The 72,089-nt window shown below is 38.6% G+C and overlaps 3 protein-coding genes across 4 annotated transcripts; 1 reads left to right on the top strand and 2 right to left on the bottom strand.

The window, feature by feature from the left end:
* Positions 1 to 36,856: 36,856 nt before the first annotated feature.
* LOC133873611 (14 kDa zinc-binding protein) lies at positions 36,857 to 52,502 on the top strand. Its single transcript, XM_062311340.1, has 5 exons — positions 36,857 to 37,013; positions 37,991 to 38,048; positions 50,786 to 50,875; positions 51,988 to 52,105; positions 52,212 to 52,502. The coding sequence occupies exons 1-5, from the start codon at positions 36,901 to 36,903 to the stop codon at positions 52,277 to 52,279; spliced, it is 447 nt and encodes a 148-aa protein (XP_062167324.1). The 5' UTR covers positions 36,857 to 36,900; the 3' UTR covers positions 52,280 to 52,502.
* A 600-nt stretch (positions 52,503 to 53,102) lies between these two features.
* LOC133873610 (protein PHYTOCHROME KINASE SUBSTRATE 4) lies at positions 53,103 to 54,560 on the bottom strand. Its single transcript, XM_062311339.1, has one exon. The coding sequence runs from the start codon at positions 54,483 to 54,485 to the stop codon at positions 53,199 to 53,201; it is 1,287 nt and encodes a 428-aa protein (XP_062167323.1). The 5' UTR covers positions 54,486 to 54,560; the 3' UTR covers positions 53,103 to 53,198.
* Positions 54,561 to 65,361: 10,801 nt separating this feature from the next.
* On the bottom strand, positions 65,362 to 70,910 carry LOC133872959 (myb family transcription factor PHL7-like). 2 transcript variants are annotated; one of them, XM_062310647.1, is made up of 7 exons: positions 70,342 to 70,910; positions 69,963 to 70,211; positions 67,299 to 67,375; positions 67,136 to 67,184; positions 66,976 to 67,033; positions 66,791 to 66,860; positions 65,362 to 65,905 (listed from the first exon to the last, which is right to left on the bottom strand). In XM_062310647.1, the coding sequence occupies exons 2-7, from the start codon at positions 70,180 to 70,182 to the stop codon at positions 65,498 to 65,500; spliced, it is 882 nt and encodes a 293-aa protein (XP_062166631.1). In that variant the 5' UTR covers positions 70,183 to 70,211; positions 70,342 to 70,910; the 3' UTR covers positions 65,362 to 65,497. The 2 variants fall into 2 exon arrangements, with proteins under 2 accessions (XP_062166631.1, XP_062166632.1); XM_062310648.1 differs by lacking the exon at positions 70,342 to 70,910 and having other exon boundaries at positions 69,959 to 70,145.
* Between the last annotated feature and the right edge of the window lie 1,179 nt (positions 70,911 to 72,089).

Here is a 72,089-nt window from a genome sequence, read left to right as displayed (position 1 = left end):
TGTAGAGGATTTGCTGGCCCAGAATGCTGTGCTCTTAGCCGCACGAACTCCGCCGCCGTTCAATCATGATGTACACGAAGGGTCAGGAGAGAGAGACGGGCGGAACGAGAATCAAGATGGGCGGAACGAGAATCACGATGGGCGGAACGAGAATCACGATGGGCGGAATGAGAATCACGATGGGCGGAACGAGAATCACGAAGAGAGAGCCGGGCGGAACGAGAATCATGGAGAGAGCTGTACGGAACGAAATTCATGGAGAGCCCATCAATCCGGTCCCACCCACGGAGGCAGAAAAGAGGTTGCAGAGGATGGTCCAGGATCTGGGCGCAAAATATGACGTGCTGTCAAGGACGATTGACCAGAAGCGTGATGGGAAGGAGTCCCTTGTGGACAACCTCTTCCAGCACAAGGAGTCCATATTCACCGAAGAAGTGTCCAACTGCGACTTACCTGGAAGATTCAAGGTACCTGACATTCCTGTCTTCTCAGGCAGCGAAGATCCAGTGGAGCATTTGGACAATTTCTGGTCCCATGTCTCCCTGCACAAGACACCAGACGCTGTGGCGTGCCGAGCTTTTCCTCTCACCTTGTCAGGAAAGGCCCGAGACTGGCTCAGGAATCTCTCACCAAGGTCGATTGATTGCTTTGACACCCTTGGAAGAAAATTCCTGGCCCAGTTTGTATCCGGGAGAGCTAGAAGAAAACCCCGAGGGTACTTACTCTCTGTACAGCAGGGACCGAATGAGTCTCTAAAAGACTATCTGTGGAGGTTCAACCAGGAGAAGCTGGACACAGAGAGTGCACCAGACGACTTCATTTACGGTGCAATTTTTCAAGGCTTAAAAAAAGATGGACCTCTGATGGCAGAATTGGCGTTGAAACCGCCGAGAGATCTTCAAACCTTTATGGTGAAGATGGACAGGTACATCAACCAGGAAGAGACGCTCCGAGCCCTTCTCAGTAATTCCCAGCAACAACAACAGCCGTCCACCAAGAAGCCTAAGAAAAAGAAGAACCCTGAGCCCATACAGGATGCTGGTCCTGCAGAGTATAAGAAGGTGAAGAAAAATTTTGGAGATTATAAGTGGACACCGTTGAACACTTCCATCACCGAGGTGCTCATGGAACTCAAGAAAGATCCGAATTACCAGAGACCGAGACCCATTCAAGGAAATCCCCCTCCGCACCTGGCTCACAAGTACTTTGCCTTCCACGACTCACGCGGTCATCTGACCGAGCAGTGTGTTTCGTTGAGGCAGTTGATCGAGAAATTCATTGAGAATGGGAAGCTGGTCCGATTCCTCGTGAATGAGAGGAATCATCAGGAGCGAGATCACTATCCGAGGCCTAGGAGAGAAGAAGATCGGGATAATAGAAGAAACTATCAGCCGAGACAAGATGAAAGAAGAGAAAGAAGCCGAGAGCCAGCACCTCGGCCTCGGAGGGATGAAAGAAGGGAAAGAAGTAGAACAGGCCTCGGGGGGCACAGCAAGGCAATATCCCTATCATTCATACCATCTCGGGAGGATTCGGAGGAGGAGGTGAGTCCAACTCGGCTCGGAAAGCGTATGCCAAACAGCTCGATGATTTCGAAGTTTACTCGGTCCAGAAGCCCGCAAAGTCTCGGAAATATAACCCTCTGGTTATAGGGTTTTCTGATGATGATTATGCTGGAGTCTCGCTTTCGCACACAGACGCCCTTGTGGTCACCTTGACCATAGCAAACTATCAGACCCGGCGGATTCTCATTGACACTGGGAGCTCGGCTGATATTCTTTTTAAATCAGCTTTCGTCACATGGGTGTTCCATCAGAAAAGTTGGTTCCAGTCTCGTGCCAGCTACAGGGTTTTGCTGGAGAGAAGGTGTTGCCCCTCGGTTCTATCGATTTACCTGTGACAGCCGGGACTTATCCAAGGCAAAAAGTCATTATGGTGAAATTCCTTATAGTTGATAAGGTCTCGGCCTACAATGCAATTATAGGACGTACGGCTCTCAACGACTTCAAAGCGGTGACTTCAACACCACATCTCAGCATGAAGTTTCCAACAGAAGAAGGAGTTGGAGAGGTAAAAGGAGACCAGAAGGAAGCTAGGAGATGCTACAATATGTCCTTGAAAGATACCCCGAGGCAGCACGGTCGGGGGGAGAAAACCAAGGAGGATGGAAAATAGCAATCACCGTTGGGGGAGCCTGTGGAAGCCTTGGAGGAGTTCGAGATAGGCAACTCGGGAAAGAAAGTTCGAATAGGCTCACAACTCCCTCAACCCATGAAGGAAGATCTGGTGGCGTTCTTGAGGCGCAACAAATATGTATTTGCCTGGAGCCATGAAGATATGCCGGGGATTGATCCCTCGATTATTGTCTATAAGCTGAATGTGGACCCAAATTATCGCCCTGTGAAGCAGAGAAGAAGAGCTTTTGCAGCTGAACGAAACATGACTGTTGCTGAAGAAGTAGAGAAATTGCTGAAAGCTGGATTCATCCGAGAAGTGGATTATCCCGAGTGGCTTGCCAATGTAGTGCTGGTGAAGAAGTCTAATGGGAAGTGGAGGATGTGCGTAGATTTCACCGACCTGAATAAAGCATGTCCGAAGGATAGCTTTCCCCTGCCTCGGATTGATTTATTGGTGGATTCGACGGCCGGGCATGAGCTTTTAAGCTTCATGGATGCCTTCTCGGGGTACAATCAGATCTGCATGGAAGAAACAGACCAGGAGAAAACTGCTTTCATCACAGATCGAGGACTTTACTGCTATAAGATGATGCCCTTCGGATTGAAGAATGCTGGAGCCACATATCAACGACTGGTGAACCGGATGTTTCAAAGTCAAATTGGCCGAAACGTTGAGGCATACGTAGATGACCTGCTGGTTAAGAGTGTTCGGGCAAACAGACACATAGAAGACCTCCGAGAAACTTTTCGGACTCTAAGAAAATACAACATGAAGCTCAACCCCGTGAAGTGTGCCTTCGGAGTTTCTTCAGGCAAGTTTCTGGGGTTTATGGTGTCACAAAGAGGCATTGAAGCTAATCCAGAGAAGGTCAGAGCTGTCCTCGAGATGGAAGCCCCGAGAACGACAAAGCAACTCCAACGGCTGACAGGAAGGATTGCGGCCTTGAACCGTTTCATATCACGGTCGTCAGATAAGTGTCTTCCCTTTTTTAAAATTTTACGAAAAGCATTTATATGGAGTGAGGAGTGTGAGGAAGCTTTTCAGAAGTTGAAGGAATATCTGGCCAGCCCACCACTATTGAGCCGCCCAACCGAAGGGGAGATTCTTTATCTCTATTTGGCAGTCTCTCCCTCAGCAGTAAGCTCGGCGCTGGTCCGAGAAGATTCAGGGGTTCAGAGACCGGTTTACTTTACAAGTAAAGCACTACATGGTGCGGAGGGGAGGTATCCTCGGATCGAGAAGTTGGCGTTCGCCTTGATCATTTCAGCCAGAAGATTGAGGCCATACTTTCAGGCTCACGCTATCAGAGTTTTAATCGAGTATCCGATGAAGAAGGTGTTGCAAAAACCAGACCTCTCGGGAAGATTAGTCAACTGGGTGGTGGAACTCGGACAATTTGATATCGAGTTTCATCCTCGGACGGCTATCAAAGGACAGGTTCTAGCAGATTTCTTGGCAGAATTCTGCAACATTCCTGAAGCAGAAGAACTTCCCAAGGAGTCAACCTGGGTTGTGTTCGTAGATGGCTCTTCTACACAGATCAGAAGCGGAGTTGGGGTTCTCCTCAGGAATCCCGAAGGGCAAGAGTTCGGTTTTGCTGTGAAACTGGACTTCGTTACGACGAACAATGAGGCTGAGTACGAAGCGGTGATAGCAGGTTTGGCATTATCCCGAGAGATGGGGGCAACCAATGTCGAAATCCGGAGTGACTCCCAGGTGGTCGTAGGCCAAGTCCAAGGGCAATTCGAAGCACAAGAAGATAGAATGGCGAAGTATTTGGAAGAAGTACGGCGATTCCAGTCCTATTTCGAAAGATTCGTCATCACAAAAATACCTCGGGAGGAAAACGTTCGAGCCGATGAATTCTCAAAGGTCGCATCGGGAACAGAGGAAGAGATGGAAGCATCAGGGAGGCAAATTATTGTTCTGACCGAGCCTTCGATAGCCCCGAGGACCAAGGTTATGGAAGTAGACTCAGCACCAGAGGAGCCAGAGTGGGCGAAGGACATTATCCGGTTCCTTAGACAGGGGTTGTTGCCCGAAGATAAGGTTGCATCTCGGAGGGTAAAGATACAAGCAGCACGGTTTTGCCTTCTCGGGGAGACACTGTACAAAAGAGGATATTCCGAACCCCTTCTCAAATGCCTTTCCAAAGCCGAGTCGAATTATGTCCTCAGGGAAATTCATGAAGGTGTGTGCGGAGACCACTCAGGAGGAAGGATGCTGGCACAAAAAACCATCCGAGCGGGTTACTATTGGCCCACAATCAAGAAAGACTCAGCTATTCTTGTCAAAACCTGCGACAAATGTCAGAGATTCGCAAGAATCATGAAAGCAAGTCCCGAGAAGCTCACCCCCCTCACTTCTCCGTGGCCATTTGCGAAATGGGGGGTGGATATAGTTGGTCCAATGCCGGTAGGAAAAGGTGGACGAAAGTTCTTGATTGTAGCTGTAGACTACTTTACTAAATGGGCGGAAGCAGAAGCGTTGGCAGCTATAACTACAGCGAATGCCATAACCTTCCTCTGGAAGTCGGTGGTGTGCCGGTTCGGGATTCCTCATGCTTTCATCACAGATAATGGGAAGCAGTTTGACTGTGAACCATTTCGGAAGTGGTGTTCGGAGCTCCATACTAATTTGTTGGATTGATTTTTGAAATTTTGGGTTTGTTTTGGACTTGAAACCAAATGGGTGCGAGTCAATCCTATTGCTAATTTTTAGTTTGGGTTGGGTGATTCTCAGTTTTGTGGGTAGCCGTGTGGAAGAAATTTTTGGAAGAATCGAGTGGGTGTAGAAAATTCTGAAAATATTTTGCTTGAAGGTTTTTGACAAGTTTCTATTTGGAAATTCTGAGGTTGAATTCATAAGCTTGGCTTAATATCTATTGCTTTTGTTAATATTGAGAGAGTGGTGAGATATGTTGTTACATACATAGGGTCTTACTATAAATATCTGAAATGTTTGAGGTATCTAGGATGGAAATTCTCCACAAATTTAGTTGTCTATAGCTGAATATCAATGGTTTAGTTTATTCACATAGCAAGGCTATTTAAGCTCCTAAGATTTTGGAATCTTTATGTGCTCATTGGATTTAAATTAAATGATGTTGCCATAAACTTTAATGAGTTGGCTTTCGGATTATGAATTAGGTGAGTCAAGAGAGTTGCTTTTTTCTTTTTTTTTGTGGGGGGGGGGGGGGGGGGATTTTCTGTGGATAGGCCGAATGAGTTAGATATATGCAGTAAATTTGGATAGAGATTTTGTATTTTTATACAATACAATTTGGAGATTTATGGTTACATGTTATGTAGAATATGTATAGGATACCTTAGTTAAGTTTTAGACCTTAAAATTTCAGAATATTCATTTAAGTTTCTTCTTGCAAATTATTTAGGCAGAAGGTCGACCCCAACGCTATTGGCAAATTCAGGTAAGGAGATACAACATCAAAAAACCCCTCTCAACAAGATTTTATTACAAATCTTTTGAAAAAAGTGTTGGGGAATTTTACGAAGCATTTACTTACGTGATTTTTAATAATTTCAATGTCAAGCTTTTATTACTCATATGTTATTATTCAAGAATTTTGTGCATAAATTACAGTTATGATTAAGAGCATTTCAAAGTTATGGTTTATGCATAATTAAAGTTTTGAATAAGAGCATTTCAAAGTTATGATTATTAATAGAGCATTCCAAAGTTTATGATTTATACTTGAATACAGTATGAAATGAAAATAACATCTAAAGTTTAAAATCTGCACATGACTATAGTTATGAAAACGGTTCTTACAGTTTTAAAAGTATAGTGTACAGCTATAGCAGAGCCTATAGAATTACAAAAAACGTTCATGTGCAGTAATTGTTTAACCCCGAGGCACTACTATAGTTACGATACGTATCGGTATGGCCTATATGGGTGGATAGCAGGGCAAGCACACCGAAAGGCTGTGTGTGCTATCAGTCGAATGGCTTTCACCTAGGGAAGTTCCTAACCCGATGGCTCCTTTTGATGACAAGATGAGTCTATAGTCGTCCATTGGGACCAGCCAATGTGCTCCGCTCACGGTTAACAGCGGTGTAGAGTCTAAAAGGGGGAAAACTACAGTATAGTTTTAAAGAAAAAGAATCAAAAGAAGTTGTTAGAACATTTATAAAATTATTATACCACTATACATGTTCCTCATTCATTTATTTATGGGAAAATTATAGTTTAGCCCCCCAAATTACCACCTGTTTTGCGGATAGCCCCCTAAACTACCAACACTCCGACTCCGACCTACCAAACTACCAAAGTCTTTGAAAAAGGCCCCATTTGGCGAAATATCTCCATATTGCCCCTGCCACGTGTCATTTTTTTAATTAAAAAATAAAAAAAATTCAAAACTAAAAAAACAAAATTATTTATTTATTTATTTATTATTATTTTTTTAAAAAAAAGAAGAAAATATGGGTTTTTGGGGAGGGGGGTGGCTCGCAGGCCACCCCGGCCCCTGGGGGTGGCTCGGCAACCACCCCTGGAGCCCTAAGGGTGTCTTTTCGGGCCACCCCAAATGGATTTCAGGGTGGCCTGAGAGCCACCCCTAGGGCTCCAGGGGTGGCGCGCGGCCACCCCTGGGGCTGGGGGTGGCCGGGCGCCACCTCCCGAGCCCTAGGGGTGGCTTACGGGCCACCTCGAAATCCATTTGGGGTGGCCCAAAAGCTACCCCTAGGGCTCCAAGGGTGGCACGCAGCCACCCCCTGGGGCGGAGGGTGGCCGCGCAGCTACCCCCAGTGGCAAGGGGTGGTTGCGCGCCACCTCTCGAGCCCTAGGGGTGGCTTACGGGCCACCCCGAAATCCATTTGGGGTGGCCTGAAAGCCACTCCTAGGGCTCCAGGGGTGGCGCGCGGCCACCCCTAGGGGCCGGGGTGGCCTGCGAGCCACCCCCCTCCCCAAGGGGGTGGTTATCGGCAGCCACCCCAAAAACCCATATTTTCTAACTTTTTTTTAAAAAAAAATAATAATAATAATAAAATTAAGTTTTTTTTTTTTTAACTTTTTTTTTTAATTGAAAAATGACACGTGGCAAGGGTAATATGGGGATATTTCGCCAAATTGGGCCTTTTTCAAAGGCTTTGGTAGTTTTGTAGGCCGGAGTCGGAGTGTTGATAGTTTAGGGGGCTATCCGCAAAACGTGTGGTAATTTGGGGGGCTAAACTATAATTTTCCCTTTATTTATCATTCTTGTTGAAACAGATAATCATGATATATAAATTATTCTTACTTTAATTGTTCATTATGTTATTTCACATAAACTGTTATTACGCATGACTAAAGATTATGGCATGAAGATTTTTACAGCATGTTTTTATTTCCCCTGGTGTTGTGATTTCCTTACTGAGCTGTCGAACTCACCCATTTCCTTAAAAACCTTTCAGATGGCCTGATTCTTTTAAGTGGAAGGCAGAAAACCTCCTTGAAGCGATAGAGCATAGATCGGATTGATCATTTTGTATGAAGTACAGTGGCAGCACCTTGGTTGGTTCCCTAGCATAGTATCTACATAGTAGAATTATGTTAATCAATCCTTCTATTAGTGTTGTATCCTAGAAATACATATGAATATATTTATTAATAACTTCTATATTTTTATGTATAGCTCAAGTTCATGTTCCCTTTATATCCCAAAACGAGGGCATGACATTGGTTGTCCATAAATTCCCTTTCGCACAAAATTTGCATAAAAGAATTGGGGGGTAACTGTTAGGGAAAATATCAGCCTCCTCAGCTACTCAAGCCCATTAAAATTATTTGGGCCCAGTTGGCCCACCCAACTGGGCTAACCGACCCGAATACTCTACAACATCCGAGATCGTGAATATCTTAGAACCACCCAGGATTCAAGGATACGAATCACAAGTATCTCGCTCCGAAACGTAGGATCGAAGCCGCTGCAAAGAGGTAATGGATCTCGACAGATCCGTACACCCGAGTCATTTGGCTGCGGATCCCGAAAGATCCGTACACTCGAGGTCACATTGCCTTCAACTGCAAATCCTTAGAAATTCGGGATTTGCAAAGCAGTCTAACTACATCAGAACCTCATAAAAACATAATTCAGGTATTATCGGACACTTTGTCTCCTCAAAATTACTCTGAACATTCTCTCTCAAATTGTCTACTAACTTAGGCATCGGAGCGGAATTGTCGGCATCCCCCGACGCAGTTCCCATTTTGCAGATCCCATGAGAAGGAGAAATCAGACAAATCGTGAAGTGACACATCACTAATCGGAAAACTGCATCAACAGTTCTAAAAGAAAAAAATATGGTATGTTTGGTAAAAGATTTTATAGTGGAATTTTTTATTGAATAATAGTAAGAAGCGATTGATGTGATATATAGTAGAAAAAAAAGTTTGTAATTTTTTATAAGAAAAAGTGAAAAAATGATGTTTTTTAATATATTTTTTGGTTAAATAGTACTGAATAATTCTACAAGTCTCTCTTGTGACCTCTTGAGAGTCCCTCTAATAATAAGGTGACTTTTAAAATTATCATTTGATCAAATTTTAATAATGATCGATCACAAGATTAATGATGATTTTAAAAAGCTAACATTATTGATGTTATATAAAAAATAAAAATGTTTTTAATTTGACTTTTTTAGAGAAATGAGAATAGTTTGCCAAAACGATGCCTATTACAAATTTTAACTAGCCTTTAAAATACTCTGTCCATTGAGCTCACTTATTCTACATGATTTTTTTTTTGCATTTCGTTACTGTTGCTCGCTACCTTTGGTGAGCTATTGTATCCACACCAATTTTTTCACCCATTTTATATTTTCTATGTACACTCTCACTCACTCACTCACTCACCCACTCACTCATTCTTTATATCCCTCGCAATCTCTTTCTCTCTGTTGTGCTTATCAAGCCTCTAGTCATTGAACCTTTCTAAGGCCTAATTAAGCTCAAACCAAAACAATCACAAAAGGCCTTGGGACCAAACAATCGCGTTGACATAGGAGCCAAAATGGACAAGGACAGTGTAACGTCCCGAAAATTCAATTAACTGGTAATTAAATTTCCCAACACCTCCCAGACCTATTTCCCGAAGAAATAAGGCCTCGTTTGGTACGCATAATGGGTATTCTATTAGGAAAATAAATAGTTATTACTAGGAATGGAGAATGGTGGAATAGAATAGTTATTCCTACTCCCCAGTTTGGTGACAAAATATTATAAATATATGCTCTAAATGGAATTGAACTAAAATTATTAAAATACCCAAATAATAAAAAAAAAACCCATGGAGACGAAGGCACCCAACCCATCAGGAATCAAGCCCGAAGTTGCTGAGAGAAGTGGAGAGAATGTCACCCTTCTCCCAGACTCTTCGGCCGGCTCTAAAAAGGTGAAGGTCTCAAGACAGGGACCCAATTGAATAGTGATTTTAGGACTCGTTAATCGAAAGTGATCAAACAAAATGAGGAATAAGATTATTCCAAATTATTTGTTTCTAGTTTGAATGGATCCGTATCATTTACTGAAACTAAGCCTGGAAGTAGAAGACGGGGCCTATATGTTGCTTGATGACGTTGTCTAGGGGTACAATCAATTGGGGTGGATTTAACTCAGTTACAAAGTTTTTTTATAATGATTCTATGACTTTTGAGGTGAATTCATTTGGACAAAAGAAACGAATTGCCAATGATAACGAGGATGGAATTTTGCTCGTAAAGTCCTTGAGCTTTCAAGATGAAGAAGCTGGGTGGAGGATGAACTCAAGGAAAATGATTCTGGGTCTGGAAGTGTTGAGGAAAATGATTCTGGGTGGGTTGTTTTTAAAAAATATGATTTATTTCTCTAGGAATAGGTATTCCTCTCCTTTTTGAGAGGAATATATATTCCCATTTGTAGGGGAATAGTTATTCCCATGGGAATGGCTATTCCTAAAAGCATCTCTAGCAGATGCTTTAAAACCTTCAAAATAGTTTGACTATTTTGAGCCTTTTTTTTTTTCACTCCAACATACTAGCCACTATAACCTTTTTTTTTACCAACATGAACAATGAATAGGCAATGTTGCCTATTCACTGTTCATCTGTTTATATTTTTTTTTATTAATATTTTCTCTCTCTCCCTCTCCCTCTTTGTCACTCCACCCTCATCCCTCTCCCTCTTCTTTCACCCGCATCCCTTCCCTCACTTCTCATCTCTATTGGTCTCCCTCTGAGCCCCCCACTTCAACGCCATCAAAGGCCACCAGAGACCTCCGTTTGGGCCTCGGCGAGCTTCGGCTCTTCGCTGCAGCAACTGAAATCAGAGGACCCAATCTGACCCAATGGAAGCAACAGTATGACCCAGAGGTTGAAGAGGAAGATTGGACCTGATCTTCAATGGATCAACAATGGGCGATATCCAGTGAAGCTGGAGGTGGATTCTGTCGAGCCAAAAGCCAGATTTCTGGTGGATCGATCTTGTTCGGTGCTGATCAATGGTTCCGTTGCTCTGGTCGTGGGTGGATCGACGTCGTGTGTGTGGTGGTTGAACGGCGCTGATCCGGTGGTTGAGTGGTGCGGTATTGAAGTGCTGCTCCGGTGCTGTGCTTCTTCTTCGCCGTAGAGGGAGACCGGAGAGTGAGAGAGAGGGAGACCGGAGAGTGAGAGAGAAATGAAAAAAATAAAAGAAAATGATTAAAAAATCATATTTAAAAAATGTAGAGAGTGAACTGTTGGAACTTGTAATGAAAAATTAGTAACTAAAATAGAAAAAGTTGTCTTTTGAATAGCTAAAATGAAAATCATTGCTGGAAATGCTCTAAGAATGGTGTGCAACCAAACAAAAGAATAGCTATTCATTGGGAATAACTATTCCATTCTAGAAACCTATTCTGCGAACCAAACGAGCTCTAAATCTTTACACTCTTTTCCTCATAAAGAATAATAAGCAGCAGAAGTCAATGAATTTATTTTCTTTTTATTGCATTTATTGTTACAATAAAAGCATTACTAAAAGTCTCCACATAACACAAGTCATTAATTAATACATGTCACCACAAAGAATATCTATAATAAAGTGAAATATACAAATACATTTCAAATTACTAAATCTGAAGTGTCATCCAAAACATACTAGATACCATAAGCAACCTTTGAGATTCTGCAGTGAGTTCATAAGCCTAATTGTCACCTTTACTTCGAGATCTTTCTTACTCAAAAACCTAACAGGCATCATTGTAAAACATAAATATTTTACACGTAAAGAAAGTAAAGGGTAAGTTCACTACTTAGTAAGCAAGTAAGCTAGTGCTAGTGTGTGATTGTGAACAATTCATATGCAGATAAAAGTAATTTTTTTTTTAAAAAAAAAAAAAAAAATCATTTCTCTTAAAACATTTACTCCTTACTTTGTTTGCCGCTACTTGTGCTATCTACAAAGTAAGGTCATTCATTGCTTTGCTTGCAACTACTTGTGCCATCTACAAAGCCAGGCTAGTTACTATATAAATATCTCCAGCTCTATTTAACCCCCAAAGTAAGGTTGTGTTTATCTTGCACATCACCTTTCGGCAAGGACTGGTCCGTTCAACTCCTCTTTATAAAACCCTTTCAACCTAGCCACATTTACTTAGCGCTAACAACTCGTGAGGCCACACCCCATTCTAGGGTGTGTTGCACTGCCTCTGATGTTTATTAAAACACACAAATGCACACACGGTACCAATGGCCACATTTATAAACCCTTTTCACATTTTATCATAAGTAACACCACACCACATTTTATTATTCTCAAGAAGTCCAATAAACATTTCATGTATATTTTGAGTTAAAAATTATAAAATGAATTCATATCACATGTTTCATGCATAAGAGTATCGCATACTTTTCAGAGTGCTAAAAATGTAATCCCGGGTTTTCTTTGAAAGTGTAGCATAAAATGCATTGGGTGAATGCTTATAAAAATACTAGTACAAGATAGCCAGCTTACTTCGGTTCTCAAACTCTCTTTCAATCCTCACCGATGCATAGCGTCCTAATATCACGGTCGATCCTTTGAAAACCCTCTTGAAGTCTTTATATGAAATCCTACAATTACATCACATAATTCCAACACACGAATAAAATTGGATTATTGCCCGACAATCGAATCTTTTGATGCTCATGTCTATCGATCAATCATTAAGGATAAAACTCTAAATCTACTAAATCATAGAACTTCAATACCATTTAAACACATATCCACCATAATTGGGCCTCATTCCAAACCAAACACGAAATTACCTAAACCTTAAGAAACTTCATCAAGGAATCACAAACACCAAACAACAATGCCCATTCAGCCACCTAATCCACAAATGACAAGTTCGGCTACTACCAACTCAAATGCCCACAATAAGAGATTAACCAAACCTTTCCCTAAGAAACAAACACCCATCATTCAGACCTCAAAACATCATCAAAGAACTTTTTTCATATGATGCAGGTATTCCTCCCAAGTTTTACTATAAATTAAAATATCATTTAAGAAAAACCAAAACAAACTTTTGGATTACCTCTTGAAAGATGTCATTCATTAGGGCCTGGAAGGTAGAGGAGCATTAGATAATCAAAATGGCATGACCATAAATTCATAGTGCTCGTGGTGGGTCCGGAACGCCGTCTTTTCAACATCTGGAAAATGAACTCAGATCTAGTGATAGCCTAAGCGCAAGTCTAATTTAGAGAAAACCTTGGCTCCATGAAGCTCATCTAGAAGCTCGTAAATCACTGGAATAGGAAATTTATCCTTGACCGTGATTTGATTTAATGCTCGGCAGTCAACACATAATCGCTAGGACCCATCATGTTTTTTCACCAATAGGACAAGTGAAGAATATGGGCTTGTGCTAGCCCGAACCACACCAGAATTTAGCAAGGCAACAACCTGCCACTCAATTTCATTGTTTTTTATAAAAGGGATACCAATAAGGCCAAAAGCTGACAGGGACTTGGCTCAGTACAATAAGAATTCTATGATCATGGGTCCTGACCTGTGTCAAGCTTTTGGGCTCTTGGAACAAAGTAGAATACTGATCTAATAAAAGTTGAATGTCAGGCTTTACCTCTTCAATTTGGGCTCTCTTTTCTCCTAGCGGGACATCCGTGATCTAAAGAATTGCTCCCCTACTGCAGCCACATAATAGCTTGAAGAACTTGGGCCCATCCACCATTCTATCTGCAGGTGTTGTCAACCTGTGTAATACCACCTTTTCTCCTTGCCACACAAAGCTCATCCACAAGCTTGAGAAATCCCACAAAATCGGCCCTAACCCCCTCAACCACACAGCACCTAGAACAACTTCACAACCCTCAAGATCTAGAATGTAAAAATCGACCAAGAATGAGACATTACCTAGCCGGATAGTGACGCCGCGGCAAAACTCACCGTTGATCAGCTGTTCGCCGTTGGCTACAAGGACTTCCAGTTTTCCTCCCTGTGTTGGCAAAAATATTGCTATCTGGGTCATGGTAGTGTTGATGAAATTGTGGGTGCTTCCACTGTCTACCAAGAGGACAAACTTGCAAAGACCCATCGTCCTTTTTACTCGCATCGTCCAAGGTTCTCGAGCGCCGATGATGGCATGCAAAGAAATAGCCGAAGGTACTTCTTCATTCTCGAAAGACCCATCCAAGTTTCCCATAGTTTCTTACCCCGGTGATGCATCTTCCCCATCGTCTTGCAATTCCAGCAAAAACAATTTGGCACAACGATGACCAGGTATGAATTTCTCATCACATTTAAAACACAAACCTCTCTCCCTTCTGTCCTTCAATTCTTCTGATGAGAACCTTTTGATCTGGGGGTTTGTGGTCCTGGTTAACGCTACTGATGGTATGGGCAGCAGATTGGGCTTTCGAGTTTCAGGTAGTGTGTTCCGGCATTGGGCGTGTTGCTTGGCCTCATAGAGTCGTGCCAAACCCACTACAACAGTGAGACTTGTGGGACGCAATGCCTGCACCTCCATGCGTATTGTGTCTTTGAGTCCACTAATAAAACACTCCAACTGATGCTCAAGAGATAGTTTGCCCACACGACTTAGAAGTCGTCCAAATTGAACCTGATAATCCCGCACCGAGCCAACCTATTTCAATATGGATAAATCAACAAAAAAATCCTCATAGAGGGTTGGTCTGTTACTAGCATAGAGACCTTCTTTCAAGGAATTCCGCGTGACCTCTCCTGTTTGCCCTCCACGAAATATTTGGTACCACAGTTGGGCATCCCCGTCCAAGTGGTAGGATGCCAAGGATGGTCACTCCTCCAGAATTGTTCTGTGGAAATCAAAGAATTGCTCGACCTGGCATATCCAACATGTTGAATCTTCATCTCCACTATAACATGGAAAATCTAACTTGGGCGATTTTTCTGTGCTGTTGATTTGTTGGTACTTGGGTTGGATTGATGGATTCGAGGCCTTCCGTTCCAGTTGTGAGACCCACCGCCTGTGTTTATGCTACGATCTTCCAGTAGTTGGTCAAACTTAGAACTTATGGTTGCAAAGATTTCTCTCATCTCTCGCATCTCCTGCATCTCTGAAGCGAGTTTGTTCTCCAAACACTCCAGTTTTTGATCCAACAGTGTTGAAGATGTGGCAGACATTGCTAGCTCTGATATCAAATTGTTACGAGTCTTTGAGAGGGATCTTGTAACTGGTCATTGAACAAGAAAATCAGTAGGATTTCTCCTACATGCTCTCCCTATGATGAACGTTAAAGTTGTTAGAGGGACCTTAAACCTCGGTTAAAGTCGTTAGAGGGACCTTAAACCTCACAACACAATTGTTGATTTGTCTTAATAATTTTGTGCCACTTTTATTGCAAAACTTGTGCTTAAATAAAGCTACAGTTGACTTAGAATTAGGTTTGGACCAATAAACCTATTCTGACTTGGACTAGGAGGTCCCATATAAGGAAGCCTCTTACAACTCCAATTAGGCTAGGACTCTTACTAAGGAAATAAAAAATACTACCTTACAATGATAGAAATAAACTTGCATGGAAAGAAATAACAAAAATACTTATCTTAGTAACCTAAAAGAGTTGGGCAGCAGAATTTACTAAATAACCTAGGGTGCTAACACACATGTTTCTGGAATATTCTCAAGATATCGATTCAATCCCTTATACCGTATTTAGTTCAAGAACTCACTAAATATGGTTTGAATGTGAGTTTTAGAGGAAATATTCTATGATTCACTTAACATTCTCTCTTACTATTTAAATTTTGTTCTTTTGCTTTAAAGAGTTGTTTTAAGGACCCAATAAACTTAATAGATTGATGAAGTAAGATAAATGTGATGTATGTTGTGTTTACATATATTGCCTTTATGTTATTGTCTCTACTTTATTGTTTTTACATATATTGTCCTCATGACGTATCTTTACTTTAAGATTCATTTTTAAACATTATGTCAATAAGGCTTCGGCTTGCTTTGGCGTTTAAGCATTAATCTTGGTATCTAGACTATTATGAATCTTTACTTATTAATTATCACAAACTAATGAAATGATGGATAATAATGAATATAAAAATATGAGGGTCCAAAAAATAACAAATTATTCATAAATGAACTAGTACGTGTATTATTTTGTATGTGTGTGTGTTTGTCTATATATATGTGTGTGTGTGTGTGTGTGTGTGTGTGTGTGTGTGTGTGCAGAAAAAATATCAAAGGAATTCAATAACAGAAAGAAAATATGGAAGTACTTATTAGGGAATGACATTACATTTTATTATCATAATTGTTGTTGTTTTATTTATTATTTTCCTTAAAATATTGCATATGAAACACATATTGTGTCAAATAATTAAATAGCTAAAATGATAGCTAACAATAAAAGCCGAGGAGTAGTAGGGGCAATGGCAATCCAGTGGTCTAGAAAGTCCAAAGGCTCTTTAATAAATAACTAAGATGGGACCAGGAGGCTTCGAGCAACAAACATGTCAAATTTATATAGTGGGAGTATCTAACAGATGCCAAGACGAGCTGGTATTTAACTTTAGAATGAGAGAGCTGGTTATCCCACATAATACGGTGTACCATGTTATATGATGTAATTATTGTAAAATATATATAAGAAAATATTTGTTTGGAACAATCATAAACATCTTATAAAATTAGTAGGCTTATGACATATTATTTGAAAAGTAAAGTATGCTCAGTCCACCAACATATCGCACGTTAGAGTAAAAATGGTTCAGTAAGCATTTACTTACTTCGGGGGATTCTCCTCCCTCTTAGACATCTCAATTTTCAAGTTACTGCAATACCCACTCTAAAGTTAGACACTGTCACACTAGGAATCCTAATCTTGCACGTTAAACCCTAATTACCAGATAAAAATCCTAATCATGTTGTTTATGACCTTCGTCGAACGTTCTATGTCAAGGTCAATTGTTCAATCAACAACGATCGAACGTTTGGCGTCGATTGTTGACCGAACGATTAACTTCAAGTTCTATCGTTTAGTCAACAAGGATCAAACGCTCAACAAAACTAGGGGAACGTTCGGTGACTGCCGGAATACATGAAAAATCCAAAACTACTTCCTAAACTCATTACCCAACTCAACCAAGACTCTTAATAACCCTAAAAGGCATATCAAATCATAACAACGTGATATAGCACGGAAAATACAAGCAAGCTCTTAATTCTTTGAAAGTTTAGCTAAACCATGCATGATTATTATAAAAATCATAATGTAATATGCTTGGATGTCTTTAAACCTACGTGTTACTTGTTAAATAACAAAAGTTGTAGATTAAAATCAAGGAAAACATGCTAATACATATTAAAATGGGATTGAGGTTTAGGGGTTACCTCATCTTGAGGAAAAAGGCTCACCAAAATCACATTCTCTCTCTTTCCTCTAGAATTACTAATGGGAGGAAATGGCAAAAGTGGCAATTTTTTTCATGAGAATAAGAATAGTTTTAAATGGGCCTTTGCACGCTTAATGGTTAAGGTGGCTAAAAATAAAATGTTTTGAGATTGGCTCGAATGTTCGAGGAAGAGACAATTCTATCATTTGAGAGGAACTCGAACGTTTGGGGAAAAGACAAATCGATCGTTCAAGAGGAAACTTGAACATTTAGAAATGAAGAAAATACAAAGTGCCAAAGGTTTTAAAGAAATTCACTTTATAGCATTTTTTCGGAAACCCTTTATATGTGGCCTTCAGTATGGATATTTGATTTATAAATTGTTGTTTAAATTAAATACATTTATTTTCGGGGTATTATATAGATAGTGTATAAAAGCAACTCATTGATAAAACCAGTGAATACTATACTTACTGAGAAATGTGGACTCATATAACCGCCTATGTTATTATGATAACCCCATAATTGCATAGATCTTTTTACTGCAGGTGTCGAAGATGATGACGATGATTTAGTAGCTATGTACTTGGGTTATTATTGAGGCGACTAGCTGCATTGGGTTTGGTCGACTCATTGAGCTAGTTTACTCTTTGGTGTACATCATATTTGTTGGATCTACACACTTATGATGTATTTCTTTTGTATCGTGCCGCATATGCCACATATCTCTGCAAATGTATTTTGGTTATCATGCACAATTTAAGCTCTTATTAATATAAAATGTCTATTGTCAGCTATGTGTGTAACGCCTCGCCTTTTACGAAAATGCGTAAGTGAAAATTTCAAATTTTCATGTGACATTACGATATCATCAGAATTAAGATTTGACAGCGAAAAATATTTTTTTCTTTAAAAACTTGGGAATATAACACATTGAGCTCACTAAAATACCTCTAGACATTTATTATAAAGACAATTACATCGAAATATGTGTCACAAAGACACAAAAGCATATACAATCAAATCTACTTAATACAAACAATTATCTAAACATGTTACATACAAGGAATTTAAACACAATAATTACAATTAATTATAACCAGCTCCACAAATGTTAGTTTTAAATCTTTTCTGCTAGCAAATAATCTCTTCCATCGTCTTCTGAACCTGCACCAGCAAATAAATGATTGCGGATGTGTAAGGAATATAATATAGGGGTATTTTAGGAAGATATAATATAGGGGTAAATAGGTAAATTAGCTACGAAGAATTAGTTAGCATAACAAGTGGTATCAAAGCCATTCCTTCCTCACCCATGGTTTCCACTCTCTGTTTCTCTCACAAATTTTTTTTTTTCTACACCACAATATCTTCCATGGCAACTCTGTGGCAACATCGCAATGCCAATCTTTATGGCCAGAATCGCTACGTAGGGATGAGTCGAGATCTACTATTGCGGAGGGCTTTGGAATTACTGGGCCAAATGCAAGACACCTTGAAGCAATCGGCGGAAACCACCTGCCAATTCCAAGCAACTCTGAAGGCACAGGAGGGAAAATCACGCCACCTGTTGTGTAAATGGGACACTGTTTCTGAGATCATGCAAGTTCTTGAGCAGGACGAAGCAACCACGGAGGAAATCAAATCCGCAGAACCGGTTCTCTGTCGTTTTGCCTCAGATCTTCCGAATGGCATCCTCCATGGTGAGGGTTTAGACCCAGCCACTACGATCGAGCCCATGGATAAGCCGCCTGTGCCGGCGGTGATGGAGGAGAAGGTGGTTCAGCTCTGGAGCATCGAACCAAGGGCCATGACCCAGCAGCCTCTTCCGTTGGAAACCAAAATGAAGGCACCAATTCAGCTATGGAACTCATTTGTGTTCCAGCTGTCAACCAAAAGAGTTGAGGTATGGATTTCATTCCATACTGTGATTTTCTAGGGAGTTTTTATTGTGGTCTGGATTACGTTCCATATTGTGGGTTTCAAGCACCGATGGCGTTGGAAGCTTTCTAGTTGGCGGCCGCCGTGGTTGCCTCAACGGGAGGCAGGGGCCTTCAGCATCTTGCATGGACGAAGACGACGTTTGGCAGTCCAGACGTTTCTAGAGATGCTTGGGTGAACGAAATGGCCGGCACTTGTTTCGCACAGTCGGGGTACAAAGGCGAGGAGGAAGACGATTGGTGCCAACGTGGGCCACATGGCCATGGATGCAGAAGCTTTCTGCATGGGGGAGCGTGGCTGGAACTTCTAGAAGGTTCAGGAATAACCGTCTGGAGCTTGAATCTTGGACAGGTTTGGAGGTCCACGTGGCAGGAGTTGATGGCATTTTGGAAAAGAGCATTTCCTTTGAAGTCTGTTGTAACGTCTATTGGGAATAACAGACGCGTGATTTACGAGCGGTAGCTGGCGATATGATGGGGAAGACGTTTAGTCCAGCTTCACGTGACCAAACAGCTGAAATTGATGTGTTGGCAAAAAATGCTCGCTGCACTGCTAAATGGACACATGGGAATTTACTAGTGCTCCTCTTCCGGCCGTTCATAACTGGCGTGAGGATCGCGAGGAGCGTCGCCTATATGCCCAGGACCACCGTGATCCCAAACAGGACCACTGGTTTGCTGATGCTGATTTTTCCGATCTTCCTTGGGGTGAACGGAATATTCACACGTGATCCATGCAATGATTACTACCACCGATACATCCTTTTGCACGCTTCAGATCGGGCAACAGCGTGGGCCGTTAACTGCCCAAGAAGCTTCACGTGACCATGGGCATTCCCTGCCTTGGTAACGACGTGGCTGGGGAAGTTAGAGGATAACGTGGCTTTATTATCAGGAGTAATATATCAGAATGTATTAGACCATTCTAGAAGTGATTCACCGTATGACAGATGTGATGCGAGCTGTCCATAGAAAGCTATAAATGGGCACACGTGGAAGGGATGCAAAAATGTTATACATGGTGTAGAGAGCCGAAGCTTCTGGATGCTTGGAATGCGTTGGGCTTTGTAAAGGAATGGGCCTCCAGTGATCAACCTTACCAAAAAGACTGAATGCATAGGCTGGCAATTTGTTTGGATTTTTTGTAATATTGCATTTTAAGGGAAAAATGGGTCTTTATTCTTTGTAGGCACACCTTGCGGGCAAGGTGTTTTTAAGGGGAAGGGAATGTAAGGAATATAATATAGGGGTATTTTAGGAAGATATAATATAGGGGTAAATAGGTAAATTAGCTACGAAGAATTAGTTAGCATATGCTTCTAGAAGATGCTTTGGTTAGTTATTTAGAGTTTATAAAAGGGAACCAAATATGTAATGAAATGATATGAAAATGAATATCAATGAGAATCCTTTCTTGGAGAGCCTAGGCCTCTTGAAGTGCCTTAGAGAGATTGGGCCTCTCTAAGTGCCCGAGTTATTGTTATTATCTATTTTAATCTTCATCTTCTTCCCTAATTCCTCCATAAATCTTTTTGCTTGCTACAATTTCCATGCCATACCAGACAAGCACATAACAGGATGCTACCACACTCACATACTATATTTGTGTGAGTCAGCTGACTCAGTAAGGTGATGTCTACAAATTTATTTAGAAAAGAAAAGCAAAATGCAAAATAACTTTATGTCTATATGTATATGCACTTTATGGCCCATGGTAGATAGTCATAGTCATAGATTGAATATATATATATATATAAATAAAGTAATGCTATAATGACAGTTTTAAATGTACAGTCTTAATTATCATCTTCTTTCACTCGTCTCGTTACAGCCTAGGCTCGATTAACGTGGTACTTGAAGCCTAGGCTTCCTCACAGATAAAATTTATTAGTTTTGTTTAGGAGGCCTAGGCCCCTGGAAGCCTTGGTTTTCCATGTGGATTTATATCTGCCAAGTTCGTATTTATTATAATCTTTTCAGGTATTCCCTTATTCACTGTGAACTTAGGAACGCCAGTGAAACCTCATGTACCCACTGTGAATCTAGATTCTCCAGCTAGTTATTAATCAGATTATTAAAACAGTAAAATATGCAAATTTCACATGCGCAAACAACTAAATAAATCTATAAACATGACTTTACTAAATTCAGCATCCTCAGTAAGTATTTTAGAAATACTTATAGCCTTTTGATGCAGTCTCTTATCTCATCAATCTGCAATAAACATATATGTGTGCGTGTGTGCGTGCGTGCGCATAGAATGTTCACATCTTTACTCATAAATCGTAATTGTATGCACATAGATACAATCATTACTTTACTCGAAAAATCGGTTCATATTTATCAACACTTAACATAATATGGTTTAGTTTAACATTATTTTATAATAACACCTAAACCCCTTTTCTGTAAAAATACCAATACTTCTATTAAAACCCAATCATTTTTAAGGAATATCAATCCTAGCATCAAATCTCTCACCTTTGATTAATAACATAAAAATTAACATTTGATAATTTTAAAATCCCCAAATCAGCCGGTTACAAAATCAGTTAGTGAATATATTAGTAAAAACTGTTAATCCACCATTTACAATTTAACAGGATCATAACAGCTCCCCAACTTAATAATAATTCAACCAAAATGGCACCAAGAAAGCCAACAGTAACAATAACCCAGATTTGGTCAAAATCACAGAACCAAAATACTCATCTCAGCCATGGTTGAACATCTCAGAATATATAAATGACACTGAAATTCAGACTAAAGAATGGTTCATTCAGTTACACAGAAACCAGCCAAAACACATATACACTACCGAGACGAACAAAACAGGACAAAACCATAAAGCAGGATACTATTCGGTTAATAGAGGGGAAATCAAATTTCCAGAATACACAATTAAAATATCACATGATCAACACAGAAAAACTCAGCATCAAGACTCATCTAACCATGAATCCACAAAGTAGGGAACATGGCCGACACACAAACACACACACACACAAGATTGGAAAAGAGGAGAGCCAATAGGAAATCGGGCTTCAAGGGGTTCGGCCGATCAGTGAATTTATCCCAATTTCTTCAATAATCACACATCAAAAACACCCAATTATGTATCATCAATAAATCAGATAAATCAAATAAAAATCACAAGAATTACTTACAGAGGATTTTTGTTCAACATTGAAAATCTACTGGAAATCATCTCCTCTATCGACCCACGAGAAAACACCACTGTCTCACCAGAAATCGTCCTTAGTTCGGCAACCGTCGGTTCACCGGAGACGACCCATGGAGGATCGGGTTTGGGTCTCTTCTTCAGCGATACTCTCTATCCCTCCCTGCTCTCCCAATCTCTCTTCTCTCTATTTCGGCCAGACTGAAAATAAATATTGACTTCTAATTTAACCAAGTGTGTATGTTTGTGTGCAACAAAATATCTTAAATGTGAAATTTAAATAAGACAAAATATTTATTACGAAGTGGAAACTCTGTGAATAGAAAAATCACTCTAGGGTAGCCAAATCCAAGAACTCCACTATCCAAAAACAAAGCTAGTTACAAGATACTCGTACTCACTTACCCTTATGCAGTAGTCATGCCTTTAACTCTGACATGAAGCCTATCGTGAACGCTTCCCAACCAGATCTCCTACCAGAAAGGGTTTTTGATGGATTCCTTTACCTTAGGGCCGACCCCTAAGATAGACTTTACACGAACTGTTGAGCACATACCGACAACGGCTTGAGAGCTAGCAGATCTTCGATTCTCCCTAAACACCCTCTCAAAACTAAGAGAATTCAACACCGAATTCTGTACAATTGACAAGCCTATGACCCTTTATTTATAGGCTTGCAGAAAACCTAAAACTGCTGAGATTTGGACTCTGGCTGTCGAGCGTCCAGACGGTCTTCTGCGATTGCCTTTCAGAAACAGCGCAATTCTATCCTTATCAAGTCCACGTCCGGATGGCTTGGCCGAGCATCCGAACGGTCTTCGCTATAACTCCTTTCTGCGTTCGAACGGAACACTAGAATATTCTGAAATGCTAGACAGCGTCTGGACGTGTTGCCACGTCGTCCGGACGACTTGCAGAGACTTCCCTAACAATGTCGACTTCTGATATCCAACTCCGTATTGAATGATGATTGACCTAGCGTCCTGACGATGTTACTCTGTCGTTTGGACGCCTTCAAAGGCTCGTCCGAACGGTTGCACATGAACCGGATGATTTAGCTTGGAATTTGCAAGGACTCTTCATGGACATCTTCTAGAAGCTTGTGATCAGTCACATGCTTTGATTTGAACACTGTCTGAATACATGAAGATTCTGAATTGAGAATTGACCATCTTGTTAAGTCGCAACCATTACATTACGTGTTTTTTTGTTATCCGGAATGTAGCCAATATAAAATACTAACATAGACAATGAGGAAAGAAGAAGCAACAAGGAAAGGGAAAGAAGAGGTTCGGGTTATGGGTTCTTTGGGTTCTCTCCTCTCGTCGGTCTATCTCTTTCAATCTCTCACTCTCTCAGTTCCACCAAGAAAGGAAGGACAAGAAAGTGGAAGGAGAAGAATCAGGAGAAACCGGGAGGAAAATGAGAGGAAAATATAAGCAAAAAGGAAAAGAAGAACCGGGATTTCTCTTCTCAGAGTCTCTCTCATACTTTTCTCTTATTCTCTCTGTTATACGGACAAGACAAAGGAAAGAGCAGGAATAAAGAAAAAGAAAGAAGAGCTTCAGTGAAGTGAGAGGTGCCAATTTCAGTGAAAGAGGAGTGTCTGTTATATAAGGGAGAATGGTGTGGGCAGCAAGGGGTGAGTCACAGGAGATGGCGTACAGGGAATGACGCAGATGAGTAGTAAGCTGTCCAGGAGAAATGATGCATCGAATCTCTTCAAAGATATAGGTACAGATTAAGTTAATCTATGAGTATTCTTTACATTAGGTCCTTATCATTTTAATATCTCATTAGGGTATAATTTTAAACTCGTTTTGAGTCTAGTTCGTTTCATAATTAATATTATTTTCTTAATAATATTACTATACTAAATAATATTATGCACAGTAAAATTACTGATGTGGTCTTTTGTTTACCAAAATATATTAATAATAAATAGCCACTTGCAATAGAACGAATCATTGTAGGATAAGACTATAGAGAGGGTGTCGAACCTCAAAGACTGCAGAGGTATTATTATCAATTTTATGAAGATTAAAAATAACTAAAGAAAATACTGTTGAATTTGTAATTAGCTAAAGTGCTTAAAATAAACGTAAAAGAGAAATGAAATATAAGAGAGAGAAAGAGTAGAGTATTGACTTCACTACTATCCGCATATTAATGGTTAATCATATTTAATTAGAGAAATTCATTCTATGCATGTTATAGATAAACAAGAAATTACCTTTGAAAATTAAATGACTTCTAATTTTAACAAGTGTGTGCAAAAATGTGCAACAAAATATCAAAATGAGGAATTAAAAGAGACAGATATTTTGTTGACGAAGTGGAAACTCAGTTAAGAGAAAAACCACTTGATGAGTGCCAAAAAGTGTATATTTGGACCCCTTAATTTACATTAGTTAAACCTTTAGCTTTGTTATTTTTTGATATTTTTTTGTTAGTTTTGGTGTTTTAGTGTTTTGTAGGACATTGAGATAAAATGATGATATTTTGGTGGAATTGCAAATAAATTGGACAAGTGGGGCCAATTCGTAGATGAAGTGAGAAAAGGCAAAAGTAAAAAATATGGAGAGAAATGCATATATATATATGGAAAAGACAAAAGATTTTTGCAATAGAGAGATGCGATTGCTCTCGGTTACAAGAAGTCAATAAATGCTAGCTCCTTTAAGCTTTTCTTGATAAAAAGACAAGCACATGATTTCTTCCCAAGAAGGACAGCAGCACTAGCAGACCACACTCTTTCCAAAACAATGCAGCAGCTCATCTCTTCTTCCAAAGGTGGACAGCAGCTACAAGCTGCTGCACAGCAGCTATAAGCAACACTAAAGGGACAGCACAACATGGACATGCAACTCCCAAGACAATGCAGCAATTTTTGCACCCAAAGCTGGACAGAACATCACATGGACAGCAGCTCATGCACGTCCAGCAACTCCCAAAGACCAGCATCGAATTGTCCAAGGCAAGGACAGCACATCCAACAGCATCTCCCAACAAAGGCAGCAGCAGTGCGCGCCTGGCAGGAGCTCTATCTCCTTTTCTCCACATTTCCTTCTCTCCAAGCAGCACTTCTTCTTTATCCTTGAAGACTTGCAGCATAAATCACGTGGAAAGGAGATTGTATTCTTTACACCCAGCAGACACACACACGGACCAGCAGATTTTTCCTCTTCTTGGTTTCCTGTTAGACCGAACATATACAAGCTTTGAAAGATGCGTGTGCTGGATGAACTAAAGTGTGGAGAATCACGTGAAAGGGTAGCAGAAAAAGTGACAACCTGCAGGGCAGAAGCGTCATTTTTCTAGCAACACCAAAATAAAAGGGGTAGTTCTTTTTTTTTTTTTGTAAAAAAAACGAGGAGAAAGAGGGGGGAGTGGGGCGCAGTCCCTGTTCATTTTCTTCTTGCAATGTTTTCATTTTGGCATTTCTCTTCCTTTGTAAGTGTTTAATTTTTATGCTTTTAATTTAAGGTTTTAGGTTTTAATTTTTTTTATCATGTGTAGCTAAAATTTCATCTAGGGTTGAGGATGAAACATCACCATTGAAGAGATACTATGTTTTCTTGCTTGTTCATGTTATTTTATTTTATGGGCTTTTGATTTCTCATTGTTTTACTTCTATTCAATTTTTGAGATGATTTTTGGATATCTCTTGTGATTTTCGGATACAAGTGATGATTTGAAGTAGTTTCATTAAATTGATGGCTTGGTTTTTCATTTATCAAAACATTGGATATTCATTGTGTTTCGTTCTACGGATACATTTGATGATTTGGTTTAAACCGGATATCTTTTGTGATTTGTACAAAGAACGGATTCATTGAATGATTTAAATGATTTTTGAAGCAAAGTAGAACAAACATAAGATTTGTATTTTAAAAACTTCAAATGGTGTAGATAAGCATGAGAATATGTAGCAATGATTTGGTGGGTATAGATTCCAAAACCTTAGAACCTTTTATTTTCATTAATTTTGTTTATGTTTTATTTTATCAAAATCCCCTAAATTTGGAACTAGGTTAAAATATGATTAGTTTGAATAGAGATTAATTTTCGCAACTCAATTCCCTGTGGGATCGACCTCGCACTTGCAAAACGCTATATTGCAAACGATTCGTGCACTTGCGAGTATTATAATTTGCACAACAAGTTTTTGGCGCCAATGCCGGGGAATTGTTTAGTTTTTGGAAATTGATTTTTGTTTGAATTGATTTTATTTTTCTACTAGTTTAGTTAGATTTTTGTTTAATATAATTATTGTTTTGTTTATGTTTTTGATCTAAAAAAAGAAAAAAAAAAAAAAGAAAAAAAAAACTGTTTGGTTTTTCCGAATCTGTTTCTGCAGTTGTTGCACTTTCTGAGTGCCCTGTAAAGTCGATCGATCGAGTTAACATTCGCTCGAACGAAAGTCGATCGATCAAACTTAATTTCGATCGAGCGAATTTTCTGAAGGCAGCAACCAGAACCCATATAAGTTGTTTTTGTTTTGTTTCCAGTACTGTTTCTGGATTAATTTGTTAATATTTTGTTTCTGTTTTTCCTTATTTTATTATTTGTTTCTCTTTGTTAGTTTATTTTAATTTTCAAAAAAAAAAAAAAAAAACTTTGTTTAGTTCTTTTGTGGGATATTTGCATGCTATAGGGTGCAAGTGAAGCATGGATTCTTATTTTGATAATTATTGTGATTTTTCTGCACAACATGCTTCACCTAGTGGTAGGGCACCTGCTCCAACCAAATAACCTTACAGTTTCAACCCACACGAACCATGTTCATATTGCTCCGAACCTTATCATAGTGCCAGTAATTGTTCATCTTGGGGACAATTCTGCAATCTTACTTGTGAGCAAATGAACACCAATTTCTCCAGCCCTGAGTTTGATTCAAATTCCAATTTTTACAACTCGGACTGGAGCAACCATCTTGATTTCTCGTGGCAAGCTCAAGCCATTGGAAATTGTGCTCCCCAGTTTCAGGAACTGCACTATCTTGATTATCCACAGTTCGATAATCAATCGTCCCATCCTTCATCCTACAATTATCCAGCTTTTCCTTCACAGTCCACTTTGGAAGACACTCTCAAGGTCTTCATGGAACTCACAGGCCAGGCTATTAGTGACGTGAAGAGTGCTACTATGGAAAACACTCAAGCAATTGCTAGGATAGAAGGACAGCTCGAATATCTGGTTGCTGAAGTCACCAGAATAGAGGAAGAAGAGTTTCGGAGTCAGTTGATGGCTAAAGGGCACTACATGATTGATGAGGATGATGCTAGCCATTCTTGTCATGAGCATGCCCCTACCATCACCATGTTTGAGAATGAGGAAATTGTGGATAGCAATGAGGAGAAAGAAAAGGAGGAGCACCTGGAGCACACAGCGCCCCTGCCAAATCCAAATGCGTCCAATGACAAGGAAATGAGTATTGAAGCTCATTCCTTCATCACCATCCCTTGTGAGACATTTCATGAGCCCCAAGCTTCAATTCTTAAATGTCTTAAAGAGCCATCTTATGCCAAAACTATCAAGGATCTGTGCACACAACCGCACAAATCTAGGCACCATCGTCCTCAAAAGATCCTTCGAAGCAAGAAAGTTGGCTACATAAAATGGTGAAACATTCCACCAAAGGGATACCAAATTTTCAAGAGAAAATGGTGGAAGGGATTGGTTGGATATCCACATGATCGGGGAAGGCGCTGTAAATTTTCTTTTCCCTTTTTACTTTCTGTACATTTCATTTCTTTCATTTTTCATTTTATTTCTTGTTATTTTATTTTTACTTCTGACAGCAATTAACCTTTTGATGTGTGTTTCTTGTGAGAAAATATTGATGTTAGTTTTTGTCAGCAGGTGTTTTGGTGTTTAAGTTTGGGGGACGCCTTGACCTGTTTCACACCTTGATTTTTCCTTACTTCTGGTAATGTATTTCTACACTACACATTGAGGACAATGTGTAATTCAAGTTTGGGGGTATGGAAAAACACTTGTCTGTTTGTTTGTTTATTTATTTTTTCTGTTTGTTTAGTTATTTTTAGTTGTCTTTTTGTTCTAAAAATAAAATAAAAAAAATAAAAATAAAAATTTGTTGTCAAGTTTGAGTTAAGCCATAGCTGTGGTTTGCATTTCATTGGCTTGCTTAAAGTTTTAAACATATCATGTCATTAAGAATCTGAGTCTTTTGACTTATTTTTGGGCTAGAGAGACTTCACTTATTTTGAGTTGAATTATCACGAGCACATTAGCATGTAATCTGTGGGGTATAAATTTGTGCTTAATTGTGTATTTTGAGTGTTGTTGGATAACCCATTGATAAATAACATTGGCTTGCAAGATATATATATATATATATATATATAAAGAAAAAAAAAGAGAAAAAAAAATAAGATCATTTTGAGTTTTTCACTGAGTAACCGGGCCTCTTGCTTCACTAAGCATTGAGTGTTCGCGTCAAAATGTAAGAATTTCAATTTGGTTAATTGTATGGCTAGTTTGGCTTCGTAGCCTTTTTGACTTAAGTAATTAAGTCCTTAAGGGTGTTTCTACATCTAGTGCCCTAACACCATCAAGTTTGGGAGTCACTGGCCCAACACTCGTTACATGGGTCAATTAGAAAGCTTAAGGGAGCCGAGCATTGCACAGCCTACACAAAAAAACAAAAAAAACAATATATATATATATATATATATATATATATATATATAAAATAATTTGCAAATCTTGCCTTGATTGTTTCATTTGATAGGGAGTCCAATGATTTTTGAGGTATTTATCTTGAGATTAAAATGAAACCTCATGATTGCATGTTAATTTCACTCTACACTTTTGAGAAAATATGATGTCTTAATTGTCCATTTATGAGTGATTTGATGTTGGATCCCCTGTTGATGTTGACGATGGGGTTTGTCTTTTTAAGCATGTCAATGACGTATGAACCATGGTTTGCGTAAAAATTATTTCTTATTGACAACATAGTGTTTCAATGTTTGTTGGTATCATTTCTGACAAACCCTCACGAGACTTCACCCGTCCACTAGGGAGTCCTAAGGGTTTAAAAGGCTTGTTGCATACGCTAAATGCAATCGTGTCTCCCACGAAAGAGGACTTATGTTTCTTGCTTCAAATTTGTTTTTCTTTTTGTTTTGCTAAGGGACTAGCAAAATGTAAGTTTGGGGGTATTTGATGAGTCCCAAAAAGTGTATATTTGGACCTCTTAATTTACATTAGTTAAACCTTTAGCTTTATTATTTTCTGATATTTTTTTGTTAGTTTTGGTGTTTTAGTGTTTTGTAGGACATTGAGATAAAATGATGATATTTTGGTGGAATTGCAAATAAATTGGACAAGTGGCGCCAATTCGTAGATGAAGTGAGAAAAGGCAAAAGTAAAAAATATGGAGAGAAATGCATATATATATATATATATATATATATATATATATATATATATATATATATATATATATATATATGGAAAAGACAAAAGATTTTTGCAATAGAGAGATGCGATTGCTCTCGATTACAAGAAGTCAATAAATGCTAGCTCCTTTAAGCTTTTCTTGATAAAAAGACAAGCACATGATTTCTTCCCAAGAAGGACAGCAGCACTAGCAGACCACACTCTTTCCAAAGCAATGCAGCAGCTCATCTCTTCTTCCAAAGGTGGACAGCAGCTACAAGCTGCTGCGCAGCAGCTATAAGCAACACTAAAGGGACAGCACAACATGGACATGCAACTCCCAAGACAATGCAGCAATTTTTGCACCCAAAGCTGGACAGAATAGCACATGGACAGCAGCTCATGCACGTCCAACAACTCCCAACGACCAGCACCGAATTGTCCAAGGCAAGGACAGCACATCCAACAGCATCTCCCAACAAAGGCAGCAGCAGTGCGTGCCTGGCAGGAGCTCTATCTCCTTTTCTCCACATTTCCTTCTCTCCAAGCAGCACTTCTTCTTTATCCTTGAAGACCTGCAGCATAAATCACGTGGAAAGGAGATTGTATTCTTTACACCCAGTAAACACGCACACGGACCAGCAGATTTTTCCTCTTCTTGGTTTCCTGTTAGACCGAACATATACAAGCTTTGAAAGATGTGTGTGCTGGATGAACTAAAGTGTGGAGAATCACGTGAAAGGGTAGCAGAAAAAGTGACAACCTGCAGGGCAGAAGCGTCATTTTCCTAGCAACACCAAAATAAAAGGGGTAGTTCTTTTTTTTGTAAAAAAAACAAGGAGAAAGAGGGGGGAGTGGGGCGCAGCCCCTGTTCATTTTCTTCTTGCAATGTTTTCATTTTGGCATTTCTCTTCCTTTGTAAGTGTTTAATTTTTATGCTTTTAATTTAAGGTTTTAGGTTTTAATTTTTTTTATCATGTGTAGCTAAAATTTCATCTAGGGTTGAGGATGAAACCTCACCATTGAAGAGATACTATGTTTTCTTGCTTGTTCATGTTATTTGAATTTATGGGCTTTTGATTTCTCATTGTTTTACTTCTATTCGATTTTTGAGATGATTTTTGGATATCTCTTGTGATTTCTGGATACAAGTGATGATTTGAAGTAGTTTCATTAAATTGATGACTTGGTTTTTCATTTATCAAAACATTAGATATTCATTGTGTTTCGTTCTACAGATACATTTGATGATTTGGTTTAAACCGGATATCTTTTGTGATTTGTACAAAGAGCAGATTCATTGAATGATTTAAATGATTTTTGAAGCAAAGTAGAACAAACATAAGATTTGTATTTTGAAAACTTCAAATGGTGTAGATAAGCATGAGAATATGTAGCTATGATTTGGAGGGTGTGGATTCCAAAACCTTAGAACCTTTTATTTTCATTAATTTTGTTTATATTTTATTTTATCAAAAACCCCTAAATTTGGAACTAGGTTAAAATAGGATTAGTTTGAATAGAGATTCATTTTCGCAACTTAATTCCCTGTGGGATCGACCTCACACTTGCAAAACGCTATATTGCAAACAATTCGTGCACTTGCGAGTATTATAATTTGCACAACACCACTCTGGGGAAGCCAAACTCAGGATATCCATTATTCAGAAGACAAGACTAGTTACAAAGCAGTAGCACTCACATAACCTTATGCAGTGGTCGTACCTTGAACTCCGACGTGTAACCCAACACGAACGCCTCCCAACCAAGTCTCCTACTTGAAGGGGTCTTCAATGGAATCCTTTACCTTAGGGCCAACCCCTAAGATATACTTTAATTCAGCACAGCAACAACACTTGACAACGGCTTGAGAGAGACTAACTTAGTACAACAACTCTAAAATATAACTCTCTAAGCACTACGGAATTTAATATTGAATTCATACAATTTTCAAGCCTAGGGGCCTCTATTTATAGGCTGCAGATTCAAATGAGCATCTGACTTAAAATACCTAGGCGTCGTTCGGACGAAGGACATAAGGCGTCTGGATAGACAATTGTGCGATCGGCTTTCCAAATTTCGCAGAAATTATTTCCTGAATTGAGCCGCATCTGGACGGTGTTGCCCTGTCGTCCGAACGGTCGCACTTTAGCTGCACGCAATTTTCATATCAAGGCTTGGAGCGTCCGGACCATAACATCTGTCGTCCGGACGGTGAATCTGATGCACGTAATTTTCATATATGAAGCTTGTTGTGAGTTTAAAAGAGTACTCGCAAGCGCACGAATCGTTTGTAATATAGTGTGTGCAAGTGCGAGGTCGAATCCACAGGGAAATGGTCAAAAATCAGTGTCTTGTCTAATCAACCTCATTCTAACCTAGTTCCAAAAGTTTGAGGGTTAAACATGCACCAAAAATGCTAAGTAAAGAGAAAGAAATGAAATATGTAAAAAGGGACTAAGGCTAAGGAATTCACCAAACCATCTCCAACAACTCACACTCTTGGTTTCCACTTGAACATCCAAAGAACATTAAGCTTAGAGTGTCATTCAAGTCTCTTAACCATCAACCTTATAACCATTAAATGAATCTAACTCAAAGATAAATCACAAAGAGTACCAATTTGAAATCAAATCATCCATTGTATCGATTCAAAGAATAAATCACAATGGATATCATCTTTCAAATCGATAAAACAATGTATCCATCGGTTGAAACACATTAAATGTCATATTTCTACCACTAACCACATTCATTGTAAAAGATAAAGCATTAAATGAATGGAACTTGAACAACATAATGATATAGCATTAAATGTGCAAGTAGTACTACAAGAGTGTGAGTGTTATCAATGGAGAGGTTTCATCCTCAACCTTAGTTGAGAGTTCTAGCCTCCAATGACGAAGAACACCACAAAAACTTGAAGAACAAACATGAAAATGGAAGAAAAGCTTTACAAAGACAAATGTCTAAAGAAAAGAGCTATTGAAATAAACTACAAAATGCACGAAATTAAACCTAGCTACTGCTCGCAGAACTCTTTCCAACAAGGAGGCATGGCTATGGCTTTATAGAAGGAACTTAGGGCTAGAAACCCATGTAAAATGACTCATTTAACCCCCTCTAGGGTTCCTCTCTTACTAGAGACAACCAAGGTCACGAAACCAGCGTGTTCTGCAGCAAAAATCAGAGGGAGAACTGCTTTTTGTCTTGGAGAAGCTCCTGATTGGGTGTTCTGGCGTGCTTCTGCAACAGTTAGTTCTAGAAAATTCGATTGATCGACTTTTGAGTTCGATCGATCGACTCTTTAGGACTTCCGAATTTTCAAGCATTTCCTCATGAAATTTGACATTCCTCTCTTATTGACCTACAAACCACAAAAACACAAAAACTAACCAAAACATCAGAAAATAACAAGGCCAAAGGTCTAACTAATGCAAATCAAGGGGTCCAAATACACAATATTTGGCACTCATCAAAGCTCACTCATCCGGACCATGAAGACCGTTGTTCGGACATCTGAATTTTGAATGCACGACTTGCCTTATGAATGAGCACGTCCGGATGGTTGCAGCTGTCTTCCTATATCTGTGTTTTGGAAAGAAATCCCATAGTTGATCGAACACTGAGTAGCGTCTAGACGTGCTGCTGAAACGTCCAGACGGATGCAAGCTGGAACAGTTTGAAACTTCTTGACACAGAGGAAGGTCCGGACAGAAAGTTCTTGTAGTCCGGACGGATGATACTTGGGCAGTTGAGCCTCCGGACGGAATATCACGTCGTCTAGACAGATGTAAGGGATCCAATTTCTTTGACTTGGAATTTATGTAGGATCTTCTAGAAACATATCTCTTAAGAAGACTTCTAAAAACTAACTGAACTCTTGATTAAAAGCATCATTGTTTATGTTGCTAACTGATGAGTGTCCAGGCGTTTCACTAGGACGTTCAGACGATAAACTCGGGATCTGACTTTTGCTAAGCTGTAGACTTTGCAGAGTCTTCTTGGAGTCCGGAAATTCCTTCTTGACGCTTGTGACATTGATCTTGTCATAATAAGGTCCTTTCCATATCAGAGAAATAAACTTTGAATATTTGAAGACTCTGAACTGATACGGTATTCCTGTGAAATCAGCAATAGTACATGATAGTGATTTTGTCCAACAGAATGCAGCCAACACAAAAACTAACAACCTTATTAAAGCATAAGTATAATCCATCTTCGGTTGGCACGGATTGTCCACGTAACTACTAAGATGCGGTATGACCCGTCTTCTCTAGGTATGGATTAGTTATGTCTTTAATATGATACATACAATCAATGGAATAGTATGACCCATCTTCGATTGGTACGAATCGTTTACCTAAATTACACTAAACTAGGATGTAGTATGATTCGTCTTCCCTAAGCATGGCAGATTTAATCCTCTTAATCATATGTCAATTAAACCCGTTGTATAATCATCGTTCTTATAATCACAGAAAATAAGAATGATTTGAGTTCAATAAAGGTAAAAACTTTCTAAGACGAGAAGAATTCTACCAATATTGATTATGAATTGAAGAACAATTGCATTAAAAGAGGAAGAATATCAAATTGTAGCAATTCTTTTAATTATACAACCAACATGCATAGACTAAAATTCTCTAAATTAAAATACAATCAAACCATTGTTTTTGGATAGGGTTACATCAATACCCTACTACGAATTTAGCTGCTCATCGTGGTGCTGGGATGGCCTCCTGCCATGTTCTTCTCATCTTCAACTTGTCAAGCCTTCAAGAAGTTTTTCTTTGAATTTGCTTTAGATAGTAGTGTATCTTTCTTCAATGTTTAGAAGCCTATTTATAGAGATTAGGAGAGACCTAAAAGCCATACGAATCCAAGAAAAATCAGAACTTAGTCTCATAGTCCAAGAAGGAGATTGAAAATTCAATCAAAGTAGGAAAATGATTCCAAATTTGTCCAGTTTTGTGGTCTTTTATTGCGGGGCAATTTTGGCATAGTAAACGTTCGAAATAGGAAAAATCTATTTCAGACATATTTGTTTCATTTTTTATTAGCTTTCCAACGCCACCAAATTCATTACAGCAAAAGACCTGAGAAGAAAGTTATGATCAAAACACTGAGACGTATGTAGAATCCAAATTTGAATCCAATCCGATTTTGACTCTTATTGGTGAAATTTTGATTTAATCATTCCTTTGATTTGATTAAACTTAACCACATCTTCTAGGTCTTCTCAAAGTGTGCTTTAAAACCCAAAATCAATGAAATTAATTGTATCTTTATTTAAAACCTGAAAACAATACAAAATCAAACAAATAACAATGTTAAAGAATTAACATATGTAAGTTAATGGGGCTTCAATGTACAACATTCAGCGCTTATCAATTACACAATAATATTATATATCAATAATATTATTCCAATAAATATTTTCATATAATAATATTAGGAATATTATTATCCCAACTAATTCACCAAATATTTAGGTTTGTCTATTTAATTATTAAGCAATATTATTAGAGCCTAATAATAATTCACTTTTTATTAAACCGGAGTTTATAAAACTAATGGATATTTATTTTCATAAATGTCCATTAACATCGGAGCCACTTTATTTAGTTTTAAATTCTAATTTAAGACATTATATTTTAGGGTTTAAAATCTGGGGCGCTACAATGCATGTTATGTGTATGTGGTTTAAATGTTGGAGCTGTTTGGTAACCAATCCAAACCATTTCAATTTCCATTTCACTTCTCCCAAAAAAATCAAATCAAAAACATTCCAACTTTTTTACACTTTTTACATCACATCAATAATTTTTTATTACTATTCAAATAAAAAAACTCACTACAAAACAAAACTTTTTCACCTTTCTATAAAACATTCTCAAATTCTATATCACATCAATCATTTATTACTACTATTCAAATAAAACATCCCATTTTCCACAACTTACCAAACAGGTCCGTTAAGAAAGTACTTCTACTGCAAGATTGTGATCTCTGATGTGATGAGACGATGTGAGTGGTAACGTTGTGGAATGAGATGTTTCCACTTTCGGCTATATAAAAAAAGTAAAATTATTTAGGCTAGGTTGTCAAACAAGGTTTGCTTAGTGAGGAAGAGAAGAGAATTAAAAAATGTTGTTTGGGGAGAGATTAGTGTGTACCTTGTGCATGAACCATTTTCCTTCATTTTTATAGAGTGTTTTCCGTGTCATGGTTGTTTCGAGGGAGGGGATTCAAGAATAACCATTTTGATTCCTTACACCCCACTCTGTTAGGCGATTGCTCGGGTGTTAGGGTACACGTGGCCCGATTATAATCTTATGTAGTATGCCCGTTTTCTAGGACTTGTTTGGGCCTGACTTGTTTGTAGTGTTACTTGTGAGGTGTGGCTTATTAGGTCAACCTTGGAACTACAGTCCCATTACTTTGAGAGATTATTCTTGGGCCACCCAAGTTTCAAACATCTTCGAGAAATATTTGACTAAATTGTCGCCGTCTGACCATGATTTAGTCTGACATGACAATGTGAGGCAACCAAAAATACAAACACACTCAAAACTGTTTATACCTTTGTCACATTAGGATATTTTTCAAATAATAATAAAAAAAGAATCATTCAAACCAGGCCATTTAATTTGACAATAAATTCATAAAGGAATTTATTTAAAATTTGGACAAAACTGAAACTTAAAAACTAAATTACAATGAAGGACTAAATTTGATTTATTTTCAAATTTAAAATCTAAACCAATCCCCGAACTGAAATTGGTAGAACCCAACCGAATTCGATCTACATTCGTTTTAGTCGGGTTAAGATTGGCCGGGTTAGGTTTTCGGACTATTTGAACACACATACCCATTGGGCCGTTAGCTAAAGCGCAGTAGTGGCTTATGGAACTGAAATGCTTGGAGGATGACATGAAAATTATGAATTGGCTAGTAGAAGAACCAAGAACTTGCTGGCTGTTGCCAATAGATAATGGTCGTGAACAATTATTAGCTTGAATTTAAGAGAATTTAAAATGTGATCGTGAGAGACTCCTTATAAAATTTATTTAACCAAATAAAAATTGGGCTAACCGGTTATCGGGTCAGGTAAGTTTTATAAGTGGTATTTTACAATCTCTTATCTAATTCTTTTAAATTTAAATAAATAATTGTAGAAGATTATAACCGGTTAGGTAAAGTGGAGTAGAAAAGACTGAAGATGTTGGAAGCTGACGTGGCAATCCCGTATTGGCCGGAAGAGGAATCGAAGGACTTTGAGTGGAAGAGGCGATATATATAATAGCGGTGCAAATTTAAGGGTAAAGGGGGGGGGGGTTGATGAGTGATGAAAATATAAGTAGCAGACTCGCTGTGTTGAACTCTCACTTGTCTCCAATGGCTTCAGAGAAAGAGGCGGCTCTGGCAGCCGTTCCCTCTGATTCTCCTACCATGTAAGCTTTCTCCCTTTACGCCTTCAATTTCCTTTTAAATCTTCTGTTTCCTTATTCTGATTAGGCGCTCCGTTGCTTATTAGAAACTGATTCGGCGAATAATCTTAAAATGGCGTTAATTTTCTTTCTACGATCGGTCAACTGTGTAATGTTTTGACATTATCGCATGCATATGGGGGGTTTGGATTTGCTTTTTTGAAAACGGTGCTTATATAGAATAAATATAAGCAATTAATATTGGGTAAGTCTGGGAGATAAAAAGCAATTTTTATGCGAAAATGTTTACTTGATGATTTTCATGGATGGGGGTATTTGCCATTTATCGCATAATATTTTGGATCTTCAAGCCTTTGCCCTTACGTTTTCTCATCTCTATGAATGCGAATAGTGAATTATATTTTCCGTTGGATCTAACTTTCCTTTTGTAAGTTACAAATTAGTTTTATTAGCAATTTATTTGTCTGTTACCTTTAGATTCTAAAAGAGGGCTATAATGAAGGGACTTAGGGAATTGCATTAATCTATTAGGCGAGAGATTGAAGAATGAGTGGTAGGAGAAGGATCTGGAGTGTATAACAAAAGCAATAAGCAAGGGATCTGAAAACAGTGGGTGTTAGTTTCAATTGTGAGCTTTCCAAAAATAAATATTACATATTTGTGTTATTTTCGGGGTTCAATTATCAACAGATAAATAAATAATCAATTGAATAAAGAAGCATCCGTATTTGGTTTGATCATTGGATCACTTATTAAAATTTTTGTAGAATTGTTCTGGTGCTATTGGGGTGGGGTGGGGGGTAGTGTTGTTGGGACTCAATTGTTTTACAAGTTTCATAACAATTTCTGACCAGCTTTTACAAGCTGCAACATTTGTTGACTACGATCTGCATGCATAGATGTTGAATTTGGATCTTTAATCTCAAATTTTGTTAACATATTATTCTGATATTAATTGTTATGTTTTGTTTTATTTGCAGATTTGACAAAATCATTAATAAGGAAATTCCATCTACGATCGTTTATGAGGATGATAAGGTACTACGCTGCTCTTGGCCTACTACTTGCAATATTTTATTTTTTTGGCTGTTTTCGTAGTTAATAGACTAGCTCTGGCAGATGCTACATGATCATTTGTGGTAAAATTGTCTGTTATCTCATGGGATTTGTATTTGGGAGTTATGTTTAGGTTTCTCATTCTAACTCAGAGATGATAAATAAAGAAGGTTGCTGTTTATCAGAATGAAAGAGTTTTGAAGACTCAGAGCTAGTGTTATGTAGTCGATTCAATTTGTATTCTACGTAATGAGGTAATCCTACATTTTCATGAGCAGTTGACGTTAAGCAGCAAAGAAGCTTTTGGGCACTGGGGAGCCTCATTAGTCGAATAGATTTTTTTGATATGTAATAAACTAATCTTATTAAAAGCGTAAGGCACCCCTAAGCTTCTTTGTCGAATACTGCATGTGTAAACAAGGGACTTAGGGGTGATTGTCTAGAAAATATACCTTACGAAGTTTTTAATAGTATAACAAAAGGATAGGATTTGTAGATGAAATAAAAGGGAAAACTTTAGGGTTTGGGTGGCTGTTCTTGAACTGTGAACAGTAAACCGAGAATAATATTTGGACTTTTTCGAGAGCTATTTGAATGGATGAGTGGTTTGGTGTTCTTAGGATTGGATTCTAGGGAAATAATATATGAAAAAGTGAGATCTAATATTGGTTGGATTTTTGTATTTATTTTTTAATAAGTAATCGAGATATCATTAAAAAAAGTGTAAAGTGCAACCCACAAAAAGTATACAAGAGAAACACCTAGCTTGAAGAAAAAAAAAAGAACAATAAAATCATAAAAACTAAGCATCAAAGTAGATACAAATGTAGCTATCTAAAGATAAATAGTATTAGAGAAAAAGACTTAATATCCACTAACGTCCTCTCACGTTCATCGAAACTTCTATTGTTTATTTTCCTCCAAAGACAACACAAAAGGCAAAAAGACACCATCTTCCACACAACAACACTAAGTGCTACTAATAGTCCCCCTCAAACAAGCAAACTAGTCTACTACTCGTCTAGGCGTAACCCAAGGCAATAAAAAATGATTGAAAATAAAATTCCTTAAGACACAAGCAACTCACAATGGAGAAGAAGATAGTCCACGGACTTCCCATTTTTCTTGTACATACAACACACCTATTGAACACAATAACATGCCGCTTCCTAAGGTTGTCAATGGTAAGGATCTTTTCTAGGGCCGCCGACCAAGCAAAAAAAGCCGCTCTCAAAGGAACCTTATTTCACCAAATATTCTCCCAAGGGAAAGGAATGTCATCATTTTTTTTTTTTTTTATAAGTAAGCAAAATTTATTTAAAAAAAGCGTAAGGTGCCCCTAAGTACACAGACAGTATACACAGGAGAACCAAAGGTAACCCGTGAAATCTTAAGGCTTTAAAGAATGATCTCAAAAATGGAACGAACTGGAGTTTGGTAATGTGAAGCTCTGCAAAAAAATGCATATGGAAGAATTGTGTGCTCTTGATAGTTTGGAGGAACAATGTGGTTTAACTCCTGAAGAAAAGGTAAGGAAATGTGGGGTCATCAGAGATCTGGAGAATTCTATTTTACAGGAGGAGATTAGCTGGAGACAGAAGTCTAGGGTTCTTTGGTTTAAAGAGGGTGATAAATGCACTAAATTCTTTCATTGGGTAGTCAACTCGAATAGGAGGTCCAATTCCATAGAGTCACTCTCAATCAATGGCTCTACTTCTTCCGATCTGCAAGTTATTAGGGATCATGTTGCTCAATTTTATAAGTCTCTTTTTGCAGAACCTTTCTGTTGGGGGCCTAGGATGGATAGCCTTGTTTTTGACTCTTTGGATGCGGGTGAAGCCTCTTTCTTAGAACTTCCTTTTGAGGAAAGGGAGGTTTTAGAGGTGGTTAAAGGGTTGATTCGTGATAAGGCTCCAGGCCCTGATGGGTTCACTCTTGCGTTCTTCCAAGACTGTTGGGATGTGATCAAGACTGATCTCATGGGGGTTTTCCAGGACTTTCACACTCATAGCAGGTTTGTTAAAAGCATTAATGCCACTTTCATAGCCTTAATTCCAAAGAAGCCTGGGGCTGTGGATCTTAAAGATTTTCGGCCTATTAGTCTTGTAAGTGGCGTTTACAAGATCATTGCTAAAGTTCTTGCTAATAGACTCAGAAGGGTTGTGGAGAAGATTATCTCGAACCCCCAAAATGCTTTTGTGATAGGAAGACAAATTCTTGATTATGTTCTTATAGCTAATGAGTGTTTGGATAGTCGCATCAAGTCAGGTGATCCAGGGTTACTTTGTAAACTGGATATTGAGAAGGCTTATGATCATGTTAACTGGGATTTCTTATTGTATATGTTGAAAAGATGTGGCTTCGGGGAGAGATGGTGTTCTTGGATAGCGCATTGTATCTCTTCGGTGCGTTTCTTTGTTTTGGTGAATGGCACCCCTTCTGGTTTTTTTAGCAGCTCTCGTGGTCTTGGACAGGGTGACCCTCTATCGCCTCTCTTGTTTGTCATCGTGATGGAGGCCCTTAGCAAGTTGTTCTCTATTACTGTTCAAAGGGGTTTCCTCTCTGGCTTCTCTGTGGGCTCTAGTAGCAATGGAGTGATTAACATTTCTCATCTGTTATTCGCAGTCGATACTTCAGTTTTTTGCGGGGCCAATCCTGATCATCTTCTCTATCTTCGTATGTTATTACTGTCCTTTGAAGCTGTTTCAGGTTTGAAGATTAATTTGGACAAGTCAGTTCTGGTCCCTGTGGGTCATGTGGATAATATGGATGATTTGGTTGGCATCTTGGGCTGTGGAATTTCTTCTCTTCCTTTGAAGTACCTTGGACTTCCGTTGGGGGCCGCTTTTAAGGCCAATTCCAGCTGGGATGAGGTAGTTGGTAAGATTGAGAGGCGGCTGGCTAGCTGGAAGCGGTTGTATCTGTTGAAGGGTGGCAGAGTTACCCTTATAAAAAGCACTCTCTCTAATCTTCCTACGTACTTCCTTTCTTTATTCCCTCCAGTGTTGGTAGTCGCATAGAGAAGCTGCATCGAGATTTCTTGTGGGGAGGTATAGGTGAAGAATTTAAATTTCATTTGGTTAATTGGTCCAAGGTTTGTTCTCCTATTTCAAATGGTGGTTTGGGCATCCGGAATTTGAAGATCTTCAATAAGGCTCTTTTAGGAAAGTGGTTGTGGCGTTATGCCCATGAGAGAAAGGCTTGATTGAAATCTATTGTGGATGCAAAGTATGGTTCTACTAGGGCTGGTTGGTGTTCTTTAGATCCCCCCTGGGTCACACGGAGTGGGGCTTTGGAAGAATATTAGGAAGGGGTGGAGTTTGCTTTGTAGCCATACCAGACTCATTTTGGGAAATGGATCTAGGATCCGTTTTTGGGATGATGTGTGGTGTGGCGAGGTGCCCCTTAAGGTAGCTTTCCTAGTTTTGTATGACATAGCATGTGACAAGGATGCACTTGTTGCAAACCATTTGGTTGTGGGGAGCGGGTCCTATCAGTGAGATGTTAGCTTCTTTCGAGCGGCCCACAACTGGGAGGTGGATGTTTTGGCCTCCCTTTTCTCTTTGTTGTACTCAACTAGAGTGGATGGTGATGGGGAAGACCAGCTCTGGTGGTCTCCTTCTCACAAAGGGAAATTTGATGTTAGATCTTTCTACAAGGTTCTTGCTTGCAAAGAGGATATTCATTTTCCCTAGAAAAGTATATGGCGGACCAAGGTTTCCTTGAAAGTGGCTTTCTTCGCTTGGACGGCAGCGCGAGGGAAGATCCTCACCTTGGACAATCTCAGAAAGAAGCGTGTCATTGTGATTGATAGATTTTGCATGTGCAAAATGAATGGGGAGTTTGTGGACCATCTTCTTCTCCATTGCGAGGTTGCACGCGCTCTATGGAACGCCATCTTCCGTTGCTTCAGTTTGTCTTGGGTTATGCCTCTTCGGGTGGTAGATTTATTCGCTTGCTGGTGGACTGGTGGTCGCTCTTAGAGTGCGGTTGTGTGGAAGATGGTCCCTTGTTGCCTTTTGTAGTGCTTGTGGAGGGAACGCAATGATAGACAGTTCGAGGACAAAGAAAGAACCATTGAGGAATTCATTTCCTTTTTCTTTCATTCTTTGTACTCTTGGTCTGCTGCGTTCCTCGCACCTTTAGTGTTTAGTTTTAATGATTTCCTTGTTTTGTTTTCTTCTTCCTCTTAGATGCCTTTCTTGTATACTTCCTGTGTACTTGATTGCGTTTGACGCTTTTTAATGATATTTCTCTTACTTATCAAAAAAAGAAACACCCGAGATACAATCCACAAAATCCACCAAGGCATACAACCCTACAACATGTTGGCCTTGCCTTTCCTACACCTAGATGTAGCTTTAACGTTGCCATAATTGACGGAACTTTTCAGATTCCGAAGCTCCCTCTTTCCTTTGGATTTTTGGCACTCAATCATCTCGCCCAAGATAGTCTTGAACTCTTTGCCCTAACCCTTATCCATCACCCACTCCACGGGCAGCCTCTCCAAAAATGCTTTCTCCCAAACATCTATCTCCCTATTGTGGTCAAAATCGACAATCGAAGCCTGGGTTTGGGAGAAGCCATTTCCGACCTCCCGAGACAAAGCATTCTAACGAGAGTTGAGAAATCCCTTCCTAATAAAGTATTTCTTTATGGAGGCCCTGCAACCTTGTTCAATGGAAGCTCTGCAGCCGTCTTCGAGGCTTCCAGGGAATCTAAGAGAAACCCATTGTTCCACTTCACGGAATGGCCTTCCCTAAGCTCCCTAGCCTTCGGGTAATAATGCTGAAAGGGTTTGGAATTAAGCAGCAAGGGAGAAGAATAACGATTCTTCTCCCCCAACTAGGAAGCCCTTGAGAGGGGAGGAGCAGCGAAAGCGGGGAGCTCTATACCACACGAGCTACCGGAAAAACCAGAGCTCACAAACAGACTAGCCGGAGCTGGAGGAGCAACCAGCGACACCGTAGGCGGCAGCTCTGGATCTGGCAAGGGGGGGAAGATGAAAGTGGGAGTCGGCTTGACTGGAAGAAGGGCTGATGCAGACTTCAAAAGGCAAGACGACCCACCCCTAGAATAAGTCTCCGGCGACAAATTCGGCTGGATGCTCGTGTGGTACACTGTAGAAGAATCTAACATTGAACAACCCTATTCTTTTTTAGGAGACCTATCAAACCTTGTCTTCACCTCCACGTCTCACTTTAAATGAATACAACAAATTGAAGAATGAGGTAGAGACATCCACTTTCCAATTATGAGCTGCTCCAGCAAATCTTATGTTCCACGAATTTGAGTCACCAGAAAGCTCCAAATAAACCGCTACGAAAGCATCCTTCACTCAAGCAATAATGTATAAATTTGGAAAGGCTTCTTTAAGGGCCTTATTCCCACACCACAGATCATTCTGGAATCTAATCTTGGAGCCATCTCTCACCTCAAATCTGATATGGCTAGAAAATAGTCCCCAGTCCCTCCTGATATTCTTTCATAACCCCACCCCATACGACCCAAGATGTTTGTTAGAACACCACCCGCTCCACATGTGACGTCCTACATCACTTAGGTATGGGAATGAAGATGTGCTTATATGTATATTCGTATCCTTCTTGACATGTGTTTTAAAGCGAACTTATCAGAATTCCACAGTTAAGTGTGCTTACACGAGAGTAGTGTCAGGATGGGTGACCTTCTGGGAAGTCTGGTTCGGGAGCTAAAAGCGGACGTTATTGTGTCATTGGACGTGGGTCGTTACACCACGAACTGCCAAATTTTACTCTTCATAAAGCTTGTCTCATGCACATAGCGCCATAGCCATTTTTGTAAGAGAGTACGATTGAACATCAACAAGTTTTGAACCCTTAACCCTCCCCAGAGATTGGATAATAAACCTTGAACTAGCTTACCGGGTGAAATTTTGAACTCTTCACCTAGCTCACCCCTAAGAAATCTTGATGAAGCTTCTTTATGTAGTTTGCAACACAAGTAGGGAGAGGGAAGAGGGACATGAAATATGTAGGCAAAGTGGAAAGGGTGCTCTTTATAAGGGTAACCTTACCACTCTTAGACAAGTACATTATTTTTCAATTAGCCAAATGATGCTCTATCTTTTCAATGACATCATCTCAAGTAGACTTGGCCTTATAGGAGGCCCCCAACAGAAGACCAAGACACTTTAAAGGCAGAGAAGGAACCCATAGCCTAGAATGTTAGCCAACCCATCCACATTATCAATATTACCCACATGAGCCAATTCTAACTTAGCCAGAAGCATAAAAATAAAGCACACAGGTAGTGAAGGTGGTTAGGATTGGCCCCACAAAAGTGTCATCTACAAACAACAGGTGTGATATGCTAACCACACTAGAGTGCTTAGACCCCATAGAAAAGCCTGAGAAAAAACCCATTAATAGTTGCAGAAAGCATTTTACTTAAGGCCTCCATAACAATAACAAACCGAAAAGGTGGGAGCTATTAAAGAAATCAAACGGATATGTTAACAACACCAGAGTACCTAGACCCTGTAGAAAAGCCTGAGAGACAACCTTCATTAACAGTTGCAAAAAGCATTCTACCCTAAGGCCTCCATAACAATAATAATTTGAAAAGGTGACAAAGGATCTCCTTGTCCCAAACCACGGGAGCTACTGAAGAAACTAAATGGATTACCATTCACCAAAACGTAAAAACACACTGAAGAAATGCAATACGCTATCCATGAGCAATTTCTCCCTAAAATAGGACCTCAACAAATAAATTAAGAATTCCCTATTGATATGATCATAAGCCTTCTCAATATCTAATTTGCAAAGGACCCCCGTCTCACAAGATTTGATCCTTTTTTTATTTTTATTTTTTTTATTTTGATAAGAAATAAAATTTTATAAAAAAAAAGCGTAAAGCGCCCCTACTATCTTAGCCTTAACTGTTGATCCTCAAGATGAAATCCCATGAAGAAATACCCGCGAAGCAACCCCTCGGAGAAGACAAACTAGACTGAAAACCGATCTTAGAAAAAAAAAACTCCGATGAAAGAACCGATGGCCCCTAGTGGTACGCGTCAAGCTCTGCTGGATGACGAGCTCCGAAAAAGCAAAACCCTAGTGTGACGTGCCTCCACACACCATCGCTAGGGTGAAGAGAGAAGAAGAGAGGCGTGGGAAGAGGAGAGAGGCAAGTGCGTTTTTAAAATCATTTAATCAAAAAGAGATCAAAGCGATGACACCAGATTTGATCATACTATCTAGATATTCATTTTCTATGAGAACGAAATCAAGGATTTACCTACCTTTAACTTGGGGCTTTGAAATAATCTTTTTCACTACCCTTCTCAATCTATTGACAAGAACTTTGGCAATAATCTTATAAACTCCACTCACAAGATTAATAGGTTGGTAGTCCTTAAGATCAATAGTCTCGGATTTCTTCGAAATGAGAGCAATGAAGGTAGTAGTAAGGCTTTTTTCAAACTTACTACTAGCATGAAAATCATAGAGTACCCCCATAATGTTTGCCTTGATCACATCTCAGCAAGCTTGGAAAAATGCTATAGAAAAACCATTAGACCCTGACGCCTTATCACTGTTCATACCTTTTACTACCTCAAGAACCTCATCCTCCGCATCTATGGAGTCAAAAGCAAGGCCAGCCAGTTGAATTGTTATGAAAAAACTATCATAGAATTGCACAATGTGTTTCCTGATAGCAGATTGATAAAAAAAAACTGAGTCATTTATTGACAGTGATTCAATGAAGCTGTTTCTCCTATTTGAGTTGGCCACCCCGATGGAAAAATTTTGTGCTTCTATCACCCCTTTTTTAGCCAAAGAGTCCTTGACTTTTGTCTCTAACTAATCTCCTCCAATAAAGGTACTTTTTCAATTCACTAATAACCATGCAACTCTTCCAAAAGTAATTTTCCTCAACTTCTCTTCTGCAACTAAATCTCTCCCTTTCTCCAACCCATCAAGAACATGGAACTCTTCCAAAAGAGTTTTTTTTTTTATGGGACTCCACGAAAGAGTTTTTTTATGGGACTCCACGTTGCCAAACGCCTGCTTTGTAGCAACCCAAAGAAAAGTGCTAGTCACACCTGCGCTATCACTCCAAAAGGACTAGTCAATTCGATGTTTCCGGAATCTCTTATAAAGCCAAGTTTCACTTAGTAATTAAGTAATGTGGGACTTAAGCACTCATGACTGTCTTTATAAACTACCTACTCTATGTGGGCTACTCCTCATCTTCCCAATGTGGGACAAATGTGTTACATGCTCATTTCAGATTTTTAAATTAGCTTTCAAGGATTTAAGTTTACAAAACATAATGAAGTTAGGAGAGCCTTGAAAGTGATAAGAAGACCACCACTGCCTTACCCTGTCCACAAAGCCTTTAGCCTTTAGCCACATATTCTCAAACTTAAAAAGATTTTTGACCTCCCTGAATACCCCACTACAATCAAGGAGAATGGGGAAGTGGTCTGAGCACAATTTATGCAACATTTTCTAAAATAAATCGGGAAACCTAACTTCCCATCCAGGAGAAACAAGAAACTTATCAATTCTTGATTAAGAATGGGAGTCCCGATTATTAGACCACGTAAAATTCCCTCCTACAAGGGGAAGATCTATGAGACCCTGCTACAAAAATTAAGTTAGAAAACTCCATCATAGCGGGACTAAAACGAGCTTTACTTGATATTTCACTAGGAAAGCGGGTGATGTTGAAGTCTCCCTCAATGCACAACGGCATATTTCACCAACTTAATTAGCAAGCCAGCCAACTTCTCCCATAAGAACCTTCTATCGTAGTCGAAATTAGGCCCATAAACCCTTGCAAAAGCTCAAGAAAAGCCATCTTTGAATTTCTAAAGGAGTAGGCAACAATAAACTCCCCCTACAGTCCTCGATGTTCTCTACAACCCTCTTATCCCACCTAAGCAATATTCCATCGGAAGCCCCTCTAGAAGTTGAGTAGCACCAATCCACATGTTTGTTTATTTATTTATTTTTTATAAGTAATTTTTTATTATTATTATTTTTTTAGGTAATGAAATGCATATCAAAGAGCGCAGAAGGGGCGCAACCTAAGTAAATAGGAAGTATACAAAAGAACGCCTAAACTCCCCCCACAGTCCTCGATGTTCTCTACAACCCTCTTATCCCACATAAGCAATATTCCATCGGAAGCCCCTCTAGAAGTTGAGTAGCACCAATCCACATGTTTGTTTATTTATTTATTTTTTATAAGTAATTATTTATTATTATTATTATTATTATTATTTTAGGTAATGAAATGCATATCAAAGAGCGTAGAAGGGGCGCAACCTAAGTAAATAGGAAGTATACAAAAGAACGCTTAAATAGAAGAAAAAAGTACAATAAAATCATTAAAACTAATCACTAAGGGAGCTAAAAACACAACTGTCCAAGTGAAAAGAGAGGAAAAGAAGGACATGAGCTCCTCCAACGTTCTCTCTTGGTTCTCAAAATTTCTATCATTACGTTCTCTCCACAAGCACTGCATAAGGCAAGAAGGCACCATCTTCCACACGATAGCACTTTGAGAATGATTACCCGTCCACCAGCAAGCAAACAAATCAACCACTCGATTAGGCATAACCTAGGACATCTCAAAGAGACTGAAGATAGCATTCCATGGAGCACATGCAACCTCACAATGGAGAAGAAGATGATCCACGAACTCCCCATTCCGTTTGCATATGTTGACACCCCTACAAGCTTCACACAACTCTGCTGGAAATGAGCTCCAATTTATACTCCTGTAAACAAATAATATCTGCCTCCTTGTCACCCTTGGCTTCATAAAAAAACCACTAGCAGCCCTCCCCTTGATTCTACTGCGGCTAATGTTGCCACTGATCGTGCCATAGTTATGAAACAAAATAACCTTCTTAATTCTTTTTCTTTTTTTTTCCAAATAGGAGCAAATGAGCAATAGGCTGACGGCTCGCTTCAATGGCCCTAAACAAGGCCAGAAGCTCCTCTCCAAAACCCTTGCACGAAAGACCCACAAAATGATTGATTTCCTTCACTGTTTGGCAGTGTTTGCTGAACCCAGGCTGAAGGCAAACATAATCTCAATGGAGTGTGCTCTTCCTCAAAGAACAAATCTACATCCAGATGAGGTCGGGTTACAAGCGCATCGCTCCTATCCACACCCCCAACCAACTCAGCAAACTCAATACCTGTATCCTTCTCTACACTCTTAGTCCCCCCCCCCCCCCCCCCCCCCTTCTTTTGCGACACTTCTTTGGAATTAGGGTTGGCAATTTTTGACACGACCCGCGAACCCGGCACGAACACGACACGAAAAAATCGGGTTTGGGTTTGTTATAATCGGGTTGACCCGATTATAATTGTGTTTGGCGGGTCAACCCGCGGGTTGACCCGCCAACACGAGTATAACCCGATTACGCGGGTTGACCCGCCAACACGATTATAACCCGATTAAAAAAAAAATTCACGCCTCACGTTCACGGTTCACCCTCTTCTCCCATTTTCTTTATTCTTTTCCCTTCTTAGTTGTTCGATTCTTCACTTCTTCTTCCTTGTTCAAACACGCAGCATAGAAAAGAGAGAGAATCATCCTCCTCTCCCTTCTGATTTTCTTCTTCTTCCTTCCTCTTGTCTTCTTCTTTCTCCCATCCGTAACAGAAAGAGAGATGGTGATCAATTACGAACCGAGTGGAAAATGAAGAAAGAAAAGAAATATCAAAGAAAGAAACCGGCAATTGAAGACATGAAGGTAAAAACTAAAATTGAAGGTTGAAACTTGAAACATGTGAAATTGGTGTCGGGTCGGGTCGGGTCGTGTCGGGTTAACGAGTTACACGATTATTAGTCGTGTTTATCGGGTCATGTTCGGGTTACCCGATTATTAATCGGGTCGCGTGTCACAACCCGATTAATAATTGGGTCGGGTTCGTGTTGAACTCGTTTATGTAATCGGGTCGGTCGGGTTGACACGAACCCGACCCGAATGCACGAATTGCCAAGCCTATTTGGAATAAGGAGAAGAGGAGATAAAAGACTTCGGCAATGGTACCTGCTTACCCACCCCCCCCCCCCCCCTAGCAACAAAACCCTACTCTAAAGCACCTCCTCAAAAGGACCGGCCCTCAAATCCACTTTACTCAAACAAACAGGATTGGTCACAAAGCCTTCGTGGAGGCCTACTTGCCTAACCAGAAAAGGCATGCCTCCAGGCCTGTAGTCATTGCCACCAGACTTCTCAACGAAAAGCCCTCAAATCCACCAGCTTAGCCACATCATTGGTGAAATCTGAGGGGGGAGGAGGGAGCTAGGGAGGGCAATGTTTTTCGACTGGAAGCACCGAAGGTTCCACTGTGACCAAAAGGATACCGGCTAGCACAGATGCATCAACTTTAGCCCCCAAAGGAGTCTGCGCAACACGCTCAACATCCAACTTGGAAATGATGACTGCTGGCAAGTCCACCAGAGGGCCACAAGGCTGGGCAGAGCACCTACCCACCACCGGCTTCTCAAAACCCATTACTCCTGGGTCCTTACCCAAAGTATAGGCCTCCCCAGCCTGTTTGTTTAGAGCCCACTTAAAACTGGGCTTGAGATGGACTGCGTGCTTCAAATACACTTGATTTTTAATTGGATTTGGCATCTTATGGGTGGTTAACTTCCAAAATAGCAACTTGTGATTTATATAGATCCTCACACTTTGATTGTTTATGATAAAAAGTCCTGCTCTGAAACTGACTCATCATATTTAAATATTATTAAGGAACTACATTATATAGCCTACCTCCAAAATACCTTTCTTTGTTAATTACTGCAGCATCTGTACGTTATCATGAGTCTCATTCTGTTGCATGTTCAAGTGACATTGAATTGATCATGTTCAGCACAACTATAACAAATTAAGAATAGGAATTATTTCTGAAAGAATTATTTTTAGCAAGGTTTTGCATCTCAATTACCTTTGTCGTTCCTCCTCCCCCTCCTCTTCTTCTTCTTAGATATTTTACCTCCAGAATACCTTTCTTTGTTCAGCAATGTAGCATCTATACAATATCATGTCTCATTCTGTTGCATGTTCAAGTGAAATTGGATTGATCATGTTCAGCACAACTAGGACAAATTAAGAATAGCAATTATTTCTGAAAGAAACTTTTTAGCAAAATTTCGCTTCCCAATTACCTTTATTGTTCCTCCTTTTCTTTTCTTCCATGCCTTAAAGAAATGAAACGATCCTACGTTAGGTTAAGGATTTACTTTCTTCTCCTCACATCTCCTTCGTGATTTGAAGCCATGCCTGAGAGAAATTAGAATGCTTTTGCTTGACTTCAAGTGTGAGGGAAACAAAAGCAATTACCATATCACTTTCTTCTTGTAATTTGAAGACTGTTTTTCCGAATGGCTATCTTACCTTATGTGGTTGGTGGTCCTATGGTGGTTGTGGTTGAAGTGTCGGTTAAGGAAATATTTTTACTGCCTAAATTTTTAAGTGCTCTTAGCTGATTTTATTATCTTATTTTTTTTTTTGTCTGAGCTATTGGGTAACTTTTGTTTTGTTTTGTTTTTTTTTTTGTTGGTTTTAGTTTTTTATATTTTCTGAATCAATTCTTTTCCACTAAATTTAGAAAACTATTTTCTTCTTTATGATACATTTATTGGTGTAGCAGTACTGCAATAGATGTTAATTTTCCCATGCTGTTTTATTTTTGGCAGGTCCTTGCTTTTAGGGACATAGCTCCCCAAGCTCCCACGCATATATTAATCATTCCAAAATTTAAGGATGGATTGACAGGACTATCTAAGGTATATTTTTTGTGGCTTGCTTCATAGGCATCATTTGGCAGATATGCTTTGTAGCATGGACGAAATGACAGGATCCATGATACAATTTCCAAAAAGTGACTCCCTTTTTTTCTTTCATTTTGTTGTGACCTTACATGTATAGTATGGCCATATAGACTTCATGTCTTGGGGAAATTTACTTCAATCAGCTAGTGCTTTTGTTATATTCACTCTTCCTTTAAACAGCTCGAAGCATGCCATAAAGAATAAAAAAATGGCTTGAGAGATTGATACCATTTTACTGTTTAAAATTTGCTTCTAGTTATTGGGACTGGACCTTTTTTTTTTTGTTTTGACAACGTTTTTGGCATTGGTAACTGGACGTACTGGTTCATTTACTTTAAATCCGAAAATGGTTACTGGAGGGCACTGATTAGTATGGAACCTGTTTGATTATCCATAGTTTGTAGTAAGAATTTTGTGTGCGCCTGTGCCTGATACTCGTCTGGAGACCTAAAATATTCTCTCATCACCTGAAAAATAAATTCAATTATAAGTGTGATCACTGTGATATGGTTAATCATAGTTAATTGTAGCTAGTTATTTGCAATTATATCTTCATTGTATAATGACATAAATTGACGTCCCTGTGTCAGATTTATTTTGCTTTTTACGTGGGCACAAATTGAATTTGTTGAAATTTGAATGGATTGGTAAATCTGTTAGCGTTGATTGAAGAAGAGCATTTTTGGCAGACAATGGGTTGCATAAGTTGAGTAAATGTTATCCTGTAGCTTATTCTTGCTAGGGCATTTCTAATCTTAGTAGGTTTGAAATATCCATCAAAACCTTTTTCTGCGTGGTTTCTAAATTGAAATTTTTGTAGCATTTCCAATCTAAGTAGGTAGAATATAAAGAGATATGGGGTCCCACTTTTTGCTAGTTCAGTTTTGGTCGAGTATTTGGTATATATTCTTGCCCATTAAGGTGATTTTGATTACTATATGGTTTGTAATCAGTCTATATTAATCTCTGGGTAAGGCAATGAGTAATGCTATTTCTTATCAATTTTTTTCTCTTGCTTGTTTTGATATCATTGTAAGTTAATAATGATATGGGGCTTTGTTTCCCAGGCTGAGGAGAGGCACAATGAGATTCTTGGCCGCCTTCTTTACACTGCTAAGCTCGTTGCCAAGCAGGAAGGCCTGGATGATGGCTTCAGGGTTGTGATTAATGATGGGCCAGATGGATGTTTGTGCTCGCTCTTTCAACCTTGTCATTGCTTGAAATTAATCAAATTAATTTCTTAGATTTCAGATTATTATTTTCTCAACAACATATATTATTATTTTTGCAGGTCAATCGGTTTATCACATTCACGTCCACCTCCTTGGGGGGCGACAAATGAACTGGCCCCCTGGCTAATATTTAGGCTTGTCTGCCTTCGTTGGTGCCTCTAAATTAGCAAGGAGTTAACAAATAAGGATGCTGGTTTGTAGTTAACAATTTAACTTTTGCCGTGTGTTCTGTGCCTACTTGAAATGGTGCTATAGATTTGTTGAGCACTGTAGCATTCAACAAGGCAAAAGAATATACTAAAAATATTCGAAACTCTCTCTCTTAATTTATTTTTTATTCTCTTTCCTCTTCTCCTCTCTCCTTCGTTCTCCTTCTAAGAAACACGCTCTCTGTACTCTCCCTCTCTGCACAAACAAGGCCATCTTCCTCTTTCGGTGAAATTTGCATTTAATCTCTCCCTCTCTCTCTCTGATCTCTTACACCACCCCAATTTGATCAAATTGACTTGGATGGAGAGCCAGATAATTGAGGTGTGAAACACTGCGTTTTGGGTGGGGTATATAGTTTGGAATTGATTCGAGCAACTGAGCAAGTGGTACTAATCCGCTCTTCAATTGCGATCCGGTGAGCTCAATTGAGCCTTTTCTTGTGGGGTTGTTTGGCAGCTGAAGGAAAACATATGGAATGAAAATTTTGGTTTTAAGTTTTAGGATCAATCAGAGTCAAGAAAATATGTCTTCATTAAAATTGATGCATCGTCAAGAAACCATGTGTATCCACTACATCTAAGATTGCTGGAAGAAAGAATATTTAAAAAATGGAGTAGTGAAAGTGGATACTTCAAATTAAAGAGTGAGATGAAGTAGAGATGAGGTGCACATCAATGCAGATAGAAGACACGTTAACAAACAAAAAGAAGAAGAGAATATAGAAAATCCGATGACACAAATTATTTATTTAGGAAAGAAACAAAGCAGAGAGAAATGGATATGGCGGGCGGCATATAAAAAAGCGATAATTGAGGTGCTCTCCAATCTCCATGTCTCTATGTCGCAAAAGGAAGAGACAGTCGAGCTCGAGGTGATTGGGAGTGAGAGGGTGGCTTATACGGTATGGGTGGCCTACTGCCCACATGCCTCAATGTGGGCTTGTATTCCTCAGACCCCCATTTCTTTGGGTTCGGCCCCACGCTCACAGCCTTCTCGCATCGACAGCTTGACAACAACCCATTCCCTGATAATGGCGATGATGATGATGATGGTCTCCGTTTGCTCTTTTCCGGCCCCTGCATAACCATTGGATTTGGGTCGTCATCGGCCGTTGTCACACTCCAATCGATGCTACACTCGCTTGGCTCGTAGATATGATGATTACTAGTACTGGACGTCGGTGTCAATGTCATTGGCGATACTCCTCCTAATCTTGTATCACAGCTGTCCACTGAATATTCTCTGCCACCGTATGTTGTCGGATACGAACTAGTCTGAGTTGAGAAGCTCTCTATCTCAAACAGGTCCGAGCTGGCGTTGCTTGCCACTTCATCATTATCGTCCACCATTCTTGATTTGGGAATATTAGAGACAGCTTCGTGTACGTGTGAGGAGGGCCGGAACACTTCCAAAGAATGGCGGGCTGGATCTGATTCTTCAATATTGCGAATGCTAACCCCTCCTCCTTTCAGAACCTGCAGCACTTTTAATGGAGACGATGTTGACGAGGACGACGATGGATTTAGTATGGGAAAGGAGAAGGCAGTAGTAGTAGTACTGTGATGATCAGCAGGTAAAAGACTTTTGTAACTGATCACTGCTTTCCCCGAATCATCGACTTTTTCCACCACCGACTCCGACTGCCTTTTGGGTTCTGCTACTCGGACGGACTTTCTGCCTGAGCAGGGGCATTTTCTCCCGAAAAGCCATCTTCCGCTCCCTTTCATTTTCTTCTCACCCTTGTGCACGGAGAGCGGGATTGCGCCCGGAGGATTCGACAAGAGACCACTCCGGCTGTTCCAACTAGCTTCTGATGAAGCCGTTGGAGTTGCTCTGTAGTTTCTAACATTAGTATACCCGTTATCCACCCAAGAGAATCTGGTCGGATCCAATCGCTCCGAATTACGTTTCAGATTCACAACATTCACATTAATATTGCAGCTTACTCTACTACTGGATTCATTGAAGTAGTTGTGGGCATCAAAAATGCTTATCTCATCCACTGTGCTGCCTTCTTGTTCGCCAATCATCATGCCGCCTTCTTCCGGTCTGAGACTTGAGGAGAAAGATAAGCTGCCTTTCAGCGTTTTCCTAACTGCTGCTGCTGCTGCTGCACTCTCCATCTCCAAATTTTGTGAAAATTCTTATAGCACAAAAGAAAAGAGGGACTATTATACACCACTTTAACAACCTCAGAAAGAAACCTCAAGTCTTTGCCTCTTAAATTCCTCCCCGCCTAAGCCCCTGTTTTATAAAGGCCAGTGTAAAAGGTTTTTTTTTTAAAGATAATTCTATCAATTGAACAATGAAATGTTAAAAAAATACTTGAAGATAATATTTAATTAGTAATTTTACATTTAGAAGAGTGGAAGAATGATTTTTTTTTTTTTTTTTTATATATATATATATATATAAATTATTTAAGTAATATTTAAATATAAAAAATGCCTTATTTAAATTTATTAACTTAAATTTCAAAATCTACCCAACCACCCATGAGTTGGACTTGGACACATGTTTGTCCTAACCGTCAATCATGAACCAGTAAAAACCAAGATGTTCTTTATAATAAAAAAAAATAAAATGAAAAGCGACAATACTACTCAGTTGGCTTAGGTTTTATTATTATTATTATTATTATTATATTGGTCTCAAGTTTTTTTTTTTTGAGAGAAAATATTGGTCTCAAGTTGGCTAGGTTTGTTTGTGCCGGTTTTGCTCTTATACAGTTACAGGGAAATGCCCAAGTGGGCTTTAGGATTCTGCGGTAATAATTACTTACAAGAAAAAAAAAAGAAGAAAAAAAAAAGAAAAGGTTATTTAATAGACTGTTATGCGAATGCTATACACTAGGTCAATGTAATAATGAAAATTTGTCATTCTTTTTTTTTTTTACAAATGCTGAGCCAATGCTTGATTTTTACTACTACACCATCAAATTGTTTAGAAGTCGTATAACATTTTACTAAACAATATTACTAAAAGAAAAAAAAAATGCTATTTATCGTATCTAAATTCCACTCAAACCCAAATTTTGGGCTCTATCTTTAGTTCTCTGATTTCACTACAAGAATACAATATATAAAATTGATATTTATTATAAAATCGTATTAGCGAGTTAGTGACCATACGTCGATTGTTGTTGATAATAGTAGGTGTTGGGGATAAATTCCACTCAACCCGATCCAAGGAGAAGATAGACATTCAACAACTACTTCAGAGAAATCAGGTATTAGTTATTTCAGTAAATTCGGATTAGGACTCTACTCCAAGTTGAATTGGAGTAAGTAGTCGTAATCCGATCAGTACGTGATCCTATCCCCAAGAGAATTGGGATAGGACTCTAATTAGTCAAATAAGAGATCAGATAAGAAGAATGATTAGATCAGAGGTCTAATAAAGGATCAAAGTCCAATTAGAACTCTAGCAACATTTCTAGATCAACAAGGAGCAGGAATCCTACTTCAGGTTTGACTCTACATCTCCCCAGGTATAAACGAAGACTTAAATTTTTATGCATAGAGTATTATTTTCTTACATAAGCTAATTTAGGCATCAGAGAGGACCCCCGGAAGGGTCCCTTAGTTTTGTTGTTTTGCAGAATTATTAAGAAACGTGAAGACATCAGAAGAGCGTGGAGAATCACACCATACCGGAAACTGTACCAACAGTTTGGTGCCGTCTGTGGGAAACGATTATTCGTTCTTCATAAAAGAAAAAAAAGATCCAGCATGGTGATGAACACACGTTCCGGAAGCCAGACCAACCGAGAGCCCAGAGCCCCACTAGAACCGGTTATTCAGAATAATCCACAGCCTCCACCACCCGATGTAGACCAGGATCGCATAGCAGCGTTGGAAGCCCAGATTGAATCCTTAACATAGCGGAATGCCGAGTTGCTGCTCAGGAGGCTGGAACAGCCCAATCCCGAGATGAACATGGATGAGCGTGAGGAAGAAGATCACAACAGCAACACTAATCCTCGGAGGGAGGATGACCGCCAAGGAGATTTGAGCAAAGTTATTGCCGAGCTGGAGAGAAGGTGCACGTACATGGAGATGGAAAGAAAGGAAAAAAGCAGATCCATAGTTGTGGATAAGCTCCTAATGGGTACAGACTCACCCTTCACCAGACGAGTAGCAGACTATCGGCTACCCGATAAGTTTAAGGTACCCCAAATTCTAAGTTATGCAGGAGACGGAGATCCCTTAGATCACCTAGAGAATTTCCGAGCTCATCTAGACCTTCAAGGGACACCCGATGAAGTAGCGTGTCAGGCCTTCCCCCTTACTCTTTCGGGGAATGCCTGGGACTGGTTCAAGAAGCTGCCCCTGAATTCCGTTGATCAGTTCAAGGAGTTATCCAAAATATTCCTAACGAAATTTCTAGCTTTCCAAACAAGGAAGAAGCCCTCGGGATATTTGCTATCATTGCACCAGCAAAGCAACGAAAATCTTAAGGAGTTCATGGCTCGGTTTAACTGAGAGAAGGTAACGGTCGAAGATCCGACCGAGGATATGGTCTTTGCTGCCATTTATCAAGGAATTTCACTCGAGGAGCCTTTGATGAAGAAGTTGGTCCGGAAGCAACCGAGTACCTTGCAGGGCCTCATGGATAAGGTAGAAGAATTCATCAATTAGGAAGAGACGCTGAAGTCTATGGCCAGTTCTAGGCTACCCCAAGAGACAGCCCCAGAAAAGAAAAGGAAAGAATTCAGGAAAGCTGATGGGGAAGAGCAGAGGCAGGTAAAGAAGTTCAAAGATTACAAGCAGGGCATTACACCGAGGGGTGCGTAACCCTAAGGTTGTTAATAGAAGAATTTATAAAGAATGGCAAGCTAGTTCGGTTTTTGGGAGAGCAACGAAACCAGCCAGGAAATAACAGGCCTCGAAATCATCAGGACTATCAGCCCCGAGAACAGTAGCCACGGGATTACTATCCCCGAGACCGTCATCAGCCAAACGAAAGGGATCAGGAGAATGATCCCCAAGATGACATAGAAAGAAGAGAGGACTGAAGAAGTACAAGCCCACGGCATAAAGAGCCGAGGCAACAACATAATCTGCCCGTGATCAGGTAGAAAGGACTCTCGGAAATTTCCGGCTAGACTTTTATTTTTAGCATTTATGTTTGCAAAGAACTAGACTTTTATTTTTAACTCAGACATGTTATAATAAAAGACAGAAAATTACCCAAATTTTGGGAATAAGTATTTTCAGAATAAAAGAATAGAGCTGACTTAAGCATCGGAGTGTTCCCGGTCTAGGGACCGGGAACCCGTTAATGTCGCTTCTTTTGCAGGCAAAAGCCTCTCGGATCAGTCCTAGTCGGGAGCAAGAAGAAAGCCTCTCGGATCAGTCCTAGCCGAGAGCAAGGCAAAACCTCTCGGATCAGTCCTAGTCGAGAGAAAGAAGAAAACTCTCGGATCAGTCCTAGTCTAGAGTCTCGGATCAGTCCTAGCCAAGAGTCTCGGATCAGTCCTAGCCGAGAGAAAGAAGAAAGCTCTCGGATCAGTCCTAGCCGAGAGTCTAGGATCAGTCCTAGTTGAGAGCAAGAAGAAAGGGGGGTCGGATTTAACCCTCGGTTTTTGCAGGTTATTCAGGAGTTAGCCATTCCAAGAGACAGGGAGAAAACCCTAAGGAAAAACAAGAAGGTAATGGGGGGTAAGATTTAACCCTCAGGTTTTGCAGGTTAGCAGGCTTTCAGAAGGAGACAAAGCTCGGGTTTCCTTAGACATAAAATTCTTGTTATTCAAGCAAGCTTCGGATAAGGGAATTGAGGGGTAGCTGTTGGGGATAAATTCCACTCAACCCGATCCAAGGAGAAGATAGACATTCAACAACTACTTCAGAGAAATCAGGTATTAGTTATCTCAGTAAATTCGGATTAAGACTCTACTCCAAGTTGAATTGGAGTAAGTAGTCGTAATCCGATCAGTACGTGATCCTATCCCCAAGAGAATTGGGATAGGACTCTAATTAGTCAAATAAGAGATCAGATAAGAAGAATGATTAGATCAGAGGTCTAATAAAGGATCAAAGTCCAATTAGAACTCTAGCAACAGTTCTAGATCAACAAGGAGCATGAATCCTACTTCAGGTTTGACTCTACTTCTTTACCTATAAGTAAGCCCATACCCTAGGTATAAACGAAGACTCAGTTTTTAAGCACAGAGTATTATTTTCTTACAGAAGCTAATTTAGGCATCAGAGAGGACCCCCGAAAGGGTCACTTAGTTTTTGTTGTTTTGCAGAATTATTAAGAAGCGCGAAGACATCAGAAGAGCGTGCAGATTCACACCATACCGGAAACTGTACCAACAGTAGGCGTCACTAAAAAGTATTGTTGTCGATGTTAAGGTATATTCGTTGTTACTGATAATTGGACTAACAAAATTTGAGTAATGTTCAATGCCCATTAGCCCTAAGTTTCTTTTTGAGAAAAATGCACATACCCCCCTCAAATTACCCCATAATTGTCAATGTCTCCCCCCCCCTTCTCTAAACTATAAAAAATTGTCAATGTCCTCCATAATGACATAAATACCATAAATAAAAAAAAAACTAAAAACTATTCTTATTTTAAAAAAGAGTAAGGGGCTAGAACATGGAAGAAACTGATCCCTCATCGTCACCAACACCACTGACGAAACTTGAGAAAACCCCGAACCCATGTAACACCCTGAGAAATAATTAGGATTAAGAGTGCTTTATTATTAAACTAGGATATTTGGAGTTGGGATAAGTGTATTATTTTAGACTTTTGTGAATTTTGGGTCTCACTGAACGATCGGTAAGGATACCCGATCGTTCGATGCAACCCTAGCCACGAACGTTCCATTTAGAAACCGAACAATCGACAGGCGGTTACAACAACTTAATTTTGGGATGTCAATACCCTTTTAAGCATGCATGCTTCAGTCCCTTTAGCCTCATTTTGTTATACACAGTCTCTGGAAACCTTAAGAGAGAGAGAGAGAGAGAGAGAGAGAGAGAGAGGAGGAATGAGGAGAAAGAAGGTGGATCTTGAGATTTCCTTTCAAGAAGAGGTAATCTTATACTATAATCTCGTCTTAAATTTTGTTTTTAGCATGCTATTTCTTCTTTTATTTGTTGCATGTATTAGCTTATTAACCATAGATTTACATTTGAGTTTGTAGATTTAAGTTTGATAATTGGGTATCATAAGTTTGATGTTGATAGATGAGTAGATGGTTATGGGGTACGATTATTAGGTGATATTTGGTTATTTATTGGTGATTAGCTTACAGTTTGGAGGTATGAATGTAGATCTTTATACTTAGACATTAAATTATTGTTGGATTGTGATGGGCCGAGGATTTGTTATCGATAAGCATGGATGTCTATGAACGTCATGTCTAAATTTAAGACAGTGTTAGGATGTATATTAGGGCCTTGGATTGCATTAGATTAGGTTAAACTAGGGCTTGTGTTGAATGTGTGTTTCTGCTAGACAACCGAACATTCAATGGTCTAGCTAAACGATCAACAATGATTGATTGATCCGAAAAACGAACTTTCGACTATCAGGCATTATGACCATTTTTCCCTCAAATTAAGAGTTAAGATGTTTTAGCTTAGATTAAGTTTTGATTTGTGATTCTTTCACAGATTTGAAGGGTGGTGAGTCTCTGGAAGGTTATTTAGAAGAGCCTTGCGACCCCGATGACTAAACTTACATGAATACCTGTTATTTCATATTACTTCATAACATAAGTACTTTATATGATAAACGTGCATACTTACTTGAAATATATTTTGGAGCAATGTGAACTCTATTTTTATGAAAACATGAGATGATTAATAATAATATATAATATGAGAGTTTGTAAAATGCATGCAAGTAAAAGACAAATGTTAATTGCATCATATGATATAGTGCTTCATGTACAGATGAAGGCTATGGGCTACTATTATACAGGTTAATCCCTACGTTTAAGAGATTTATATTTATTGTTCGGCCTTGGATCCAATAGTTTTCTAGTGACCAGTGTAACCATATTCAATTGGTGGTCAGAATGATAACATTGTCAGTGGTGTGGATCACCTAGGGTTTAAATCCGAACGTGACACTAACGATGATGGTATGCAGCAATATCGAGGCACCAATTGACGCAACATGAATTAAAACAAACAGAAAATTATAAAGATAAACCTTTTGGTAACCTGGAGTCTCACTAAATTAACAATAGGGAAGAACAAACTAGTGTCTCACTGGCTTTGATACCAGTGTTGGGTAGTCTTGGGCCTTTCTGTTTGTTTTAATTCCTACTGCGTTACCAATATTGTACTACAGGTCCATCGGAACAGTGCCAACCCATCAAGCAAGGGATTAAAAGCTTGGATAGACAATATGGAGTACACTATAATATATTCACTTGATTATCATGTATCTTATATCTATATTACATTTACAGGAGATGTCCAATTAGTTTACTTATAAATGTAACCAGGATCCATAAGTATAACGCTGATGTTTTCAAAAGCTGGCTTATGAAGCAACACATCAACAACAAAGTAATGCCTCATCTAATGCTCCGTTTGTTTCGGCGTAAAATGTTTTCTATCGAAAAGTATTTCCAATGAAATCATTTTTCAGGAAAATGATTTCTGCTGAAAACATTTTTTGGTGGCAGAAAATTTTTTTCGGTGTTTGGCGCGTACAAAAAATCACAAATATTTTTTATATTTTCATTCAATTATATTAACTTATAAAAATCAATTTTTATTCACAACATAAAAATATTAATGTAAAATAATATAAAAAAACAACTAAAATTTTTTGTTTAAAAAAGATATACACATTGACTAACAATAATTATATATTTTCAAATTGGAAGAGCCATAAATAACATCTAACAATAAATTTAAATTACCGACAAAAGTTCAATCATAAATATTACCATTCAAGTTTAACCACAAATATTGCAAAGTTTTGACCAACGTACTACGGCCATCCAAGTTCAATCATATATGTTATTACAATCAAGTTAATTAGTATCTTACTATATATTGATGATACGCAAATTCTAAGCTCCATGATTTTTGAAGAAGTTGTCCAACCAAAACTTTTTAAACTTAGCATTCTTTGCCAAAAATGCTCTTGCAACATTCTCATCTCCCTTCAAGCAGTCAAATGCAGATGCAAGCATAAACTCATCATATCTTTCCACCTTCATTACTTCCTCGTTAAGAATATTTGCATAGACTCTCTTATTGAGAGATTTAAGTCTAATGCAACCTCTTTCAACTGTTCAGATATCAAACTATAAATATTTTACATGCATCAATACAAAGCACTTGAAATGTTTGTTTTGATTCTCTAGAACATTTTTCCAGTGCCATCTCTGCGAGGAACGTTTTCATGGACATCCATTCAACGCCAATTCCCTGCTCAACTTTGTCAAACAACCCTAGGAGTCCACCTTGTGTGTATGACGAGGATCTTTCTCCCTTCCCATTTCTTAGGATCCTCAGCTGCATGTCTTTTATCATCCCATAAGTAGCTTTCCCACTAAAATGAAACAACCAGATAAGGGAAAATATCATTCAAACCAATTATGCTTATGCTTACCCACAACGAAATATCAATCAAATCAACAATCTTCTCATCAGAAACAATAATATGTCCATAGGTATCAGTTGAAACTTCTGCTCAACTAACATAGGTGAACACTTTTATTAAATCTTCACATGAACCCAGACAAGAAGGGAGAAGCAAACTAACAAGAAAACAACATAACATCAGGGATAACAATAACCTTGTTTCATTCAGAATCCAAACAGTCAAGAAATGGCTTTTTTTTCCAATTGTTGCAATCTAATTTGCAATTGGTTAATCACTACGTGTGTGAGTGTCAATTACACAAAAATGGAGCCAATCCTAAGTGAGAGAAGCAGTAAGTAAGAAAGCAAAAGTTAACATCAAATTTCGTGAACCAAACATAAACTCCCTCTTGGGACGGGACCAAGCCTTAAGAACAATGGCAAGAAATGATTGCTAGGGTTATTGAGTCTGCAATTATGTTTTAGTTTCTATATAAAAGCCCAACAAAAATCGCAGCAATTAAATCATAAAAGCCCTACAAAAATTGCAACTTGTAAAGAGACATTTTGACAAATACTTTTGAGTGCATATATTTATACATACATGAAAACAAAGCAACACAAATAAAGCATACCAATTTGTCTAGATAGTTCAAAAATAACAGGGTCAATTACTACTCTTTAATAAACCATGTTTGATGTGAACCTACTAGTAACAAAACATAGAAAATGATAAATCGGTTACTTCGAGAGAGCTGTGATCTCTAATAGCTACTTTGAGAGAGCCTTGACCTCCAAAACAGATAAAACTATATTCTAAAACAATAATCAACTCATTGCTTTTCTTATTGATAGTTTCCCTTTAAATAGAAAAACAATAGACTACCGATTACATAAGAGACTAATTAGGTCTTGACTTCTAAGACTATGACGACTCTAGTAAGGAAAGATTTTAAAGTATCTATTCCTTATTAGACTATAAAATAAATGGAGATATACTCTTTATTGAACTCTAGCATGATATGAAAAGTATCTAATAATTATGATTATATCATTCCCTTCCCCTAAGAATTTCCTTGTCCCCAAGGAGGAATTTTAAAACTAAACTACTAGACAATGAAAATCAAATAACAATAATAAAGGCTAAAAAATAAATATCACAGTAAACAAACTCCAAACTTTATCTTGGTGCATGTTAGAGACCTTTCTTGTAGTTGTTGGGATCATGTGATCTTCTTTCCCCATCAACATATATATATATATATATTATTATTTTTTTTCCGAACCAAAGCCAAACAAAAGCTGTCTTCCTTATCTCTCTCGCACCACAATGATCACAAGTGACTACCAGAGGCGTGGAGGCGCGACGTGGGTTGATGACAGCACATTTGGAAGGTTGGGTTTGGTGCTTTCTAAATTTGTGGCTAGGGTGGGCTGATCTGCGGCTAGTCAACATTGGTTTGGTGGGACACCGGCGTGGATGGATTTTTGGTTCTTCAACACCTATTTTCTTCCTCTTTTTGTGACGGTAGCAGCTGGTGGTGTAGGTGTTACGGGCAAGGATTGGCTTGGTAGAGAGGGCCGTGACAAGCTTTTAATTTTTCTCATATGCTCCTCTATCTTTTTGGTGAATTTTTCATTTCACGCAAGGAATTTTGACCGAATCTTTTCTAGCCATGCTTGTTGCTTTGCACTCAAGTAAATTTGGAAAGACATGGTAATTGGCATGGATTGCTGATTGATGTAGAAACCATCAACCTTGCTCTGATACCACTTAGTGCGAACCCACTAGTAAAAAAACATAGAAAATGATAAGTCGGCTACTTCGAAAGAGCCGTGATCTTCAATGGCTATATCGAGGGAGCCTTAACCTCCAAAATCACATAAAATTGTATTCTAAAATAATAATCAACTTATTACTTTTCTTATTGCTAGCCTCCCTTTAAATAGAAAAACAATAGACTACTGATTATATAAGAGACTAATTAGGTCTTGACTTCTAAGACTATGACGACTCTAGTAAGGAAAGATTTTGAATTAGCTATTCCTTATTAGGCTATAAAATAAACGGAGATATACTCTTTATTGAACTCTAGCACGATATGGAAAATATCTAATAATTATGATCATATTAATGTTCAGGTGCAAAAACAGAGGCCAGGCAACAGAATTCTCCAGGTGCAAGGTTTTCAAAATACGCACAGGTTTTCACCAAAAAAGGGGGCGTGCCCATTTGATTGTTAACATGTCAAATGGCGCCCCCCATCGGCCACTAGTTATGGAAAATGCTTAATTAATTAGCACTACTCTTTTCACAGAATTTGGAAAATCACTATCAGTAACAGGAATATACTTGAATCCCTCAAAATGGATGAGGCGGTAATTAGGACTGGGTTCCTAAATGCAATGAGAACAGCCACAACTGAGAGGAATTAGGCGGAAATTATTTTCAGGTTGGATATTATTATTGAAAAAAAATATACATAAATTCATCAAACTATCACTTAATTGTTAATGTACCCTCTAAATTATCAATTGTGTCAATGTCTCCCCCTAAACTACCAAAAAATGTCAACGTCCCCCTAATGATAAAAATACCCTTCATAAAATTACTAAAATAAAATAAAAACTAAAAAAATTATTAAAAAAATATAAAATAACAAAAATTTATACCAAAAATAAAAAAATTAAAAATTAAAACTGTTTTTTCCTTTTTTGTTTGTTTGTTTGTTTATTTTTCTTAAGAAAAATAATTTTTAGTTATTTTTTCATTTGTTTTTTTTTTTAAAAAAAAAAAAAGAAAAAGAAAAAAGAAAAATCGTTCTTTTTCGTTTTTTTTTTTTAAATTTTTAAATTTGTTTTTTTAAAAAATAATTTTTTTAGTTTTTTAGTTTTATTTTCTTTTTAATTTTTTAGTTTTAGTTTTTTTTTTTTTGAATTTTATATGGACATTTTTGTCTTACTAAAAAAAAAATTAGGGTTATTTTTGTCTTTTTGTTGGTATTAGGGAAAACATTGACATTTTTTGGTAGTTTTAAGAAGGGCATTGACATAATTGATAGTTTAGAGAGCACATTGACAATTGAGTGATAGTTTGAGGGGATATGTGTACTTCTCCCATTATTATTTTATGTTGAAACATACAAAGTTTAATGGAGCATAAGATGACTCTCTCCTGTAACCTTTTTTAAATCTCGCTGTCTGTTTGAAGGGATTTTCTACTTCTGCTTTGTTTCTATTCAAACAAGAAACGGCCAAATGTTTACTCACAAGGAAGAAGAAACAGCCAAATATGGATATGCGTCTGCCATATCCTTTTTGAAACACGTCTGCATCCAACCGTTGTGCGAACCAAACCTCATTTGAAATTAACAACAGAAGGGAAAAGCTGTAAAAGATTTCTATCATTCGCTAAGAATCTATGGACTGCCACTTGACCCAAGAAGAGAATAACTAGAGATTTTGTATTTAATTATATCTACAAATGGACTGCATGTATAGACTTACACAGCATGGTTTATATCTTCTGCTACAAACATTACAAAAGAGCACATTAACAATGGGGAATACTATTTTGAACCACACAAGGGGCCTAGTTCCAGAGCTGCTCTCTGCGCTACACCATCTCCCTCCTTGAACTCAGTTCCCAAGTCTAATCCAAACCCAGCATCGCTTCCGTAAAAGTCCCGATCCCACTGACCAACAAAATCATTCTTTTGGTCACTTTTTGTGGGCACCGAGGAGGCGGCGAAGCCATCCGTTAATACATCATCCACCTTTTGTTTCTTTCGGGGAGAAGAGGGACCTGCAGAAGCATCACCAGGTGGTTCTGACTCAGATGGCTTTTGCTTATCCTCCTCATCCAATGGCAAGGTCTCAGAAGCTTTCAGTGCACCACCTAGTTTCTGCTGCTCCTCGATTATCTTTTGCAAATATTTACCCTGAGCTTCTATTCTCATTTGTAACTGTCTTTGAACCTGAAATGCAAGTATTCAAATAAATACATTGACATACAAGTAACCAGCACAAAGACATCCCCCAGAACACACTCATCATTATGAAAGGCTGCATTTCGTACTATAGCCAGAAGGATCCAGGAAAGAGTTCCACTATTACTTGCGATGCTTGAGCTAAACATGCAAAAAATGACATAAGCTACATGAAAAATCTGACTAATTGCTAGACAGACTCATTTTCATTCACCCTTGGCAGTTAACAAATTTTTTTGTTTCATAAAAGTAAATATTATACCATGCCAAACACAACTAAAAAGCACATCCGGAACCAAAAGCTATTACTTTTCCATTTGCTAATGCAATCTCATACAAATGACAATCATCACGACATGCAGAAAATTGCAAGTATGACCTAAAAGAACACATGATGTATACAGCCAATTACTTAAATTTTCTTTTCCATTTCTGGCTAATTAAAATGAGAGTTGGTACAAACTGCTAAAGAAAGGCAAGTCTTGACCACCTTCTGCAAGTTGAAGGTTGCATAGATAGTCCTTGACTTCTTGATTATATAGACAGTCCTTACGCTTCACTTGTAGAGAACAAGCAGCAGATTCTTCGCATTAAGGGTCATATACATTGTTATGTTTCAGAGAGAATTTACATCCTCATAGATGAAGTGGGATTATCTATTCAGGATTTCCACTCCATTTAGTGTATTCCTTACAGTGTCTTGTTCTTACTTTTTGTTTGTTAGAGGGATATCTTATTTATGTTGTCTTTTTTTCCCTTGAATACATTTGCATTTCCTAAAAACCCTCATTTCCGGTTAGTGTATAATTTGCAGAATTAATTTTCACCCTCTTTCAGTAATTATAAAAGCAAAAGGAGATTGTGAGACCAGACCTCAAGCTGTTCATGAAGACGCTTCTGAACCTCCATTTGCATCCTCAGTGCCTCATTAATTTGCATTCCCCTGTAGCACAGGAAGATTTTGTAGCTTGTTAGAAGTAGAGTTAAGAGAACATGAGGAGGCAAAGAGCTGTGCATGCAGAGAGGTATATTGTTTGGGAGAAGACAAAGATACCCACGGGGAAGAATCTGTGCCAGAAAAGCTGTCTCCAGAACTTTTCTTCTCATCTTTAGAACCTAAAGGTCAAAAATGGCATTCTCCGAATTTAGATTCAATGCCCAAAATGTACAAACAAAATTCTGATGGTGAAATACTAAGAGAAAAGGGAAATGGGGCACCTTTGCCATCACCAGGAGATTCCGGAAGGTACTTTGCAAGGCGATACTTCTACGAAAAGAAAAACAAAGACAATTTCCACTCAATCTCAAATATTCAGATATATCAACAGCCAAATCTGTGTCTATGTACATAAACAAAATGCGACTAGCGAGATATCTGCACCTGTAAATGGCTTTTCACATGATAAATGGTGAGTCCAGGTACACCCATCACTCTTAGAACACCTTTTGGTGTTGCCCCTGAAACCAAATAAATAGAACGAAAAACATGAGCGGAAATTATTATTTTATCCATAAATAGTTGCTGCAGACTATACATTGGCACGTCAAGGACAAGGGTTGCTATCTTCAAAATCTATATCACATTAAAGCTTCATTTGTTTTGATGTAAAACGTTTTTTGCTGAAAACACTTTTTGGAAAGCTACTGATATTTATTGTATTTGACTGTAATCCTGAAAATGATAATAAAAAATTTTCCACTGTTCGATTTGCATTAAAATCAAGGAATTCCAAGTGACTACATTTGCTTTATAGCATTCATCAAACATTTGCTAAAGAAGAATAAACAGAAACAAAAAAAAAATTATGACACTATAAAGAAATCCCAAAAAACAGAAAGTTTCTTTATCCTTTTGGCTTAGAAATTAACACATCAAGAAAAAATAGAGACCAGAATTTAAAGTTGTTCATAGAACTTATAAGCAATAAGTAAAACTGTAAACAAGTATTTTTTTTTAGTTTCCCAAATTTGTTAGGTAATTGGTAACTGGGATTGAGCTCTGGTTTTGTAGACTGACTGAAAGAGACTCTTGTCAACAAGACTTCCATTGCTTCACATTGATGGCCTCTATTCTAAATTGCTTAGCTAACAGAGCACCACAAGTACATGGTAGGCTTAGGCAACAAAGAAATCATTTCCAGTGAAGAAATTGCATGGATGCTTGCTTGATACAATAAAATACTACAAAGTTCTTAGCTGTAATAACCAAGTCCAATATTTGGAAGATGAATAGCCCACATAAAATTGGTAGATTATTAAGGCATTCATGAGTGTTAAGTTCCACATTGGTTTCTTACTAGGAAAGAGTAGGCTTTATAAGTGATTTTAGGAAACTCCAAATTGATTTGTCTTTTTGGAGTGATGGAACCAACGTATTTAGCGCTCTCCTTGGGTTGCCACAAAATGGTATCAGAGCAACCTAAAATGTCATATGGTATTGGAGCACTGCATGACATGTCCCTAAAGAGGATATCAAGGATTGTAATACCCTAGTCTCACATTGGGAAAATAAATAGTCCACATAAAGTGGGTAGATTTTAAAGGCACTCATAGGTGCTAAGTCTTACATCAATTCCTTATTATGTGATACTAGATGTCATAGGCAGTTTTAGGGAACTCTAAATTGACTAGTCATTTTGGAGTGATGACACAGATGTAGCTACCCTTTTCCTTGGATTGTTACATTAGTTATATATCACTAACAAACTCAAAGATTTTCTAAAGGCAAACGCATCAATCTACAAACTTTTCATATAAATAGTTCAAAATGAACACACACACACACACACACACACAATCATCAACAGAAACATAAAAAGTTACATCTCAACCAGGTCAACATGCACTACGGTAGCAACAAGTTAGCCTGAATCATCCAGACTGAACACACAACCTTAACAGATATACAATTCTTAAGATAGTAATGCATTTAAGCTGTCAAAGGATATTGCAAGGATGCAGAAGTGAACCAGGTTGATGAACGTGATAAATCTGCTTCTGTGTCAAAATGTATTATCTAAGTAGCCTCACTAATCAGTGATTGCAGGCATTTCCCTAAATTGGTGCACCGAAATATCACATATGATAATTTTTCCCTAAAATATAGTAATGAGAGATCAAGTACGATTAACTACCTATTAAAAATGCGAAGAAATACTACAGGAATCAGACACTTCCTTTTTTTTTTTTTGATAAGCAAAGAAGTGTATAAAAAGCGTAACGGCTTCCTACTCAGAGCAGCGGGAAAGAAAAGGACATAGGGACTAAAGTTCATAAAATACTACAACTTCTGAGCATCAAAATCACCAAAATCGAAATACAAAACCAATTTGGACACACACACAGAGGCCACAACCCCCAAATCCACTCGATTGTACAAGATATGTATGCCATTAGCTATTGATAAAATATAAACTTTATTGATTTAAGTTGAATTAACCAAATTGAGTTATACAGGTGAACAAGCGGAGACAATAGTTGGTGCCAAATTTGCCAACTCTAATTGGGGATTTCAATACAAAAGCTGGTATGCTTTGAATAGCACAAACAGATATTCAAAACAGGAGTGGGACACTGAAGAGTCTGCCCACATAAAATTAAAAAAGAAAACTGAAAAACACACTAGAGCAAGATTCAAGACATCAATGATCTATCTCATCCAATTTTTTCTTATATTAGTAAATGAACTCCATTAAAACGCAAAAGGGTGCACCCAAGTACGAATAAAGTATACAAGAGAAACATCTGACCAGAAAAGAAAAGAAAATAAAAATCATGAAAACTACAAATTTGAAAACACTCATAGACAGCCATCGAATGATAAAGGATATTGAAAAAAAAAAGGCCTTTAATTCTACCACCGTCCTCCATCATTTATTTCTCTTAAGATTCACCACATGAAGAATAAAAAACTAACAAACAGCCCACCCTCACTCCACAACCATAATTTTTTCTAACTACAAAACTAGGAAAGTTACTCCATATATATATAGATATGAATAAGTAGGGGTATGTATAATAATACTTTATAAAAGAGAATACCCACTATCTGGTCCGCCAAGTTGCGTGATGGCATCCACAAAACGGTCATGAAGGTCGGAAGTCCAGCGCAAACGTTGCTTCCCAGTTCCCCCAGAAGCAGCAAGCGTCGAATTTCTGACTGCAGAAGATCCCCCCGAAACCCCAGCAGTCATCGCGAGCGGCTCACCACCTTGACCTTTGTGCGGCACTAAGCTCGTCATCGAAAATTTCTTAGCATGATACATGTTCCAACTTCACTACACCTTGCAATACCCTTCCAAAACACAAGCATCGCATAAATATCGAATCCACCACAATATATAATCTATAATAAATACCAAATTTCAGATCAAACTTTATACCTACAACCTCAGAAATGGAATAAATAAGACCACAATTTTTACCTGAAACCGAGAGTCGAAGAAGAAGCAAACGAGGAAACTCCGATATTTACCATGACCCAATTTTACTTTGCTCACTCATTATTAAGTAAATTAAAAACAAAAATTAAATGAATTGGAGAAACACGCGCGCTCGGGCGCACGCAGAGAGAGAGAGAGAGAGAGAGAGAAAAAGAAAAGAAAAGAGGAGAGCTTTGTATTCGGGGAAAAAAACGAAGAAAAAAAGATCGATTCGGCTTGCAGAGGGGGGTGGTGGTGCTCCGGAATGGGAAAACGGTGCGTTTGGAGCGTTGAAATGATGGGTCAAAATGGAGGGTTGGGAAATTGGATGGGACTTGTACGAAAACGGAAAGGAGCAGATGCGAGATGTCTCTGCTGCAAGGAGACAAATCAAAACAGACCCCAAAGTCGGATTTCGAAAAATTCGAAAGAAATCAAACCACCTGGGGCTCGGATTCGTTGCCTCTCAACTCTCTGAAAGCAGATTTCAGGAATTTTATTCAGTTTTTTTTTTTTTTTTTAATTTTTTTATTTCTTTCTGACTTCTGAGAGAGAGAGAGAGAGAGAGAAAGAGTGGAGGCGCTGTGTTAGAGATAGCGTGGTAAGGACGGCGGCGTTTATAGGGACGTTAGGTACATGGGACTGGGTCCCACATCCTCGGTGTTGATATTTTGTTTCCTTCGTTTCGGCCACAGGACTTTGGACTATGGAAATGGACACGCTCAATTTGTTAGTAATTCTACGTTCAATTATTATTTTTTTAAAAAAATTAATATAACTTTAAAATTATAATTAAGTTTAAGATCGAAATTTAATAGTAATTTTAAAAAATACATTTATTTTTATTAAAAATTCTATTTATCTCCTCCTTAATTTCTTCTTCTTCATCTTCGGTGTATTAAGAGGAAGTAAGAAAATTGTGAAAAGGATCAGTAATTTTATTATTGAAATGATGTTTGCAACATGCGTACCACAAGAACAAAGAAATTGAAACAAAATCAAACCCGGAGAATTGTAAGAAGAGAAATGCTAGAATATCTCCTGGAGTTCTCCTAGTGTTCTCTTGCAATAGCATAAACGTAATTAAAACATTACATCTATGTCATTTTGGATGGCATAGATGTAATTTTTTAATCAAAAAATTATATTTATGCCATTGCAGGAGAACACCAAGAGAACACAAGGAGATACTCTAGCATTCCTCTTGTAAAAAATGCGTTCATGCATTATGTGAATGATCATTTAATTTCTATTTCTTAAAACTTTTACTAAATTAATGTAATTTTTTTAACCCCTTCTATGTGATCGTCCTTTTATATTCTTTATACTCTCATTATAATTATATGTCCATAAAAAGAAGTCTTGAAGAGGAGTATGAGATACACGCTAGAAAAAAAGAAAAAAAGAAAAAAGAAAAAGATGAATAATATATGATTCCTAAAGAACTTCATGTCTTGCAATTTCTCTATCTTTTCTAATCATTTTTAGTTGATTTCACATGTTATTAGTGCAAAGTTCTAGCCAATCGTAAGAAAGTTTTGTTCTTTCGATCTTCTACGTCAAAAGCTATTTGTGTGACATTCTCCATTCATGATAAGTTTTTCTAAAATTTAGTAACATAACTATCTAATTTGTTAGTTATCATGCTACATGTGCCTAGAAATTTTACTATTTATTTAATGGATTGATAATCATATTATAACATGCATTACGTGGCGGGTTATAGAAGGTCGAGAGGGGTCAAATACCCA

The sequence above is a fragment of the Alnus glutinosa genome, chromosome 7 (assembly GCF_958979055.1).
Source record: "Alnus glutinosa chromosome 7, dhAlnGlut1.1, whole genome shotgun sequence".
In the NCBI taxonomy this organism is placed as follows: domain Eukaryota; kingdom Viridiplantae; phylum Streptophyta; class Magnoliopsida; order Fagales; family Betulaceae; genus Alnus; species Alnus glutinosa.
Note: the sequence above shows the minus strand (reverse complement) of the source record. Positions and strands in the feature narration are given on the sequence as shown.

Coding starts and splice junctions, on each gene's coding strand:
- LOC133873611 (XM_062311340.1), top strand. CDS start 36,901: ATGAGTGATGAAAATATAAGTAGCAGACTCGCTGTGTTGAACTCTCAC. Junction 38,049..50,785: donor TCGTTTATGAGGATGATAAG/GTACTACGCTGC, acceptor TATTTTTGGCAG/GTCCTTGCTTTTAGGGACAT. Junction 50,876..51,987: donor GATTGACAGGACTATCTAAG/GTATATTTTTTG, acceptor TTTGTTTCCCAG/GCTGAGGAGAGGCACAATGA.
- LOC133873610 (XM_062311339.1), bottom strand. CDS start 54,485: ATGGAGAGTGCAGCAGCAGCAGCAGCAGTTAGGAAAACGCTGAAAGGC.
- LOC133872959 (XM_062310647.1), bottom strand. CDS start 70,182: ATGTATCATGCTAAGAAATTTTCGATGACGAGCTTAGTGCCGCACAAA. Junction 67,185..67,298: donor ATGTGAAAAGCCATTTACAG/GTGCAGATATCT, acceptor TTCTTTTCGTAG/AAGTATCGCCTTGCAAAGTA. Junction 66,861..66,975: donor TCTGGCACAGATTCTTCCCC/GTGGGTATCTTT, acceptor CCTGTGCTACAG/GGGAATGCAAATTAATGAGG.